Source organism: Pleurodeles waltl, chromosome 11 (assembly GCF_031143425.1).
Source record: "Pleurodeles waltl isolate 20211129_DDA chromosome 11, aPleWal1.hap1.20221129, whole genome shotgun sequence".
NCBI classification, from domain to species: domain Eukaryota; kingdom Metazoa; phylum Chordata; class Amphibia; order Caudata; family Salamandridae; genus Pleurodeles; species Pleurodeles waltl.
The window spans coordinates 265,143,868-265,215,956 of NC_090450.1; positions in this window are offsets into that span (position 1 = coordinate 265,143,868).

Consider the following 72,089-nt stretch of genomic DNA (forward strand, 5'->3'; position numbering starts at 1 on the left):
AGTGACACAAGAGTGAGTAGGCAGTCACAGTTTGAACAATGGAATCACAACTTCAGTGTACATGTTGCATTTATGTGATGGGACAGTGGTAATGGCAAGGTATGTGCAAATCATGGCAGTGATGCAGTAAAGGTTAATCTGATGGTTGTTCATCACCATGACATGGCAAATGCCTGTCCTGTATGTAGAGACAGGTGGAAGTGAGGTAACTCCGCTGACGTTGGGTGTCGTGGCGGAAGGCGGTCTTGCACCGCCATGCAATCCCTCATTTGATAATATGGGGTTGGTTGGAGTACAGTGGTCAATGGGGTTCTGCGCCAGTGGTGATGGTGTACACCGCTGCAGACATGACCACCATTTTCTATCTGATTCCTCACTTGTTTCCTGACCTTCCACAGGAGAACACCTACACTGCGTGTGCTGCTGTGACCTGTGTTTGGAACCCACCATGCCCCGTGTGATTGGGGAAAGGGCCCCTGCCTTCACTTCAGAGGAGTTGGAGCGATTGTTGGATGAGGTCCTACTCCAGTACAGACTGCTGTATGGGCCTCCAGACCAACAGGTGAGTACACCTTGGGCACGATGCATGTGGGAAGGATGCATGGAGATGTGCGTGCAAGCATCGTGTCATCGGGAGGGGATGTCATGTGGTGGTGTACATGGTGTGCGCTGGGCAATGTGTGTGACACTGGTGAAGGAAACGGGATTGGTGGGCCATATGTGTGACAGGCTGGATTGTATGCGTAATGGTGTCCTCCCGTCTGTATCGCCTCTGCAGGTCAGCACCCATCAAAAGAAGGGATTATGGCGTGCCATCACCAAGGACGTGCGGACCCTGGGGGTCTATGGCAGGTGGAGCACCCACTGTCAGAAATGGTGGGAGGACCTGAGATGCTGGGAACAGAAGACAGCGCAGGCCCAGCTGGGGGTGGCCTCCCAAAGAGGAACGGGTGCCCGTCGGAACCTAACCCCTCTGATGGCCCTCATACTGGTGGTGGCCTAACCTGAGCTGGATAGGCACTTGAGGGCATCACAGCAGCCACAGGGGGGTGAGTGCAGTGCCATTACAACAATAATTTGTAAGTGGAATGGGATCAGGGTGGTGGGTGTCAGTTAGTGGGTGCCCCTTAATGCCAGGCCAGACATTGCAGCGTTATCCAGCTCCAGGGTAATGCTTGAAAGAGAAAATAAGGTAACCTAGCTTGGTTGCATTCCATGTCAGACAGGGCTTAGTGGGTTCCAGGAGGTGTGCAGTTGGCAGTGTTTGGCCGTCATCTTGCTGCTGCATCTACCCAAATCAATGTCAGTGCAATGCATAGTGTTCAATCCTGATCCCTGTGTGTAAAGGTGCTGTGTATGCCAACTGTTTTGTTGGTGCAGTAATTGACCCATTGTTCCCTTTCTCTCTCTCTCTCCTTTTTATCTTCTGTCATGCTGTCCATGTTTGCATTAGCATCATCTGGCAGAGGAGAAGGGGTACTGGCAACAGAGGGAGCTGCATCCCACAGCTCCCAGGAGGCAGAGTTCCCTGACGCCGAGGGAACCAGTGGGACAGAGGGCGAGGGGAGCACCACGGCAGAGACAGGAGGTGACAACACTGACTCAGATACCTCCTCCGATGGAAGCTCCCTGGTGGTGGCGGACACCTCTGTGACCACCCCAGCTGCAGGTACAGCCGCCACCCCGTACCAGCACCGCCCTCCCAGTAGCCCCTCAGTGAGTTGCCCCTGCCCGCTCACCCAGGAGGGTGCGCATCCCCTTCGCCCCAAGAACCTCAGGCCCTGCCCCAGTGTGCCCTGCTGCCCTGAGTGAGGAGGCTATTGACCTCCTGAGATCCATCTCTGTAGGGCAGTCAACCATTGTGAATGTCATCCAGCGGCTGGCATCCCACTTCGGGCCACAAGCACTTACGCAAACACCAGACAATTGCAGAAACAACCACATCCACTGCCTCCCCCTCCTCCTCCTCCACCTCCACCTCCACCTCCCTCACAGTCACATCCACACTCACACCTGCATGCACTGCTTCCACTTCCACCACCAGCATCACCACACCAAGCAGCACACACCTCACTAGCAGACACCTCCACAACATGCCCCCTGTGTCCTCTCCAACCCTGTCTGCCTCCCCAAAGGTCACAAATGCAAGCACTCAGACACCCAACAGCCATCCACCTCACATCAGCACACTCCCCATGCACCTGCACCTAAGTCCAGCAGACGTACTCCTCTAACCACTCCCTCTACCTCCACTCCCATCCCTCCTCCCTCTTCCCGCCCCACCGTCCCTGAAAAGCTTTTTCTTGCCCAACTTGAACTCTTCCCTCTCCCTCCCCCGTCCTGCCTGTAAGAGCAGGGTCCCAACGGCCCAGCCCTGCACCTCAGCCAAACAGTCCACAAGGACAGTGGAGGTACCTCCTAGTCGTGGAAGCAAGACAGTGATGGATCCCACTCCACCAGCCAGGAAGGGTGAGGATCCCACAGCCACTGCCATGAAGGGCAAGAAGCCCTTGACTCCTGCCATGAAGAGTAAGGATCTCAAAGCCACCGCCATGAAGGGGAAGAAGCCCTCGACTCCTGCCATGAAGGGGAAGGTGGCCACACCTCCTGCCATGAAGGGGAAGAAGCCTTCAAATCCTGCTATGAAGGGGATGGAGGCCGCACTTCCTGCCATGAAGGAGAAGAAGCCCTTGACTTCTGCCATGAAGGGGAAGAGGCTGGCGGGATGACACCAGCACCAGTAGTCACAGAGCCCTCACCTCCTGCTGAGGCAGTGCAGCCCACTCCTCCTGCAGAGGCTGCACCTTCACCTGCTGAGACAGTGCAGCCCTCACACCAGCAGAGGCTGCCCAGGAGGCACCTTCACCCGCTGACCCAATGCAGCCCTCACCGCCATGGTCATAATTTAGTGGTAATTACCGCCGGCCTGTTGGTGGTATTTCACTTGCCGCCAATGTCATGATTAGTGCCAATATATTTATTTTAGCTTTTTTCGGTTAAAGTAAAATGGCTTCATTTTAATGTTTAGTAATGAATTTATTTTATTTGTGGCAATATTAATGTAGTCAGTATTGTGTGGTATATTTGTCAATGTATTTGTTTAACTCTAACAATATTTTTGTTACCAATTTAAGTAAAAATAAATACTTCTAAATGCAATACTTTGGTTATCGATATTTGCATTTTTATTATGTAAATATGGGAACGCAATAATTTTTTAGAACAATATTTATTTTCCAATATTTTTGTGAATTGAGACAGTTGGTACCAATATTATGTAATTGAGCCCTTAATGTTTCCTAAGCAGGACATTCTTAAACAGAAAATCACATTGTAAGTTTGCAACCTTCAGAATCTACCAAACACGACATGCCAGGAGTGTGTTTGAGGGTGCTGCAAGGAACACCAAGTTGAGGGGTAGGACAAATCTTTCCTTCTAGAGTATCAGGTCACCCACGAAGAAAAAACCTGCATGGTATGCACTCAAGTCCAAGCCATTTATTTGCAAGTTGCCATCTACATATTTTGAAAATAAGAAAAACCAATAAAGGCACACTAGAGTTTGAAATATTATTTGGTAAATGTATTTGAATGAATTTAGTAAAGAGATATTTCCAATAACTTGACACCTGCCAAAAATGATCTACATTTTTGTCCACACATTTTGTGGAATAAAACAAAATGGTATACGTCACAACTTCAGCACTTAAAATATCATCATAAGATTGACAATTTAGGCTATAATATAACATGTTAATACTAAGGACACGAAAATACTAAGCACAAGAGAGAAATAAAACCTCGATAAGAATATTTATTGCAAATTCCACCAAAATAAACACTTACTCAGGGCCATTGGCATGATGAGTTATTTCTCCTAAAGCATCTCCTTATGTGTTTCAGCCTACACTGGCCATGATAATATGACAGGCCTCGTACTGCTAATAATTTTGGATATATGCTTCCTTTATGCAAACTTTGAACATGAGTCAGGCTTTCAGGCATGTAGACACTCCTCAAGAGCCAGAACTCTAAACTACCCAGCTCATACTGAATTGATTTTGACATGGTTGATTACTGTTTAAAAAATAATGTATTCTTGTTCAGTGGTACCCCATAGAGACAGTTTGGGGGGACTGCGATAGGCACCTGCCTTGCTCCCAACTTAACTAATATCTTCATGGGCTAATGGGAGGAACCAAAACAGCTGTTGTGGTTCCAGATGTACGTCCAGAGATCTACCCAGTCCAGCCCCTTAAATATAGGTATATTGAATGGTGTGCATGGTGTGCATGTTAGCCACTGTTGCTTTTCAATAAAACAGTTTTTTCATTAGTGTTGTTGTAATTTGGTGTTACATGGGAGCTGTTCTATGGCCTGCATGTTTGGAGCACTTGAAGATGAAACCACTAATAGGTCGGTGGTGCACTCGCTGGTTTGGCCAAGATCCTGCAGGTCTCACCAGGTTGCGGTGCATGTCCATACATAAACAGCATCCACTGACCCAACGCTGCTTCGCCTCTGACATGATTCATAGAAGCAGTTTCTTCACATCATTCTGGGAAACAGAGGAGTTTACCCTTTAGCCTTCAGCTCTGAATCACTCTAGCTCATTGTGAGGAATTCAGTCTTAGGCCGCCACTCTCTGATGCCACATCCAGGTACCACAGGTTCTGTTACAATTGGTCCACTCTCATGGAGCAGATTTTCTGTTTGGTGCACTTAATAACACTGTAGCTAGAATGTGCAAAGAAAGTGTTTTCTGCTTGGAATATTTTCAACACAATTGGCAGTAAGCGCATGGAGCGTGACTGAAACACTGGCAACACGGAACATGTTATCTGGTACATTGTCAATATAGTGGTTACAAAGCGCACAGAGCGCAATTCTGTTTAGTACATGCTCAAGGCAGTGATCATTAAGTGCGTAGGAGTGTGTTACTTTTTAATGCCTTGCCAGGCAGTTGTATAAGGTGTATGCATGAGAACATTGTTTGTACATGCACGTGAATTACACTATGCAGGACAAGACATACATCAGTGATGACATAACTGATGTTTGAGGTCTTGGCACAGATCAGAGCATTTATATTTGCTTCACAGCACTTGCTTATTCTTTCTGCCTATAAACGCACACAAAGTGCACTACATTAGGAGAACAATGCTCAGTGAAGTCTTAACTGAGTCATACCCTTGAAATCTTGGACGTGGTAGAAAGTCCATCAAGCTAAGATTATTATACTTATGTTGCTCTCTGACTTTGGAAGGTGTGTGGACAAGTACATGTTGCTAATCTAGATCATCTGTGTTGTTGTAGAGTCTTTTGGACTAGTTGGTTTCCGCGACCTGCTGCATTCATCAGGTCAGTGAGCACCCAACACACCAACAGACGCATGCACAGAGATCCCGCTTTATTTTCAGGTAGATATTAAGAACTATGGGAGGGTGGGATATGCCTCCATGGATACTAACTTTGTACCTCCTTATTTAAGGTGCTGCAGTGCACAAAGAGGGAATACCACTTGTGAACATCCAGAACCTCTTCCCTGTGACTTAGCATTCTTCCTTGTCCTGTTGATACACACACAAATAAGAGGAAAGGGACAGAGGAGGAGCTGGTTCATATGTCTCTAGGAGGTCACACCATTAGAGTGAGGTAAGGGTTGTGGTGATTTGACAACATTAACAGGAATGGAACATGCAGTGCTTTGGTTGCAGTATATTGATGAGCTGTTCATCATTTGGAAAGGCTATGAGTAGTCAGTGAGAATTTGTTGACAAGTGAGGAGAAGTGCTCTCAAACTTGATTGCACATGTACCATCAATAGGGAAAGGATTGAGTTCTTGAATGTTGTCATTGAGATCAAGGATAATACAAGCTTGACCAGACTATACAGAAAACCTGCTGCAGGCAACAGTCACCTTTGTGCCCTCAGCCGTCACCCAGATACGTTGAAATGGAGTATTTCCTTTTGGGAACTGCTGAAGGAAAAGAGGAATTGTAATACTGAAGAGGACTACCTTAGACAGCAAGCCACCATGATAGCAAGATTTAGAGAAAGATAATATCCAAGATGGGTTCTTAACAAGGCAATTGAATGGGTCAAATTAATAGATAGAGGTAAGATTCTATTTAAGAATGGAATGGGCAACCTGGAATACATGACAGGATCTGCCCCTGAACCTCCTCACAAATAAGTTGCACTAATAACAATTATGATACTCCCCTGGTTCCTGTACAAACTGCAGAACTACCCACTCCATATGCCTAATTTCTGATTCACAGAAATAGTATCTTTATTTCGCACCTCTCTTTGTTAAGGGCGCCCACGCCAAATAGCCCCGAACATATGATTCTGATCCATTTATGAGGGTGGAATTGAAACATTGGCCATTCTCCTACACTACTGGGCATCCCATCTTCTGGTCATAAACAAAAGGCTGACCAGGGGCTGGAAAGACCCATCCCACCAGTTAGAGCTTAGTGACCTGGGGCTAGATGGGGTGATATACTACCTACATGGGCTCCCACTTCCCTCTATAGTACAGGATGTGACCAAGTGATCTTCTTGGTGTGGTGGGGAGCTCTTCACTTCACTTGTTGGTACAGGAACCTAATGGGGCACACTCCCCTCTGGAGGGGCCATTGGCTGGAACAACTGGCTCGAGGGATTCCACTGATGGGACTTCATAGGCATCTCAACCTTAGCTGATGTTTGGTGCGGATCCAAAATGTGTTCCTTCACCGAAGTACAGTCGCAATTCTGTCAATCTACCACCCAGTTATGCTGATATCTGCAGATGCACCATGCTCTTGAGTCCTACATTACAGAACCACAGGACATCCTGACTTCAATTCCCTCAAAGCCCGGCTGATACTTGGGAGTCTAGGTGATAAGGGAATCTCCCAACTATACTGAGCACTGGTGAACAGCACCCCAGAATCCCTAGACGTGCTGCAGTCACAATGGGAGGGCGGGATTGGGGACTTGTATGAGGTAGAATGGAGGGAGGTCGATATGGCCCTCAGGAAACTGATGTTATCAACCTGATTGAGGATGATTCAGCCAAAATATCTCCACTAAACCTACATGTCTCTCCAAAGGCTTGGCAATCCCCAACTTGTTACAGATCCCAGGTGTCCTCACTGCCAATCCTTGGAAGCAGACTTTTTTCATATGACATGACTGTGTCCAGGACTGACATCATACTGGTCTCGAATTGGTACTACCCTCTCTGCAGTATTGGCCATTCCTATACAATTAACTCAAAAAATGGCCCTGTGGGGTACACTAGAAGGACTGGGGGGCTCAGAGGAGACAGATCCTTAATCGGGATTGTGACTTTGATTGCCAAGAGAGACATTGCCTGTGCTTGGAAACAACCCTCCCCACCAACAATTAAACAATGGCGTGCTGGGATGGACTTGTGTGAAAAAATACACTCTGGCTAATAGCATCCTCTACTTCCCTCAGGGTTACCTGAATACCAGAGCAATTATTGGTATCTAGAAAAGGCTCAGTATCAGCAGATGTGGAAGCATAATTTTTGGTAAAATGTACCTCCCAAGACTCACTGAGGATATGAAAGTCGATTGAACTTGCTGTTAAATCCATTCTGCGCAATTCTGACACAGCAGAACAGAAGATTTTACTGTTCTTCTTGTTTGCTGCTAGTACAAGAGAGCCCTATTGCTGTAATGTCACTTCCCCGGCACTTGAGAGTGACTGCTTTACAATGCCTCTGCAAACTGGCCATCACCGCAGTGACCCTTGGATTTGACACACACGCTTGCCGTAATGATCAGTTAGCACAGAGCATTCATGGGTAAACCACTTGGGTATATTAGATGCAGAGTGTGAAGGTCTCAAAAGAGGTTTCCTTATATTAGGGGAGAGGTTGGTGAAAGCTCCCACCACCTTCTGGTCTGTGTTTTCAGCTACTAAACAGACCTCTACAAGCCTTATATTCTCCTTGATCATTTGGGTGAAGAATTGGGCAGGAGTGTGTAATCTCTATACCAATCTAGTGTTATCTGGTGAGGTTTGAAGGTTACTTGCCCTACTATCTACTCTCTATTGAGACTTTGGTGATGTGAGGAGTGCTACTTTGATGGGGTTGTGGTCTCCAAAGTTTCAGGGGACTACTTTACCATATACAATGTGCTCTAATAAAGGCGACAAACTAAAAAACTAGTCAATAGTTGAGGAACAACCTCTACCTCTAGGGATTGGCACCAGATAAGTGTTTGCACATGCCAAATACATAACATTACTCAAGTCATTGAAGGCAAGGTGACACGACAGGTCCAAGCCTTTTGGTTCAGGATTTACCCCAGCGTTCAGAATCTCTGTGTCACAGGTTGGATTTGCTTCAGAATGACTTGCGCTTTTCTATAGTTTGAGAGGGGACATGCCTGCTAAAACTAAGACATAGGGGTAAGCTGCAGGGGCAAGTTCAGAATCTCTGTATTAAGGGTTGGATTTGTTTCAGTATGGTTTCTCTAGTGTCTCTGCCCCAGGTTGTCTTCTACCCTCTGAAACTAAAATTGGTAGTCTTACTGGGTCCATCCATGGGCCCTGTTACTATGAGTTGAGAGAGGTTCTGAAAACTGTCCTGCGTTGCTGCTGCTGTCCTCACAGGTTCCTGTGTATTATTATACCTAGTGCATTGAGCAATATGAATTACTTGCTGTGAGGAGACTTCCCCATCAGAAATAGAGGTGGGTACTTTAAAAAAATCTGCCACACAGCACTTAATAATTTTGAGGTGTTCCAAAATTGGCTTCAATTTTCCCTCTAAAATGCTGCTAATTTTGCTATGGTTAACTTCAAAGCTCGCAGAGGCTTCAGGGCAACTACCACCTCACCAGCTGGCTCCGTCATGGTCACCGGGCTGGCGTTGTGCTGCACTCGTAGCAGCATTGTCTCCTCCTCTGCTTGGTTGTTCCTGCCTGGATTCTCCACTCTGTTTTGCCAGACCTTCTTTCCTCAAGACGTCTCCTTCACCCACCAATCTCTATACTTGTTCTTTTGGACTCTGCCTCACTTTTAACCTCCTAGACATTTTCTGTCTCAGGATTCTACCACATCCGTGAACTGAAACCTGTCCAGGATCACCAATCCCAGCAGCACAGGGCCTAGGGCGGAAACAGCCTAAAAAAAGTTGCATCAGCCAGGACTTGCATAAATACTGAGTTCCCACTTATGTGGGTAAGTCCCTATCTGTTTGGGACCTCAGTGTAGGTAACTGTGCCTCACATGTTTTTTTGTAATTATAATAATCATCTAATTTCATAAATATTGCTCACACAATCGTAATCTGTGAGCCTTTTCTGATAACCCCTCTCAAGAAAACGAGGTTGAATATTAATAGTTTTTATCAAGTAGTCATTCATGACTACAACCTTTTGAAGAGAATATTATTATTCTGGTGTATGAAATGTGGAAAAGTGGCATGCACAACACTATTTACATCTTGTTGGACCTGGCCCTTTTACAGGGTCATTACCCAAACCTTTTGCCTTTTTCTCTTTATTTTTCTGGCCCTTTCTAGTTGATGTTATGACTCTGGGCACTTTACCACTGCTAAGCAATGCTAAAGTGCATGTGCTCCCACTTGTAAACTTGGTATGACTGGCTTATACCCGATTGGCATATTTAATTTACCTGTAAGTCCCTAGCACAGTGGTATCCCTATACTAGTGTTCTGCAAAGTCGGTCCTGGAGTGCCGGGTCCGTGCCAGATTTTTAGCATATCCACATTTAGAAACATGTAGATTTCTGAACCACCTTTTTTCTAAATGTGGATATGCTAAAAATCTGCCATGGACCCGGCTCTCCAGGACCGACTTTGCAGAACACTGCCCTATACCCAAGGCCTATAAATTAAATGCTACTGGTGGGCCTGCAGCGCAGCTTGCGCCACCCAGAGAAGTAGCCTGTCAAACCTTCCTCAGGCCAGCTAGCATAGGACCTGCGTGCACAGTTGTTGCCACAGGGACCTGCCATCTACATTTTCTTGTCAGGCCCAGAACTCCCCTCTTACTACATTTAAGTCATCCCTAAGGTAGTCATCTAGCCCTATGGGCAGGGTGCGATGTATGCAGAAGGCAGGACATGTGACTAGTACAGTGGCCTGTCCTGGTAGTGACAAATAGCTTATTTGGTTTCTCACTGCTGTGAGGGCTGCCTTCTCATAGGATTGCATTGGAAATGCCCTGCCTTATGTGTTGGTGGTATTGTCTGATTTATGAGGGGTAGCGTAGGCATGTTTGGTATGGTTGTAATGGTAGTGGGAAATGCTGCTTACTGGAGTATGTGGATTTTTTATTACCATTACAGAAATGCCACTTCTTGCAAGTGAGCATTTTTTCTGTGCTTATGACTGGTGTTTTGCAGCTTGACTCCAATCCACATCTGGGCAGAGTGACAGTTGCGCTTTATGCATTCTTTTCGGACAGCCTGCACACAAGGAGGGTGGAGGTGTCACAGAGGTGCATCTGCATACTGAATAGTCTTCCAGGGCTGACAGAAGGGAGAGGTGGGGAACACCTGCATTTGTAAAGGCTGTGCCCTGGCCTCACACAATAGGGTCGTTTACCCCGACTGATGTTTGGAGCCTGTGCTGGAGGAGAGAGGGGGCACTCCCAGAATCACTTGTAGCTGGTTAGAACCTCCTCTCCCCTCTCTTTGTGAAACACCCTATAAACTGAGTATAAGTACAGGGGATTTTTCCCCACAATTTAGACATCCTTGGCACTCCAGAGACTCTTCTGGAATTGGACACAGGACGCTGCTGAATGGACTCACCAGGACCCACCCTGGACTGCTGCTGCTGTGCAGACCTGTGACCTGCTAGGTCACTAGTAGGAAATGCCACCATCTCCATCCCTTCTGCTGGCCTGTTGTTGGGCCTGCTAGCCCTGTGCTTCCCTCTCTTCTTCTGTCTCCAGGGGCAGGGTGCCGTGGCCCATGACCCCTGCAACTATCCAACACGAGGAGTGCTGCATTTATTTTCTGGTATACAGCGCCTAGAGAGGGATTTGCTGTGCCCCCAGCCCTCGAAGCGCAGTGCTGTGCAGGAGATTCACTGTTGCAACCCGGGGCCCATCAAAGTGCCCCCAGCACTTGAATTAGTGTGTTGCTGATGCCTGGAATCACCGCTGTCACCACGGGTCTAAATTGCCCCTAGCGCCTTGGCAAGCGCGTTGTTGAAGAAAACTCACCACCCTGACCCGGGCTCTAAGTAACTTCCCCAAGCTGAGAAGCATTCATCTGGGCTTGTATATGACCGCCGTGACCTGGGCTGGTTAAGTGCGACCGAAGCATGCTTGACATCGTGCCCCTGGGGGACCAGAGCACTCGGAGAAGGGGGAGAAAGGGCTGAAGACGCGCCAGTGCACTGCATCAGGTGCAACTGGTATATAGCGGGGTGGGACGCCTCATCGGAGGCCCCTAATTCACCAGGCCTCTGGTCCCAGTGAGGAGCGTGAGAATGGAGGGGAGTCTTCAACGTGGGTTCCCTGCCCCCCTTTTTGGCCCCTGAGTCCTTGGAAGCCCCCACATTGTGTGGTTTCTCCTTTCTCCCTTTCTTTTGTCAGGGTTTCATTCTGGTTCTTTCCTCCAGTCGAAGGGCCCGTAGTGGCCCAGGAGGGAATCCTTGGAATTGCAGGTCCCAGGAGGGGCCCGACCAGAGAACGAGAGGGGGAGCGTACCGCCCCCTTCGTCAGGATCAACCCGTGGCCCCCGTTACACACATAGGAGCGCCAGGGGCCCCCATATTGATTTTCTTGTCATTGGAAGTGCCTTTTTCACCCTAAGATAGGTACTTTTTCAAAGACATAACATAATTCTTATGTTCCTATTCTGGACTGGATGGAATTGTCATGCTTTCCTGTTTCTATGGTCTGACATATATAGGCTGATGTTCCTTTTATGGACATGACACACTGATATGCTTTTATGTCTTGCCATATGTTCTTAATGTTCCTTTTATGGATTTATGAGATGTTTATGACAAGTGCATTTCGTTAATGTAATTCTTCACTACTGCTTATGGTGCAGAATTCTGAGTACTGGTATGTTCTAATGTGACTACTGCTTGTTCTTGCAGAGTACTAGTAACCTGTGTAACATTCTGACAACTGCTAAGGTAGCAGGGTATTACTGACATGTAACGTTTGGTCTAATTATGTTTTGTGCATTACAGTTTATTTTTACATAGCTTAGTGTTGTGTTTACTTTGTGGTGTATATATTGTGTCACGTTTGTTGTGTGTGTTGTGCAAACGCTTTACAAATTGCCTCAGGGTTAGGCCTTGCTGCTTGTGCCAAGCTACCAAGGGGGTGAGCAGGGGTTATCCTGGATGTTTAACTCCCTTGCCCTGACTTGAGTGGGTGGGTTCTGCCTAGCTTAGGTGCATACCCTAACAAACCAGAAATCCCATTTCTAACACATCTGCATTGTTCTAACAAGTCTATTAAGAAGTCTACCTGAACCGAAGGGGAAGAAAAAGCACTTTGGAACACTGAGAGTTGCGTATGATGAAAGAAAAAAGGAGGTTTGTTGTTGTAGTGAGCAGACAATTTCCACTCCCGAAACCTGATTAGAAAAGAAAAGTTGTCAGAGTGGGGAGAGGAAGCAAGGGGCAGGGAACTGGCAGTCAAGGTATGCGCTGTTACCAGACCTATAACAATAGTCATTGCCAATTGAGGGAACATTCTGTAGACAGCCACCCGGGCTCTAATATACTTTATTGTGGCTGGGGTCATGTGGGCCGTGCCTATGGTGCGGGTATAAAGGATGGAGCCGGCAACCCCAGGCTAGAGTTAATAACACATCTCACAGTGTGTTGCATGTTTATTTAGAGCTGCAAGGTAGCGTGCAGACTGCACGCCACATTGGCGACGATGGAGCAAGATCCCATGGTGCCTCATGAGAGTGGTGCCCAGTGTGCCTCCCCTTGTGCCATGAAGTGTTTGGCTACGCTTCCCTCCACCTCAGCAGCCTGGCAGATCGCGCACTGAGGCCCGGCCGTGTCCACTAGCACGAGGACCACTGCGACTTCACATGGCATGTGGTGCTTCCTATGCCATCAGCCCGCCCCAGCAGCTGTCTGGATTGACGGCGGTATGAGACCGGTCGCAGCAGAGGAGCGATGGTGCGCTGAATACCACAGATGAGGTGCCGCACACGTGCAAGGGAGCCATACCTAGTGGATGTGAGGCTTCACTGCCTGGCCTCGCCCACATTTACTCAACAAAACAGCATCCCCGCTAAAGGCCACTAGGTGTACAAGTGGCAGTAGGCCAGGAAATGTGACATACGCAAGAACGGGGCACTCAGAAAATGAGCTCACCACAGAGGTAAGCACCGCCTGGTGTGGGAGCCCACTCAGTAGTACCACCTCTACCCGTTTTCAGTCATCTGGATGATCAGGCTAAGGCAGTGCCGCGATGACGCTATTAACTCAGTCACAAGGACAACTACTTCTACGCCACCAATGAGACTGATGGAGCAGTGCGCAGGTCCCTTAAGTTGCAAATGGGCGGAGATGAACTATATGAACGCTTTCAAACACTGCCCAACACAGGGGATCGGGACGATTTCGATGCCGAAGTGGTGGCATTGAACCTATATTTTGATCCCAAGTTGAACCCGGACTACGAGAGATTCAAGCTCAGTTAGGCACAACAGACCGACACGGAGTCTGTTGATATGTTTTATGCAAGGTTGTATAAACTGGCGAGCACCTGTGTGGGCCTCAACCTGCATGAAGAGATCCGCGTTCAAATCATCCAGGGATGCAGGTTGAACATGCTGCGTAAGCTCATCCTAAGGCAACCCAGAATCACCCTGAACGAGATACTGGTTCTGGCTCACTTCCATGAACTATCTGCCAGTACGGCTGACACCATGGCCGCTGCCAGAGGACAGGGTGTGACGATGCCCAACTCCACGCTTCCGCAGGTTGTGAAGGAAGAGTAGGTGGAGACCCTCCAAACGCGCCAGCACATTCCAATGCCAGATGAGTCAGCCCAAGCAGGGCGGAAGGGAATGTGGCAGTTGTGGGAAGGAACACCGGACACGAGGAAGCTGTCCAGCAAAATGTGGAAAGATGAATCACTTTACGAAGGTATGCCATGGCAGCGTCCAAAACAGAAATTGACAACAACAAAAACGATGGCTGTGCGGCAGCTAGCATCTGAGGACCGAGCAGTAGAGGATAGTGAAGAGGTGAGCACAGGAAGCGTGCATTACGAGGATGAAGATGAGGAGGACCTCTTCATTATTTAGTTCCCTGGCTGAAAGAAACAGAAGCGATGGTCACCCACCATGTGTACGGTAGACATTAAAGGTGCACCGGCGAATGCCCTCATAGATACGGGGGCATTAGTCAATGTCCTGGAGGTTGGCCAGTATCACCAGCTGTCGCCTTTGTCTGAGCTCACGACCTGCCACACCAAAATCTACCCATACGACGGGCGTGAACCGCTGCCTCTCAGAGGCACCATCGAAGAAGTGGTCTCCTGCAGAGGGTGGTTGACTACAACAAAGTTCCATGTGGTTGAAGGAAATCATGGGACACTCCTTGGATGCCATATGGCCGAGGACCTCTAGCTGGTCTTATTTGCTCAGGCTGACTCCATGCTGAACGAATTCCCGCAACTCTTTAATGGCTTAGGCAAACTCAAAGGGACACAAATTAAAACTACACATTGACCCGACTGTACAGCCCACGGCGCTTCATCATGGCAGGGTCCTGTTCCATCTGCGTCCAGCCGTGGAGACGGAGTTGCAAATCCTGGAGGAGCTGGGCGTGATTGAGAAGGTCACATGACCCACCCCTTGGGTATCGCCGCTAGTGATTGCTCCGAAGCCAAAGCAGCCGGAGGCTATCCGTCTGTGTGTGGACATGTGTCTCCCAAACTGTTCCTTCAAAAGGGAAAGGCATATTACGCCCACCCTGGACGACATTATTGCTGATCTGAATGGAGCCCCGAGGTTCTCCAAACTGGATCTAAATGCTGGCTATCATCAGCTTGCATTGGCCCCTGAGAGTAGAAACATCACAACGATCTCCACACACCTGGGGTTGTGCAGGCTGAGCTTCGGGATATCCTCTGTGGCAGAGGATTTTCAAAACGCCTTTAGAGAAACACTATCAGGACAGGAAGGCGTGCTCAACCTGAGTGATGACATCCTCATCAGCTCGAAAATATTGGAGGTCCATCATAGTCGCTTACAAGCCATGCTCAAGCGCCTGGCGGAATCCGGCCTCACCTTTCACCAAAGGAAGTGTGACTTCTACAAAAACTCAGTTGAGTTTTTTGGGTACATCTTCTCCTGGGAAGGGTTACAAACAGACCCCAAAAAGGTGTCCGCCATCAGGAATGCCCCCGTACCCTGCAACGTGACTGAGGTGCAAAGTTTTCTAGGGATGGCAACCTATTGTGGGCGTTTCATTCCCCAGTTAGCCACCATGGCCGAGCCCCTGCGGCAACTCACAAAGATGGGCAGGACATGGGACTGGGGTGAAGAGGCAAATCAGGCTTTTCAGAACATCATGGAAGCCCTGTTAGACAGAGCAACGAAGGCCTACTTTCACCCAAAGAAGAAGACTGAAGTGGCCTATGACGCCAGTATGGTGGGGCTGGGTGCCTTCCTGCTACAAGAACAAAAGGACCAATAATGGGTGCCGGTGGTGCATGCAAGTAGAGCGTTGTCATCAATGAAGTCCTGGTATGCTCAAATCGAGAGGAAGGCATTGGTCATCTGCTGGTCATGTCAACATTTTCATTTGTATTTGTATGGCTATGAATTTCAGGTGGGCACCGACCACAAGCCTCTGGTGTCCCTGTTCGCTCAGTCTGCCCATCTGGCTACTCCAAGGATAGAGCGATGGGCTGTGCTACTACAGCCCTACCAGTTCCGTGTCGTCTGCCGGCCTGGAGTGAACAACCCTGTGGACTATCTATCACAACACCCCCAGGAGTGCCCGCCGGGTGAGGCCCTGGATGGAGAAACTGAGAGGATGGAAGGTTTCGTGTAAATGATTGTGCAAGCGGCCTGCCCGGCAGCCATGACACTACCTGAAATAGCAGACGCCTCTACCCAAGATCATGTCATCTGTCAGGCAAAAGAAGCTTTGGCCCATAGAGAGTGGAAGCACTTTCTGGATGGTAACAGGAGCCTTGATTATGGCGAGCGGCTCGACATGCAACTGACCTGGAAGGTCAGAAATGAACTGTGCGTTGGGAATGATGATCTTCTTCTGCGTGGCCAGAGGATAGTGATTTCAAGATGCCTCTGGGATCAAGTGGTAGAGTTGGCCTACCAAGGACACCAAGTGGTGTCCAAGACCAAAGCCCATCTCCGGAGCAAGGTGTGGTTTCCCAAAATGGACACTGCTGTGGATGAGCGAATGAGGAGATGCCATTCATGTGCCATCACTGCCAGTGATCAGCCAAGTGCTCCTGTCATCACCAAGGCCCATGTCACCAACCCTGGCCCAAGATAAGCACGGATTTCAGGAGTTTTCCTGATGGGTGATTGACTCTTGTAATGATTGACTCGTACACCCATTTCCCAGTGGTCGACCTGGTTGCATTGCAGCTTTTGAACAGGTCTGACCACTCATTGAAAAAACATTTGCCATGCTGGGCCTCCCTGAAGAGGTCCGTACAGACAATGGTCTGCCATTCCAGCAGCAACAGTTTAGAGAATACCTACGGCTGCGTGCCAATCATCAACGACGGATCATGCCCTATTGTCCTCAGGCCAAAGGGGATGCCGAGAGGTTCATGAAGACCCTCAAAAGAGCTCTGAGCATTGGGGCTGATCAAGGTGAAGATGCAGAGTGGTGTTTGTACAAATCCCTAAGGGCCTATCATCAGACACCTCATAGTACCACTGAATGTGCCCTAATGTTCTGGAAGCCCCCTCAAGACTGTATACCCGCTGAATCCCAATGGAAGCCGAAAGAGATGGATGTCGATGCTGTCCAAAACAAAAGATTGATAAGAAACAAAATGGCCAGTGATGGGTGGAGGACAAGGCAACCGGACATCCCAGTGGGTGACTACGTGGTGATGAAAGATTGCCGTGCAGGGCAGAAGTTCAGAACCCCTTATGGACCAGAGATATGGACTGTGTCAAATGTGTGGGGGACCATGGTGACCACCCTGTGAGGAAGGCAACAAGTATCCCGCAATGTTTCTTGGCTCGAGAGACTTGAAGTGCCCATCGGGAGCACAAAGGGTGATGAAGAAGAAGAAGACGAGGAGCCTGGAGAAGTCGGTGAATGTGATGAGCCTGGTGAATCACAGAGATCGAGGCCGGTGGTGTCGCTGCCTGCAGCCGAGCCCGCCAGCGGTGAGCATGAAAGTCAAAATGGCCGGCTCCATCTGCTGCCCAACCCAGCTCTGAGCCAGAGACTGAGGGATTTTGTATGTTAATTCTGGGCATGGTCATCTGTTAATGTTGTTCTTTTCTGGATATGGGGGAGCAGTTTTCCTTTATGCGCTGTGTGTGTTTATTTTGTCTTTCCTATTTCCTGGTTCTTGTTTTCTCCATTCCTGTTCCTTCCTCTTCTGTTTTCTTTAGGGGGTTGGGAACTGGTTTAATAAAACAGGGGAGGGATGTAGAGAGCCACCTGGGGTCTATTGTACTTTGTTGCGGCTGGGGATCATGTAGGCCATGCCTATTGTGCGGGTATAAATAAAGGACTGAGCCGGCAACCCCCGGCTAGAGTTAATAACGCATCTCACAGTGTGCTGTGTGTTTATTTAGCACTGCAAGCTAGCATGCAGGCCACACGCCACACATTCTGATTGTCTGGCTAACTCCCAAAATTCCTTACAAAGTCCTATTTTCTATACCCAACACCTAACAAGATGTCCTGCCTTTGTGCAACAGATTTTACGTGACATAAACAATTTTAAAGGAGTCACTTTTACAGGGCTGAACATATCAGTTTGATAAGTGAAAAGATAAAGTATTACATGATATGTTTGCATTACGGATAAGAACAGCACTGTTAGCATTTCTGACCTTATTGGATTTCTTATCTCTTATTTATAAGGGGACGCGTTAGAGGTTCGACTGACCTTTTCACTGTGCTTAGAGTAATTCCCACCATAAATTCCCAATACATCTGAAAATCATCAATAAACAACAGTAAATACCTTTGGAGTCAATAACTCTTCACACACCATGACCCATTTGAATAACCACACCTTGTGTAAAAGTTAGAATGTTTATTTCCCTATATTAACAATGCTAATATCACATAAATTACTCTCAACACCATCGGATACACATAGAAGAACAGCACTGGTTGACCAAACCTTCTGAAGAATCTCAGTTTAATTAATGCATTGATTAATAAACATTCTAGAGTCAAAATATAAACCAATAGCAAGAACAACTGCACAATAGAAATAGCATACATCTAGGTTCAGCAATTGAGCAACATCAAGTATTAGTTAATAGCAACCTGTTAACTTGTCAGGGTTTCCCTTACTAACCTTCTGATTAGAATAGCATGTTTGGGTTTCATGCAAAACAATTTTAGTCAACATGAATTTGGAGAAAATCTAACTATGGCTCTAGCCAAATAGCGGTTTGTACCTAGAAACAAAAGACAAAAAACCAACAATAACATTAGCATTTAGTTATACCTCTCCTCATATGGATCAGCAAGCTGCGAGTATCTTTGTCAGTTGGACATCAGTTCAGTCAGCATCATCAATGGTCCATGAAAGTGAACGATTCAGAAATGGGGACTCTAAGCTATCTGAACCATTAGAAAACAATGTCTAACGGGTGGGCATTCAGCATCAGAAGTTTAAGTAATAAAGTTAAAGACAGAAAATAAATAATTAGGAACTGCTCACCTCCTCAGACAGAATAGAATGAGCGCCTCTCCTCCGTGCAGTCAGGCTAAGTTAAAATCTTCTAAAGAACTTCCCACGTTGCCATTGGTCAAAGAATCATACGTTTATACATTTACAATTAGTCCAATAGAAATAAAAGTTCAAATCTAAGATATAAGTAAACTGTCTTTCCCATGTCGATGATTGGCTCCTCTTCCCCTGTTCCCACCATCAGGCTCGTTAGGTAACACTTTTGTATCCAGCCATACTCCAGTCAGTGCATCCATTGTTAGCTCCTGGGAACATCACTGTCTCACGCCTTAACTATACAATGTATCAATAACTAGTACACGATTTTCTAGCAAGCAGTTCTCATGAGAAAGTCAAAGACATCTGCTAAAGTTTGGTCAACTCAGGAATAAACAATACATGTATGTATTTCTCTAGTCATACATTTCCCACAAATTTATTAGAACAGTACAGCTTAACATGAGGCTGTGCAAACTCGGCCCAAATCTTGCTAATTTAAGGTCTACAGTTGATAAAACAAATACATAACATTTAATCATTAATATAATACTCTTCTACATTTTCTTTAATGCAGATACTTCAATTAATATTAATAAGCTTTAATAAAGACATTTTGTGATTAATGGCGGTCACCCAAGAGGGCACAATTTCTAAATCGCACATTATTTTTCTTTGTTAATCGAACATTCATAGTTCAAAGTACATGAATATTTATTACTAAAAATTCAGCGTTCACAGCACCACATAAAGAGAAAAAGACAATGTAGATATGAATAATGATCACAGTGATCAATAAGAAGGCAATTTTAAGTCACCCAGAGCAATGAACTGCTGAAGTGACAGAAATCTGTTCTCACCCATCTGGGTTAATTAAAGAGTAGTAAACAAAAAGCTTGCCTTGGGTGTTAACTCTGTGTTTAACACTGGGTTGTTAATCAATAGAAGCAGGGGCTAGTATTTTGGTGTCTTCCTCGAGCTGGTCTCACATAGGTGTCAAAATATAGGACGTATCTCTTTTGAGAACTAAAATCAATTAAATAAACGTACCTACGATTATTTGAAACTCCAGTGTTCCTCTGTCGTTTCTTAATTTGCTGAGGTGAACATTAAGGGAAGGGACACTGCCAATTAGTGTGCATTATATGCATGTGTGTTATCTTATTTGACTTCATTATTGAGAATAGGCGACCAGAGAGAAAATTATAAGAAAAGTTATTTTGTCATTTAAGGCAAATGATATGTTTGAGTTAAGAAAAGAACCATTGAGAATAGGGGAATGGAAATCAGGAAATTGCGTCACCTGCATGAAGACCAATAATCTGGAACTATGTGAACCTACGCTTGCATAATAAAAAACTTCTGGCATCCCATTTGCTAATGTGTGAGCCTCTTAAACAGCTCGAGCCAGAAGATAGGTTGTTATGCTAAGGCACTGAGGGCCTCATTATGAGTTTGGCTGTCTTTTCGCAAGACTGCAGCAGTGGCAGCCGCAAAAAGACCGCCGTGTTGGTGGTAATCAGCCTGCCGTATTATGAGTCACACTCCGAAGACCGACCCATAGAACTAAATAACCCCCCCCCACAGCCCACAATCCTATGCTACCAAAACGAAATTCAGAGACAGCGACGAGGCACAAACGAACAACTCAGCACTTGCACACCACAGGCACATATACACTTCATACTCACCATACACCACACAACTTCATGAACAACACAATACACACATCACAACTACACACAAACATCACAACTGACCATCACACACAACGAAAGACTCCCACCCCATCAAGCACTCTACACTGCATCCAAATCAAACCAAATTAGCTTTATTCTATTTTTTGGAAATCATAAAAGCACAAAAAAAGACAGTAATAAAATATTTTAAAACAACAGGTCTCATACAGCTTTAATATAAAATCTACCTCCCGGTTAGTGATAAAATGTATTAATTTCCTATGTGTAAAAATAGCCCCTAAAAATGTAGACATGATATTACAGATATATATTGTTGGAAGAGACTGTAAAAACATACAAGCTGGTCGACATTGTACCAAATCCATAGATCTCAATATTGGCAGTAAAAATTTCGTCCTTGGCAAGTTATACAGTTTACAACGGTATGAAAGTCATTTGCTCAGTAACCTTGTCACAAGTGTATTTAGTCATCGTCCTTTACCAATCATTTGTGGTTAGAAAACTCACAAAATGGTGAAAAAGGTCTAGCCTGAACCTGGTTAAAACAAATCTGTGCTGTTGATTGCTCACCTCCTTTAAATATAGTTGCATGCTGTAGGAGGATGGCCTTGTTTGTAGTGGGTACCTAAGGTACTTACACCTTATACCAGGTCCAGTTATCCCTAATTAGTGAAATGTAGCCAGTGTTCTAGCAGCTTAGGCTGTCTAGAGGTAGCTGTAGCAAAGCAGCTTAGGCTGAACTAGGAGACATGCAATGCTCCTGCAATATCACCATAGTTACACAGTACTTACACACAATAAAAGACAATACTCAGTGTTACCAAAAATAAAGGTAGTTTATTTTACTGACACAAGGCCAAAAATATATACGAGGCAATATTCCTTCTGGAGTTCAGTATTATACACAGCATATAGACTAGTAACCAAAATCAGGTAAGTAAACAGTCATAGAATAGTGCAAATAGTACAAAGTACAATAGGTTGCAATGGGCCTAGGGGCAACACAAACCATATACTAAAATAGTGGAATGCGAATAACGAATTCCCCCCAAAGCAAGTGTAGTGTGTAGAGGGCCGCTGGGAGTGTAGGAAAACAACAAAGGTAGGTAAAGTACCCCCACCCTAGAGCCCAGGTAAACAGGAGTAAAGTACAGCAAGGTTCCTCAGGACACACTACAAGTCGTGATAAAAGATTTTGCAAGAACCAAGCAAGACTGCAAGCAACAAACAATGGATTCCTGGACCTGAAGGCCTGTGGAGAGAGGAGACCAAGTCCAGAAGTCAAAGAAGAGTCCAGGAAGAGCAGGAGCCCCTGCCAACCTAGAGGAAGGTGCAAAAGTAGATTCTCCAGTCAGAAGAAAAGTGCAGAAGAGCACCAATGAAGATGGCTGCGGGTTCCTGCTTGGTGCAAGTGATGTCCCACGTCGAGTTGTTCGATGCAGGCTGTTTGCGCCACTGGATTCCGCCAACAAGCCTTGGTTGAAGCAAGTATGCGGGTTGCATCAAAAAGAAGCTGCCTGGACCCAGGAGGGAACTAGGGGTCTCAACTCAGACTGAGGCGACATAGGGGGCTCCCAGCACTTCAGAGAGCCCTAAGGAGACCAGGCAGCACCCACGGGAGTCTCAGAACATGGGGACAAAGAAGATGCAAAGTGTGGTAATCGCAGCACTACACTTGACGGTCCCACGCCACCGGAGAACAAATCAGGAAACTGTGAGTCACAGGATGGAGTGCTGGGGACCTGGGCTACACTGTGCATGAAGGATTCTTGCAAGAAGTGCACAGAAGCCTAAGGAGCTGCAGAAGACGCGCCGAAGAGGGGTACTGTTGCAGCATGGGTAAGCAAGCTCTTACGTCCACCAAATTTAGACAGCTAGACCTTTGGACAGTCTGGGTCACTTTGGTCCACCACCTGTGTTCCAGGGAGCATGGTAGTCATCAGGAGAGGAGTCCCAGAGTACCGGTCGTGGTCACAGAAGGGTGCCTGCAGAAGCAGGGAAGTGACTCCATCACTCCACGGGAGATTCCTTAGGTTCTTCTGGTGCAGGGTGAAGACAGGCAGTCCTCAAAGTGTGCACACATTGGAAACTGTTGCAAAAGCTGACTGGAGCTGAAGTTGCAGGTCACAGGAGTCATCCTGGATACTTTGTTGCAGTGTCAACGGTTGCTGGAGCAGTCTGCGGTTGATCCGACGGTTAGGAGCTGAAGCAGAGGATGCAGTGAGTCCTGGAGGAATCTTGCAAACCGAATCTGAGGAAAGACCCAGAGGAGAGACCCTAAATAGCCCCGAGAGGGGATTGGCTACCTACTCAGGTATGCACCTATCAGGAGGGGTCTCTGACGTCACCTGCTGGCACTGGCCACTCAGAGGTCTTCAGAGGGTCCCGATACCTTGGAATCCAAGATGGCTAATGCCAGGGACACTCTGGAGGAGCTCTGGGACCACCCCTGGGGTGGTGATGGACAGGGGAGTGGTCACTTCCCTTTCCTTTGTCCAGTTTCACGCCAGAGCAGGAACTGGGGGTCCCTAAACCAGTGTAGACTGGCTTATGCAAGGAGGGCACCATCTGTGCCCTTCAAAGCATTTCCAGAGGCTTTGGGAGGCTACCCCTCCCAAGCCTGTAACACCTATTTCCAAAGGGAGAGGGTGTAACATCCTCCTCCCAAAGGAAATGCTTGGTTCTGCCTTCCTGGGATTGATCTGCTCAGTCCCCAGGAGGGCAGAAACCTGTCTGTGAGGTGGCAGCAGCTGGGGCTACAGTGGAAACCGCAGAGAGCTGGTTTAGCAGTGGAGGTCCATGGTATGGTGGAGCCCCCAGGGTGCATGAGATTGGCCCCCCAATACCAGATTTGGATTGGGGGGACAATTTCATGATCTTGGACATCTTACATGGCCATATTCAGAGTTACCATTGTGAAGCTACATATATGTATTGACATATATGTAGTGCACGTGTATAATGGTACCCCGCACTCATGAATTCTGGGGAATTGGCCCTGGATAATGTGGGGGCACCTTTGCTAGAGCAAGGGTGCCCTCACACATAGTAACTTCGTACCTAGCCGTCAGTAAATGAAAATTAGACATATGGGTGACTTATATGTTACTTAGTGCAGTGTAGAATGGCTGTAAAATAGTGTGTGCTCTATTTCAATAATGTTGCAGTGGCAGTCCTGATGAAAGGTTGGTATAAGCTCTTTATGGGTGGCAAAAGAAATGCTGCAGCCCATAAGGATCTCCTGGAACCCCAATGCCCTGGTACCTAGGTACCGTATACTAGGGACTTTTAAGGGGAGGTCCAGTGTGCCAATTAGAATTGGAATATGGAGTCACTAAAGTGTAGTGACCAATTTGGTAAGTAGAAAAAGCATAAGCACTGGAGTTCTGGTTAGCAGAACTTCAGTGGCACAGTTAAGCATTCTGACAACACACACATAGGCCACAAACTATGAGCACTGGGGTCCTGGCTAGCAGGATCCCAGTGAGACAGGCAAAACACACTGACAAACAGGCAGAAATTGGGGGTAACATGCCAAGAAAGATGGGACTTTCCTACACATGCCAAGTGAGGTTAAGATCAACTGATTTTTAATGGCTTAAGCAGTTCAGCAGATAGACGGAGTTCTTTTAATTGTGACAAACATTATTTTTTCAGGTGTTTTCTTTAACAGCTCGTAGAGCTTCTGGTTTGTAATAATAGTCTTGATGCCCCAGATCACTCATAAACCTTTTTACATATCCTAACCATTGAATTCTTCCTGCATGAGAGAACCTACGACAATCCCCTATAATCTCTTGATTCATCTTGGTGTACTTTGAAGTCCATATCTTGTGCCATAGCAGGATCGGTTGTATTTTAATTAGATATGAAATGAGTGGGACCCCTAGTCCGGAGTGACATACATGTGATGGGCTACTCTGTGGGAGAGAGAGAAGATACTTCAAGAAGGCATTCTTTGTGAGCTGTAGGCGGCTTTACTTGCTTTTACTGCAGTAATGACCTCATCCAGGGTAAATGCAATCTTAATTGGGAAGTTAACAGGGGCATAAAAGTCGCTGTCAGGCACATTGTCTTCTGTCAGGCTTAACCTATCAGTTGGATTAGAATAAATGGTTGAGAAGTGAGAGATCCAGTCTCCCTCATTAATGGCTATTTAATGGCGTGGTCCAGTGTCTGACTGGAAATAGGGAAAATTAATTACCTATCAGAAAGCTGCAGAATCCTTACTAATGCTGGCTTCTTGCAATTTGTCCCATAATTCCCTTTTCAATACTGCTTTCCTCTGCAATAAAACATACCTATAGTATTTCCTAGCAGCCCTGACTGCGTAGGGCTAGTTTCAACATGCTATGAGGCTTAGTACAAGATTCATAAAACCATCCCATCATCTTATTATTGCTGTTGCTCTCTACCAGTCCCTCCTTAATGTCCCCAGCAGTCTTCTGAAAAACTCTTGATGATATCCTCAAGTCTAAACAATTTTCAAAAGTCTGAGTACATCCACAGAACAACCTTTTTAGAAACTTTTGGGGATCAATTTTTAACCAACGCAAGGTATACCCATTAAGCCTATTAGTGTCCAAATCACCCACAGTGCAATAGTTGGGAGGTTGCGCTTAGGATAAAAAATCCCTTGGTGCCACGTCCAAATCTATACTTAGTGGGTAGTGGTCACTGCATGCAATTGTATGGGTGATAAAGTTTCCAACCCTTGCGGCGTGTCTATTTGTGAACAATATGTAGTCTATGACAGAGTTTTTTCCTCGACCATTGAATGTGGTTGCAAATGGGATTGGTGGACAGAAAAATAAATTGCATACTGCAAGGTCAGTACTAAATATAAGCTCATTCATTTGCTTCCTGAGGAAGGAGTGTGTAAAGTGTGAGTACCCAGCATTCCCCCTTTCACTTAGACCACAAATCATCTCTGAGCCTCTAGTACATACTTCAGTATTGAAGTCTCCCCCCATAGGAATACCAGATCCTGGTATTTCCTATTCCTGAGAGCTTCAACATCCCTTTTTAGTAGAGTCAAGGCTGTTTTTACCTCTGCTTTCGAGATGTTACTATAAAAGCTGATTAATGCCAGCACACATGTAACTGAGATTTCAACGACAATGTGATGGTAGGGTTGTGGTTCCAGCATAGTTATACTAGATACAGATTCCCCCTCTGCTCTCCCTGAGTTAGATGGTACAGCCAGAGTGTGATAGGTTCTAAAACCATTTAGATGAATTGGGTTTACTGCCCATGTTTCTTGAACACAGACTACAGTAGAGCTATTAATAAAATCACACCAGTCTGCTATTATCACCTTAGACAGTAGGTCTGCTACGTTCTAGAATGCTATCCTTATCTTCCCCTCAGGAACAATATTTTCATAATTGGCCAATTGGTCCTGAGTAGGTTAATGGAGTCTGTCCAAAAGGGGGGAGAGGTTTTTTTTAGAGTCAGCAGTAGAAGAAACAACCAAACCGGGGATAGTTATATCTTTTGGGTGAAATGGTAGATCAACAGGTGTTTCAGATGGTACTCTGAGTCAGTCATTTAAGGTTGAAGGGTTGCCTGCTGAATAGTTGGTAAATCCGGCCCATGACACGGAGAAAGCTCGGGATACTTAACATAAATACAGGAGTTCCCTGGGGCGCTTGTTCTTGCGTCCAGGGCCACCAGATTATCAACTAAGCTCCTGTCCCTGAGTGTCAGCTCGATGTTATCATAACATGTGTCCGGATCGGCCTTCTAACTGCATCGATTATGTCCTTGCGTATTATGGAGTAACAGCCCCTCACGTGGCGGATCCAGTGGATCACCTTGTTTCTAATAGATTCTCCCCATTCCCTTTGGGCCGATAAATGTAATTTAGGGATGTTAACCATTAGGACAGTGTTGTTAGAATTGGTCTGATTGGCAACACACTGTCCAGCACAATTTGGGACATTATCTTTCGTTGGTCTAGAAAGTTAACGGTGAAGCCTTGGTTTCTCGCCCAGGTTTAGACTACTAAATGTGGGAGCCTGACAAGAGTTCTCAGTCCTACCACCTACTGGAAGATAGCCAGCACGGGGCACCAGGCTGGCAGCAACAGGGGAAGGGGTGCAGTTACAGTTCTTATTACCGGAGTTCAAGGGCAATTTGGGCAACACTGTTGAGGGACCTGAGGGATTAAGCATGGAACTACAGTTGCGGTCCATAATGGATGTTGCATCTACAGATGTTAACTGTTTGATCATTGAAATTAAAGAATTTACCATGGATTTAAGCTTAGACACCTCATTCTTTAGATCTTGTATACATGAGATGTACTGAGCATTAGGTAGGTCTGGATTTACGTTTGTATCTTCTGTGTCTACTATCCCACCCATCAGGGCACTTAGGTCATCATGTAGGTCTGATATATCGTTTAGAGGGCTGAAGCGATTGGTGCATTGAAGAGCATCACTATCAGCTGGTGGTAGCTCATTTACTGATGCTAAAGGAATGTAGATTGTAACATTTCTCGCTTCTTCCTGCCCTGTAGGAACTGGAACCTGTGCCCTACATTTTTTTAATACCTCTGGGATTTTCTTATGATCCGCCATTGGCCTAACTGGGGAGCGCTCACTCCAGATACCTTTAGAGGCTCTATCCGAGAAGGAAGGTAAAATGTCCTTGCAATTAACCAAGAGATTGTCAATCGTATCCATTACGCAGTTACTTGCTGTATGCTTCTGCCTTTTGTGTCCTGTGTGGCACCCCAGGTCCCCCTCGCTCGCTTTCCTTTTAATCATCACAAATGATTTAACCAAAAGATAGGCCCTTAAAAGTGAGATAGATAAATAGGGTCGTCCACAGAGGCTGCAACAATACAAACGCACCAACTAAGCCTACTTGATAACAGATGTTATGGGGGTTGCCCAGCTTCCTTCAGGCTCTGATGGGCATGTAGGGGCCCGCCCTTGGCCTGGGCTTTGCCCGGACCTTTCCCTCACGCGTCCCACGCTGCGGATTGCCCCCTTGTGCTTTTATTGAGCTCGTTGGTATGGCAAGTGGGAGCAGGTGTAGCAGAAAATGGCCGCCTCCTGAACCACAAAGCAGTCTGGGATATGTAGCCCCTCTTAACAAAGCTAGCGCGTCTCCTGCACCCTTACACCCACAACACCCACCACCATGTCCTGTCAAAAGCACCCAAGCTTCACAAATGATGAGGTGAGGGTCATGGTTGATGAAATCATCAGAGTAGAGCCACAACTGTTTGGAGCAAAGGTCCAGCAAACCTCCATTGCCAGAAAAATGGAGTTATGACAGAGAATTGTCGACAGGGTTAACTCAGTAGGCAACCATCCACGCACAAGGGAGGACATCATGAAGAGGTGAATGACCTCAGAGGGAAGGTGCATTCCATGACATCGAGACACCAAATTGTTGTGCAGAAGACTGGCGGTGGGACACCCACCTCCTCCCCAGAGTTCACATCTTGACAGAAGAAGGTCTTGGTCATCCTGTATCCAGAGGGCCTGACTGGAATACCCAGAGGACTGGACTCAGATAAGTAACTACCACTCCCCTGACACAAATAAGTCCTGTCCAGCATGTTTCCTCAGCACCAAACTACTCCCCAATCCACTCTATCTCCCACTACACCTCCTACCTAATCACCTAACATCCCTCTCCTGCATGCCACACCACCACCCAGACCCACTGGTGACATAGTCCCTGGCAAGTGCACGGTAAACAGTGCCAAAAACAATCACTACGAATCCCACAATACACCAGCCCATTCACATCAAAACCTGAAATGTGCACTTCACACCACATCTCTTGCATGTATGACCATTGCATTAGCTACACCAACTGGATGCTATGACTGAGGACCACTTCATGACAATGACAGCAATGCAATGGCACAACACAATGGCAAACAATGCCAAACACAGCCACAGCACTGTCACCAAAGCTACCGGCCACTCATCCAGATCAACAACCCTGAAATGGATTGACCACGGGCTTGAAACAAAGAAGGTATACTCCATGCACAACATGCACAGACAGGACAAGCAACCTAGCGTCCACACATGCCCTCCTATGACTTGGACATCATGCTGCAATGTATAGCCATTCCCACTCACATCTAGCAAGCCAGAATTGCCACGAGCTAACATATGAAACATCACACAGGAACAGAACCCACCCACCGAGCTAAAGTTACCAGGACTGATTGACAACAACCGCTATGGAGCATGGTACACATATCACCATTCCACTATCCACAAACAGTGTTTCCAGTGCTGCACCTGGCATTGCCATTGCTGGGAATCAAGCCAAGCCACTGTATGCATCAGACAAAGAGACAACCAATCATACATCCACCATTTAATGCTCTCTCATTCCATCCACAAGTACCCCTGCCACTGCCACCAGGGAGCAGATACCGGAGACTGCCAGCCCTCCTCAGGATGAAGGCTCCAGTGAGGACAACGCCGCTGGATGTCTGGCCATTGATGACCTACCTGGCCCATCTGGGACACCTGTCAGTCTACTAACTACTCCCTGCTTCATCACCCTACATCAATCCCCCCACCCTGTGGCACCAGCATCGCAGCCAACCCTTTATCCCAAAACCTGTGTCCCAAGGACTGTTCAATCAATAGTGTGCCCCACAATACAGGGACCTGAGTCACCCCTCACACCCGAGGCAAAGAAGGTCTTGGTTACACTGGGAGTAGGCATGCCATGCCAGGGGCACATGCACATGGGGACAGGGGGCATGGGAGGGAACCTGTGGGCCAGAGGATGGGGCACCCAAGTGTGTCACCTGACCAGGAAACCATCACCAAAGTCCTGGGAGCATACCCTGGGAGCAGGACAGGATAGGCCAGATCAATAACATGTTGGGGGGAAAACCAAAGACTGCTCAGGGAATACCACCAGGAAGTCATGCAGTGGTGGCAGGCCCACAATGCCACCATGGCCTCTATTTAATGGTGCTCAGGGACATCAACACCACCCTGCGTGCTTCCCTCACCCACCAGCAGGCCCCTTCCACTAGCAACATCTAGTCACATCTGAACCTTCAACATCTGTGCCAGGTAGTGGAATGGCGGCCTTCCCAGAGGAACCACAGTCCTCAGACACCCCTCGCTCTGTAGCAGAAGAACCCCCCTCAAACATGGATGTCCACCTAGACATCTGGCTGGAGCAAATGCCAAGACCAAACCCACTGCCAGGAAGTGAAACTCTCCTGATTACTCTCCCTTGTGTGCCACCAAGACATTCTGTTGACTGTTCAATGACATTACTCAATTTTCCCATGGCCCTTGGACACTGGACCTGTGCTGCCTACAGCTGTGCAATCTACTCTGATGATTGTAACTACCACAACTCCACTCATCACCTGTTCATCACTGGATGCACCAAATATGTGTTACTCACATTTCCCTTGTATGCAAAATAAAAACAATAGGTCACAGCAACTGCATATGTGTCTTTATTTTGACATTAACAATTGTTTGGTATGCAAAATGTTATGTGGCAATGCCCCTCTACACCAATGGGCAGTGTAATGAACAGCAGAGGGAGGCCACTTTGTAGGAGACACATTACAACAGTTATGTCCCAGGGCAGATGTAAGGGAGTGACTAGGCCAGCCACACACTAAAGTAAATACACTTATCCAACCTGCAAAAAGACAATCACAGTTCCATCAGGATAGAAGGCATGGTGCCCCACAAAGCACATTTGCAGTACATAGTTGTCGTGCCCAGTGTAGATTGGCAACTAAACCAGGCACTACAGATATTATTTCTACATCACCAGTTGCAGGAGATGCTTCACTAATCCTTGTAACTGGAATCTGTCACGTGCAAAACTCCTTTCTGGAAACAGTGACCAAAAGCTCATGACCATAAATGCCACAAGCTATAGGTGGGAGAGGCAATGATCAACATTACACAGTGAGTCGCTAGAATGACATGAGAACAGGAGAATACAGGATACATACCTTACTTTACTACAATGATCTCCCAAACAATCCTACTAAATTCTCCCTCATTTATCTCACCTTTAACTCATCCAAAACCCCTCCTGCTACTATGATCTTCCTAACCCTTTCCACAGACTCTTCCCTCCTACATCCCCCCTTTCCTCATCCCAAGCCTAAATCCTATTACCATAAACTCCCAATTAACACTTCTGGATTCTTCCCTCCTCCACCCACCCCCATTACTCCAATCAATCCAACTAACAAACTCACATATCTGTGGGTCAAATTAACTCATAATAATACTAAAACTATACTCATATTTCCCTATACTAATCCACCAATAATTCCTTGGGTTCCGGAGTAGCATGCTACTCGCTGAAAAGCGCTTCAATGCCACATCAGGGGTAGTAAGCGCTATATAAATACTAATACAATACAATACAATACAATAGCACAAAACAGGTCTGTCCATAGGAGATGTGAATCTAGCAACCTGCATTGGGTACACATGTAGGAGATGAGACATTTTCACACAGCATCTTACATTCAATCAGTCATACCTTCTAACACACACATAGGGATTGGAACACATCACACCACTGCTGATGATCCAACTCAGGAGGACCATTGTCACCAATCATTGTGGACATACAACACTTGCAAACACCTTCCTCATCTGTCTCCTCATCACTTTCCTTGTCTGCATTACCAAACACTGGTCCAGCTGCCTCGTCATCATCAGCTAGTAATGGTATCTGACGTCTCAGGGCAAGATTGCGGAGCATGCAACAGGCAACTATGATCCAGCATACCTTTTGGGGACTGTAGAGGAGGTCACATCTAGAGGCGTCCAGACACCTGAATCTGGCCTTCAGAAGGCCAAATTTCCTTTCAATTACACGTCTCATCCTGACGTGGGCCTCATTGAAACGGAGTTACCCTTCTGTGGCAGGGTTGCTCACTGGTGTTAACAGCCAGGAAAGGTTAGGATAGCCAGACTGTCTGTGTGCACAAAGGTAGGACCTGTTACAATACAGGTATAGCCACAGGGAAGAATGTGATAACAAGCAGCTGGACACCATCCTTTCTGCACATTGCTGCACCTGATAAATAGTTTGCGACACACATCACATGTGTAATGTTCCATATGTGGTACACTGAGCTGTCCTGCACTGATCATGTATATAGTCATGCTATATACCTATATGGTTATACCGCCTATGTGCCTCCGAGTATCTGCACATGCACGTTATCTGACCTCCAGCCATATCACGTCACTATTTCATGCATGTCACATGTATAAGACACACCATGATGGCACAACATAGGCCTACTCTGCAGTTTGGCCAAAAAAAGTGTATGGCATACTTATTTTGGTGCAGCAAGGCATGATATGTGCATAAAATGGCAGCCACGTGACCTGCTGCACAGGACAGGTGGAAGTGACCTAAGTCCACCGGCGTATGTCATCATGGCGGTAGGCGGTCGCCACTGCCATGGAACTTCTCATTGGTTAACATTGCTGCCTATGGGGGTCTGGGGCCAATGGCAGTGACGTTTCTGTAAGCAGCAGCCATGACCACCATTTTCTGCAGCCTTGCTCACTTGATTCCTTACACCCTTGCAAACAAGATCTCCACAAGCTGAGCTTTGGGAGCCATCCTGCCACGTCCTGCAGGTGATAGGGCCCAAGCCTTCACCCCAAAAGAGCTGGACAAGCTGGTGAAAGGGATCCTATCCCTTCATGGACAGCTGTATGGGGCACCAGAGGAGCAGGTGAGCCAAATGCCATTGTCATGTGTGATAGGGGTGTGTTTGATGGTGAATGGGGTAAGTTTCCCGGGGAGGGGGTACATGCAGCAAGGGGGCATGAAGTGTAGGTGTGTGAACCAAGAGGATGGATATGTGTGGGCACTTGGTGAGTCAGATGTTAATAGTCCACTGCTGTTGGTTTGGTGCCAGTTTACATGACTTTCTCCTTCTGTCTGTGTCTCCCATTCAGGTCACTGCCCATAAAAAGAAGGAGATATAGCATACCATTGCCAAGAAAGTGCGGACCCTGGGAGTCCACAGCCAGTGGAGCACCCATTGAAGAAGGCGATGGGAGAACCTAAGACGCTGGGCCCAGAAGACCACGACGCCCAGCTGGGGATGTCCTCTCAACGAGGGAGGTGTGCCCGTCAGACCCTGACCCCCGTAATGGCCCGCATTTTGGTGGTGGCTTACCCTGGGGTAGATGGGCATTTGTGGGCAGCACAGCAGCCACAAGGGGGGTGAGTACTGACTGACTGGGACTTGTCTGGCCTTAAATGGGAATAGGTGCCTCAATGCAGGCTATGTTACATTGTAGTAATTGCAACATGTATATCAACAATAGCAAATGGCTATTGAGCACCCATGCTTTACTGTCAGTGGATGTACATCTCCCATTTCGAGACCTCTCTATGTCTGTAATGTGGAGATGGTCTAATGACATAGGCACATGTGTGACTCCATCCTGCCAATACTATGGATGTGAGTATTTGTATCACCTTAAGTACTGAGTGTTACCTGCTCCATCTATCTGCATTGGTGGCTCTGAGGTGTCAGAACAGTCCCATCTATGTAGCATATGTGTATATGCTACTGTGTGACTCTCCTTTTATTACTGTGACTATAATCATCATGTGCTGCTTCTGGTATGGACTGATTGTGGGGCTGGCATTGCAGTTCCACCTCAGATATGGCCTTCATTGGACAAGATAGCTGAATAGGCAATTATAGGTGATCTGCTAACTGTAGGGTATGTGTAGGTGGGCAACCTGGGATACTTAAACATCTAAAATTGATGAGGTCTGATTTCACACATAACACATTCCTAGTAGCAATACTTGTGGGGATGTCACCTTAAAACCAATGGGATGGTACTAGAGGTGGTAAGTGTCCTGGCAGATCTCTTATATGTCACCATGGTGTGTAGATGGCATGTATGACAATGCCCTAGCAAATCCTATGCTACATTGCTTAGTTACAGCCCATATCATGTTGTCATGAATAGTTGGGGGGTACACGTGATAGGCTGGGACTATTTCAGCTTGCTTTGGCAAATATGCAGTGGCAGTTTAGGAGTGGTTTGGGTATTGCATGAGACATGGCATGTTGATGTGAATCATATTTTGCTATCAGTCTCCTCTGGCTGCCGCATGTAGTGGTGGGATGCGTAATTAGTGTACCCCATGTGTGTCTAATGCATGCAATTAATTACCGTCTGGGATGTGTGTTGTCTTGGCTCTGTGAGAGGTCTTGCCATTTCTGGAATGTGTGTGTGAGGGTGGAGCTGTAATGGTGCGTAGTCCAGCTGGTGTAACTGCATGTGTGGTGGCATTGAAAGTGGTCCATGATGCAATATGTGTGTTCCAGATGTACATCTGTTGTGACACTGCACTCAGTGATTGATTATGGATGTGTTATATATGCATTATGACCCAATGTAGAGTCACTTAGCAGTATGATAAGTAGTGATATATGTGTTTGGTGTCTGCTGATCTGGCTCTGTGATAGGGTCTGACTATTCACATGGCTATACCACAGACTCAAATTGCATACATCAGATGATACCTGATTGGGTGCCTGACTTGTGATGGCTAAATCATCGTTGTTCTCTATTATGGCATCACTCTACAGAGTGGCCTGCCATGTAATGTGACAGGCAGGTGCTGTGTGGTCTATAAGTGGAGTTGTCTTCACTGTAATGGATCTATTACAGAGGACATGGACTAATCAGGTGTTGTTAGTGTTGAGGCCTGAAGTGTTTTCTTTTAGTCAGCTGCACATCCATTAGGTGATAAGGGTATGGAGAGGTATGATGTATATTCAGGCATTCAAATGATATTGCATCCAGGGGATGCTGTGCCATCCAATAGGACTTTGTTTGGCATCATGTGGATGTCTCCAGTAGTGCTGTCCTACTTAGATATTGTTGTAAGTCCGAGGATTGGCATACAGGTGTGGGCAGTGGTGTCATGTCATGAAATGATGTAGGTTATGTGTATTGGCAACTGCAATGGCCTAGCCATGATTTGTATAGTCACTGATGTCCATCTTTCCCTGTCTGTATGAGAGGTATGTGTTAACCCATATTTGCCCTATCTCACTCTCCCTCGCTCTCTCTCTATTTGTGTGCATCAACATTGTCAGGCGATGGAGAAGGGGCACAGGTGAGTGGGGAAACTGCAGCCCAAGTGGCCCAGGAAGCTGCTACAAGCGAGAGACCAATGGGACGAAGGGCAAGGAGAGTGCACGGGAAGACCGGATCTACCACATCATCTTTGGAATCCTCCTCCTGTGGACACTCCCTGGCGGTGGCAGACCCATCTGGGACCATTCCAGCACCATATTTGTCTGCAACCCCCGTGCTAGCACTGCCCTCCAGGTAGCTCCCCACCCAGTTGCCCATTCCAGCTGACCCAGGAGGGTGGGCATCTTCTTTACCTCAAGTCCCTCTCCCCCTGCCCCAGTGAGCCCTGCTGCCCTCTGTGAGGAGGCTATTGACCTCTTGAGGTCCATCTCTGTGGGTCAGTCCACCATCGCGAATGCCATTCAGGGACTGGCAGCTCAAGTACAGCAGAACAATGTGTTCATGGAGGGCATTCACGGTGCCCTGGCTGGCCTCCAGAGATCCTTTCAGGCTCTGGCCTCCACACTGATGGCAGCTAGTCTCCCCGTGTCTACCGTCCCCCGTCTAACTAACTTTTCCCAATCCCAAATCCCCCTCTCCTCAAACCTAGCCAAAGCACACATACACACATGCATGCACCCACCACATCAGACAAGGGACCACTAATAAACACAAGGATCACAAGACCAACCACTGGCATGCACACAAGCAACTGCTACCGACAGACACACCAACATCCACTCCCTGCACTGACTCCCCACCACCCTCCCATACACAGACACCACACCAAACACAATTGCAGCCACCACACCATCATTCACGGATCCAGCCACAAGTCCTAACTTACCCACAGTCAGCACAATAGCAGACCCACAGACATTCACCCCAGTCACCACATCAGCAGCAACCACAACCACAACCACTGACACCCCAACATGCAGCACTTGTACCATACCTGCAGGCACCACCCCAACGGAGTCACCCATACAGCATGGCATCTCCCTGCACCCCCCTCCTCCCAAGACACCTAAATGCCCACACTCACCCACCCAACAGACACCCAGCACCCACAAGCATTCCATGCATGCACTTGCACCCAAGACAGCCACACATCATACAACCACTTCCTCTCTCTCCACTCCCAAACCTTTTTGCCATGACCACCCCTATGTGTCTAAGAAGCATTTCCTCTCAGAGTTTTCCTTGTTCCCTACTCCTCTCCCAGCCCTTCCACCTCCAAGTCCTCCCCTGCACCCCCTGCTAGTGCCCATACCCCTCCCCCTGACAAGGAGTCTACCCCTCCCAAGGCCAGGTTCAAGGACCCCCCTCCCAAACCCAAACCCAAGCCCAAGGATTCCCCTCCCAAACCCAAGCCAAAAGACCTCACTCCCCCCTACCCCCCTAATCCATGAGGTGTCTGCCTAACCCTTTGATGCCCCTACTGTGTGGAGGTCAATTTGCAGACAGGAGTCAAGTTGGAGCACTCTAAGGTGCCATTTGTGCCTTTGGACTGGCCATTGGCCTTTTATTTGTAAATACATTTATGTTTATATGTTATTCTTTATTAATACATATGGCCTAACTTTGTTGAATTCGATGTTGACATACTTGTCCTGCCTTTCTTTCAAAATGGCAGTTTGGTGCTTGTGGCTTTGGTTTGTGCGTGTGTGACGTGTGTGTGTTGGTGGTGCTAGCTGTTGTGCCTGGGCTGCATGTGTGGGTGTTGCCCTGCCATTTGTCCTGCTGTCATTGCTGTGTGATGTGTGTAAGATGTGTTTGTATTTGTTACATGCAGGCATGTAGCAAAATTGTGTATTGTTTGTGTAGAGATGTGTAATGGTGGTGCTGTGTGCCCTTGTGTGGTTGTGTGTGCGTCTGTGTGTGTGGTGATGGCTATGTCACATGCGTTGTGTGTGGTGTTTGAGTGTTGTGACATACGCTTCACTGTATGGCAGTGTGATTGTGTTTATTGGTTGTCTGGTGTTGTTACGAGTTGTTGTTAGCATATATTGCTCAAGTGGATGTGTGCAATGACATTGCTTGGTGAAGCGTCTGTGTAGTTGTGGTTGTATTGTCGTTGTGTGTATTGGTGCTGTAGTGGATGGTTGTGTTGGACAGTGCCAGTGCTGTGTCTGCAGGTTGGTGTGTGTATTGCGACATGTGTGTTGGCCATGGTGTGTGTTGTATGGGTGTTCATGTGTGTAGTATGGGTGTGCTTGTCTGAATGTAGGTGTGTGTATGTGACTGGTGTCAGGCTACTTGTGTGTGTCGCAAGCCATTCTGGATGTGTATGATGTGTGTGCATGTGTAGTTTGGGTTTTCCCTCCAGTGTGAGGTAGAAGTGTGTACTAAAAGTTGTTGTCTTCATCGCTGGTTCCGGAGTTGTTGTGCGAGGAGGAGCAGTGGCAGGACTTCCAGTTCAGGTTTCATTGCGTCTCCAGTCAGAAATATGTTCCAGAAGGTAGGTGTTTCCTTTTATACTGCTGGTTTCCGCCAGCATTTTCGTGACGGTGCGACCGTGGAATCCTTGGTGGTGCGCTGCCTCGTAATATATGTCTGGCAGGAACATGGTCCCGGCTGGCCCGAAGGTGCCTACCGCCGTTTGTGGCAGCATGTCCCCACTGGCGGTACGGGCGGTGGTTTGGCTGTGTTCAGTTGGGAAGACCACCATGGTCACAATTTGGGGGTCTTCACAGCTGGGCCCTTGTTGGTACGACCGCTGCCACGAATATGGCAGTCCTGAGACTGCCAAACTCGTATTGACCCCCAGAGTCTAAATAAAATGCCTTGATAGCTTACTTAGTGCAACATGGCAGCATATCAGCATGACTGCTAGATCATTATTTCCTCAGCAGCACAACTTTCCTTAGTTTTGAGTGTAATAAAACTACTCCTGGACAGTAAAATGCTATTAAAATAAGGATTATAGGATCTGACCCTGGTAATGCAGTAATATTGGTAGCTTCTGAAAAAACTTCACACTAATTGGAGCAAGACATGTTCTGGGTTTTCTGTAAAGAGGGACAGACCTCTTATATTAAGAACATTCATGGCTTTATTGACAGGCTTCGCAAAGATCTACTTCAGGCCCTTATCCCTGAGTCATTGCTGACCTCAGGGACCCCATCTCTGGAGGTAAATTATTTTTTATGGAGAGGTGGGATTCAGCTGCCAACCGGAGCCTGGTAAGGCCCGAGGACCCTATCCCAGCAAAGACAACATTCATTAAGAGTGGAGAGGGTTGTACACCCCCTCCGTGATCCATTACTGGTCCCGAGGACCTCATCCCCCAGGGATCTAAAGGGGGTGCATTGGTCCTACCCAGGGGAACCACAGCACACAGCATTTGGAAAAAATGGGGTAGATGAATTTAGTGCGTGGTGGATCCACAATGCTTTCACAATGTTATGGCAGATATTTCAGGTCAGTGATATATTCTCAAATGAGGGGGTTGAGACCCTTATGACTGAAGTTATGAGCGTAAAATTACTATTATTCATTTTCCACCTGCTTGTGGTGCTCTCTGCAACCACAGGAAAGATCTCCCTGTAAAAAATATTGCGGAATTGAAACAAAATTAATTTGAATTTATTTTTAAAAAATATTGTTTTGTTTTTTTAAATTAAAATGAATTAAACCACTTTCCCTCACTTGTATTCACTAGGACTACAACACGAAGGGACAACATATCTGCACTAAAAACTGACATATTAATACATTCGAAACATTTTATTTTTTATTTTTAGTTAAATCATTATTTCTATTTAAATACAATTTATTAAAATGTTCATTTTTGCTCACCAACCCTTACAGTGCTAATGGTATTGTGAAGTTAAAATATAAAAGTACTGCTGTAAGGAGTGGTCCACACTTGGTTATTTAATGTATAGCTGCTCCACAGACAAATACTAGTACTTTGTAAAGCAAACATTGTAACTCTGCTGAGTTTTGGAAATGCCATAAAATACAGAAGCCCTGTTGCTAAGTATTGATAATGTCTAATAAGTATATTACAGCCTGGGAGGGCTTGGACACCTAGTAAGATGGCCACTCCTAGTATGTTTTACTACACACCATGGAAATAACAGTCACATTTAAGTTTCACTCAATGACCAGGCACCTCTGGAGGGATGTGACAAGAAGGAGAACTTTATTAGAAAATGAATTGCAAGATATCTGACCTGCAAAGTATGCAAAGAAAACAAGACTGGGCAGAGCTTTCATCAGGCATGGGAGGATGCCTCAATATTTTCTAGAACATGCGCATTTCTTAGAAACGGCCACCTTGCATAATACTTCTTGAAAAAATGTGCACTCAGAACAGCTCACTGGAATAGTCTAAGACATACAGAAATATCTAAGTAAGACGACCACTAGACGAATGTAGGTTTTTGGAAGGAATACATTGAACACATAGAATGCTTTTGCTTCTAGATCTAATCTGAAAATGTCTTCTCTTTCAAGAAACCTCAATACAAATATAAACAATTTTGACGTTTTCTAACCGGACACAAAATGAAGGCTGCCTTAGCTCAAGTTTTCCCAAGACCACCTGCTCCACAACATTTACAAAAATGAAAGTGATACAAAAATGTGTGGACCACAGATGCAAAGTTGGTCAAATCAAATGAGCCTGCATAGGTTGGAAGAACACTTTTGCAAGAGTAAATTTTATACTTGCAGCTTGTAAAAAAGATAAAAGAGATACCCTAACTAAACAATGTTGTGATTATGATAGAGAGTAAAGATTTTGGAGGCAAATCTGATATGTTGCAAAATCAAATTAGATAACCAAATCTCGGAATTCTTCTACTAACTTCAGGTTGAAATGTGCGGATTTTAATTGTTTGAGGGACAACTTGTTGTCTGCCAGCTAAACATGGCACAGTAAGGAACACAACCATATAATAATAAATGGCTGCCCAATCAGGTCCTAAAATGCGGTTCATTGTAATGTTAACGTTCAAATCTCAGACAATGAAAGAATGAGGAATAGCTTCAAAATGCACCTTAGATGTACATTTTTCTGGATACCAGCCCGTCAACAATCTTAGAAGGAGAGAACCAAAGCCTGTGAAAACAGGTTTATTGAAATGTGGTCCATGGGCAGTGACTGTGTCTCCTGCCACGCTGAAGAAAAGTGATGGAGTCAGGGAGTCAATGCAACACAAGAAGCCATTACTGAGATGAAGTGGTTATCTTTAAAGGACATGTATCCAACAGCTGCGGAACGAATGGGCTGCTAATCGGTTATTTTATTTAAAAACAATTATCAAGAGAAGCATTTCACTCAGATCAGTTCAAACATTTATTTTGCATCAAATTTGTTTTTGAATCACTAATTCTGTTAAAACTTAAATTATTGCATTCCCTGAAAAAAGGTAACAGATAAGCCATTTTTGTTTTTTGTTCCTAGTTGTATTGTGTTGCTTCAGTGCATTATTTGGCGATAACAAAGTTATCCTTTGTTTTAATTCATGCATTTTGCTGTGTTGTCAAAGCGGAAATGGGCGAAAACTGCAGTAATGGTGAGTTGATATGTTCTGGTTAATAAGGTTTATTGTACTTGGTGATTGTTTGGCTGTATTCGAAGCACTTCAGCATATGTTGGAATTATTCACACATACTCGTGCTTGCATATTCGTCAAACTAAATTGCAAACTGTTGACTTCTTTATTTAGTTTCGAACAATTTATACAATAGCATATTTTAACTTGCTTCTGATTTCAGTACCAGTAATTATTGACATAAATATGCATGTTTATTGTGCATCTATATAAAACCGGGTCTCTGTCGGAGCATTTAGACTGAGGTGTATGACCTGCTAATCTGCCAGGAAACTACTGCCTCCAGCATAGCCATGTACTAGCCATCATATGTGGGCTGCTCCACTGCTATGTTGGTGCACTTTTGCTGAGTGTGTCTCTGTGGGAACTTTTTGAGAAGCCTCAGACAGACAAAGTTTACTGGTCTCAGACTGACGTTCAGAGCTGGTTGTCACTGGTGTCCTAGAGCTTAGCTTAGCTTATTGACCTTGACACAACCTTTATTCCACTTTATCCATAGGGGCACCAATATAAAGTTAGGTTTTCTGCTCATCAACAACTCAAATGGGGTTTTATCAGTAGTCTGATGAGGAGTCAATCTGTAAATCTCCAAATCAATCAATCAATCAATCAATCATATTTATACAGCACGCTACTCACCCGTGAGGGTCTCAAGGCGCTAGGGGGGGGTCACTGCTGCTCGAAGAGCCAGGTCTTGAGCTGCCTCCGGAAGGCGAGGTGGTCCTGGGTGGTCCTGAGGTGGGCGGGGAGGGAATTCCACGTCTTGGCTGCCAGGTAGGAGAAGGATTTCCCACCTGCAGTGGTTCGCCGGATGCGAGGGACAGCGGTGAGGGCGCGGCTGGTGGATTGAAGTTGCCGGGTGGGTGTGTAGAATGTGGGGCGACGGTTGAGGTATTCGGGGCCCTTGTTGTGGAGGGCTTTGTGTGCATGGGTGAGGAGCCTGAAGGTGATCCTTTTGTTGACGGGTAGCCAGTGTAGGTGTCTCAGGTGGGTGGAGATGTGGCTGTGGCGGGGTACGTCGAGGATGAGGCGTGCAGAGGTGTTTTGTATTCGCTGAAGACGTTTCTGAAGTTTTGCGGTGATTCCTGTGTATAGGGTGTTTCCGTAGTCCAGGCGGCTTGTGACGAGGGCGTGGGTCACAGTTTTTCTGGTGTCGGCGGGGATCCAGCGGAAGATCTTTCGGAGCATGCAGAGTGTGAGGAAGCAAGAGGACGAGACGGCGTTGACTTGCTTGGTCATAGTGAGAAGGGGATCCAGGATGAATCCGAGGTTGCATGCGTGGTCTAAGGGGGTCCGTGCGGTGCCCAGGGCCGTGGGTCACCAGGAATCGTCCCAGGTGGATGGGGAGTTTCCGAGGATGAGGACTTCCGTCTTGTCTGAGTTCAGCTTCAGGCGGCTGAGTTTCATCCATTCTGCGACGTCTTTCATTCCCTCCCGCAGGTGGGTTTTGGCGGTGGCTAGGTCTTTGGTGAGGGAGAGTATCAGCTGGGTGTCATCAGCGTAGGAGATGATGTTGATGTTGTGTTTGCGTGCGATGTCGGCGAGGGGGCTCATGTAGACATTGAAGAGAGTAGGGCTGAGCGAGGAGCCCTGTGGGACACCACAGATGATCTTGGTGGGATCCGAGCGGAAAGGCGGGAGGTAGACTCTTTGGGAGCGGTCAGAGAGAAAAGAGGCGATCCAGTCCAGGGCCTGTCCTTGGATACCGGTGGAGTGGAGGCGAGGTATTAGGGAACGCATCATGACCTCCTCATTCCGATAAAATCCATTTGCTTTTGCCAACTGTATGTCTTCTTTCAATGTTTTAATAAAAATCTCAACAAGCCAGTTGGTTTCAGGATGACAGAGCGCACAAAATCGTATGTCAATCCCATACTGCTAAAGAAATTCTTTCATATCTCTTGCACTGAAAGGTGCCCCATTTTCAGTCCTCCGTGCCTTGAGTAACCCTTCTCTCATAAAAATGTCCATTAAAATTTTTACAATAGCACTGGTACTAACCTAACCCATGAAGGGGCCCACTATGTTCATTGCAACTTTCGTCCAGGGACCCTCAAGTAGCTGACAGAAAACAATTGGAGGTTTTCTGGGTTTAAGAATGTTGTCACGAATACAACACTGATGACTGACAAAACAAATTGGTACACCATGTATCCAGTACAATACTAGTAGATGTCAGATTCAACACTAAAGCGATTCATGCTGTACAAATCCTTACCTCCCAATGACGGAAGTGTAATTTGTGAACACCACAACTTTCATAGCCTCTCCTTGCATGTTGACGTGTCTTAAAAATAAACCACAATCCCATCCTTAGCGCTAGTGTGAAAACCAACACCTCCTCTTTACAACAACACAAACACGGATGCTAAAACAGTAAATGCTTCAATGTAGACACCCCAGCCACAACTTGCCAACCGCTTGCCACCAGGACCCACTCTTTTTAGACTGTTTTGAAAACTCCAGGTTCTCAGGGTTCTAAACAGACACATGGAACATTTGGGATGAGCTTCCACAGCTGGCTAATGCTCCACCCTCTACAGAAGGGCTCCTACCCCATTAGTTAACTTAACCCTTGCAAGTACCTTTTGGCGATTTTAGTCTTGGCTGTGCCTGTTGTATTTCTTGGTTGGCAGGAGCCATGTCTCTTTGGATGGGGTGCCCTGTGCATGGCCCACGAAGCAGGGATTACAGTGCCACTTCCCTACCAGGATTGATGTGGAAGCTGTCTGGAACTAGCTTGCCTGTGCACTGCTAAAGTAAAAATGAGGATAGATAGAAAGGTTGTTAATGCCAAAGAGGTTTGCACATCCGATCCTGATGGGGAAGTATGTTCGATGCAAGAGATTCAAAGTCCTTGAAAATAATGCTGAATGAGTGCCAAGCCTGAGATGACAACCAACCACCAAGGATGTCAGAGTATCGCTGACTGGATACCAGTCAGAGAAGGATATCATTTTAAATACCAGGGCACACCAAAATTGTCCACATAGTGTTCATCCAAGTGGAACAGTACAAGCAGAGTCCAGAGACACAATCTTTTTGGTTGATGATGGTATTATTCTTGTCAAGAGATGACGAATCCAAAATACAGCCGACACGTATTTCATCACATAGACTTTATCAAGGCTATAGATTTGAATATAAGCAAGAAAGAGTAACAATAAGAAAAGAGAAAAGAAGATAACAAGGAATTCCAATCTTGTTGGTATCACAAGTGTTAGAGAAAGAAAAGATCAAAAAGTAAGTGAGCCATCTGGAAAGATGACTTACAAACCTGTGCCAGGTTATTAGGTAATGAAAAAATATACTACATGCGTTGGAGACCCATGCAGAAGTAGACATGCAATACCCATATATTGTGAAATAGGTTAGTTTAAACCACATATAGTGTGACTAGTGCTGGTTTTTATAATGACCATGATGTGAGCAATCCAAGACGATGGTGTGAGCAATAACAAGGTATAAGGACATGCCCAAAGTAAAGCTAGATGATAGTATCCAAAGTGAATAAACGATATAGGTGCCGACAGTTGTAAAAGGGGAAGGCGTCTCGCCAGCTATGAGATTCGAAAATCAAAAAATTCAGTGGAGTTAGTCCTTGGAGACTTCTGGGAAGGTGTCGATGAGGGTGGAGGCATGATAAGCCTAAATGGAAAAAATGAAAAGACGTCGGGAGATAGAAGGATCTGTTATCAATGATATTGGTGCACTTCCTAAAGTTATCAAAATTAAAACGGGTGATCAGATAATGTGCTGACTGATCCCGTGATATTAAGTTAAAAACATCTCGAAAGCAACTGGATCATTAAACTCAGAGCAGTTGAGGAGGGCTTAAATATTGACATAGATTTACATGTATTTCTCTAAACAATAGTATGCCATAGGTTCGTCTCTCTTTCAGATATTGACCTATTTTCTACATGCTTAGTACAACTACAGGGATCATTATTGTTTTCCTTGTCTTTGCTACAGTTTTTCTTTGTTCAATCTGCCCTCACATCTGTTCTTAATCATTACCTGGTCGTTGCAACTGGAAATGAAGTGTCCTTTAAAATCTATATGTATATTTTCTAATTTCCTTCATGATTTTACATTCTTGTTTGCGCTCTATTCAATTTGTATTATTTTCATTGAATATGTATAATGTAATAATTGACTTTGTTGCCCCTCTTATATATCGTTCAATTTGTGGTTTTTGAATATTCTTTTCAGTAAATTTTGTAATAATCGATGACTATTTCACTCTACAACGTGTCCACTCCAAAATGGCCGTTACTTTCTTAAGCATACAAACGTTTGTTTTTTGTCCTTTGTCTTACTACAAGGCACAGTGCTGTACATTTATATTATTGTACATTCTGTCTTACTATTCTCCCATTCAACCCTTTTTTTTTCGTTCCTCTGCCATAATTGCGCCAATTATTTAGGAATAATACTTACTTTCTCAGATTTCACACATAATAAACACACTCAAAAATGGCACCCACCCTTTCTGTTCTACCCTCTCATCGGGTAGTCCTTCCTCTACCGTTTCACTATGCCCCACCCTCTCATTGGGTAGTCCTTTCTCTACTTCTTCACTCCCACATTACAAATGGAACACCGCTTGCACACACTACGGAGCACGACATTCCGATGCATCTTTGCACGGGGCATTTGTTTCAGGTAAGGGACCGCCTTGATTTCATGGACTAATGGGGTTATGATATGCTTAGAGTTTTGTCTCCTCTTCAGCACTTATTATCAATTCCTTTTTGGGCTAAGATAGGTTATAATCACTTAACTTCGCAAGACAAAACGAGTATCTCTCATGGTTTTTTTCATGCTTTTATGAGGTTGTGGCCACTTTTGTAGTGTCTCTAACTTTTTATTGTCTTCTACGTACTGACACTAGTGATGTCAGTGTTTTTTAACATTCACCGTCACTATATCGTGTTTTGAATCACATCAAGCTAATCCACAGGATGCGTTTACATTCAGATTTAATTGACATGATGAGTTTACCTCCTACGCCTCATGCTTTATGTTGCTTTAATCCCAATCTCTCTTCCAAAATTTTCTCTTTTCCTTTTTTTCTCTTTTTACATGGTTCACCCTTACTCAGTAAGACAGCACGCTATATTTTGGGTGCTGACTTACCTTGGATTTACACTGTTATTACTCAAAACAGACCAACCCATACCATATGACCACCACCTCACAATTTTTAAGAGTTGGTCTATTTGCATTCCCCTTTTTTTGACTTAATATCACGTGATCAGTCAGCACATTCCCTGATCACCCGTTTTAATTTTGATAACTTTAGGTAGTGCACCAATCTCATTGATAACAGATCCTTCTATCTCCCGACATCTTTTCATTTTTTCCTTTTAGGCTTATCATGGCCTCCACCCTCATCGACACCTTCCCAGAAGTCTCTGAGGACTAACTCCATTTAATTTTTTGATTTTCGAATCCCATAGCTGGTGAGACGTCTTTCCCTTTTACAACTGTCAGAACCTATATCGTCCATTCACTTTGGATACTACCGTCTAGCTTTACTTTGGGCATGTCCTTATACCTTGTTATTGCTCACTCCATCCTCTTGGATTGCTCACATCATGGTCATTATAAAAACCAGCACTAGTCGCAATATATGCAGATTAAACTAATTATTTCATGATATAAGGGTATTGCATGTCTACTTTTGCATGGGTCTCTACCGCATGTAGTACATTTTTTCATTACCTAATCACCTGGCTTGGGTTTGAAAGTCATCTTTCCAGATGGCCCACTTACTTTTTGATTTTTTCTTTCTCTAACACTTGTGATACCAACAAGATTAGAATTACCTGTGATCTTCTTTGCTCTTTTCTTATTGTTACTCTTTCTTGCTTATCTTCAAATCTACAGCCTTGATAAATTCTATGTGACGAAACACGCTTTGACTGTATTTTGGATTCGTCATCTCTTAACAAGAATATTACCATCATCAACCGAAAAGATTGTGTCTCTGGACTCTGCTTATACTGTTCCACTTGGATGAACACTATGGGGGTCATTACAACATTGGTGGTAAAAGCCGCTTACCACCGTGCAGAAGACCGCCAATACACCGCCGCGGCCGCGGAATTCCGCCACAGCTATTATGACCCACATCTCGGAATCCGCCGATATTCAGACACCCACACAAGTCCGCCACAACAAAGGTCAGTGATAAACTGGCGAAAACAAAACCTCCACCGTCACGCCAACAGAAACACACCCATGCTATTACGACCCACGAATCCAAGTGGTGGTCTTTCAACCACGGTATTCCATTGGCGGTACACACCGCCACGCTCAAAATACACACACTTCTCCAAAACACCGCCACATTGGACAATTCGAAATGCACACACCTGATACACATACAAGCACCACTCCCACACACCCATTACAATATAAAACACACACCCACATCACCCACAAACCCCTACGACCAAAAATTATAGACGAAGGCGACAGAGAGAGCACAGCATAGACAACCCCACCACACAGAGGCACACAACACCATCACCCACACAACATCCACGCACAAAACACCACACACCACTACACATCACCACACTCATCACCACAAACACCATCCCACACATCACCTACACCACCCCATGGCACGACAAAGACACCCCAGGTTCTCTGAGGAGGAGCTCAGGGTCATAGTGGAGGAAATCGTACGGGTAGAGCCACAGATCACAGGTGCAGCACACCTCCATTGCAAGGAAGATGGAGCTATGGCGAAGAATAGTCGACAGGGTCAACGCAGTGGGACAGCACCCAAGAAATCGGGACGATATCAGGAAGAGGTGGAACAACGTACTGGGGAAGGTGCGTTCCGTGTTCTCCAGGCACAACATCTCCGTACAGCGGACTGGCGGCGGACCACCACCTCCTCCCCCACAACTAACAACATGGGAGGAGCAGGTCTTGACCATTATGCATCCAGAGGGCCTCGGTGGAGTCAGTGGAGGAATGGACACTGGTAAGTCAAATCTTAACTATCATATCCCCCACCCTACCTGCATGCTATCACACACCCCCACCCTCTCCCCCTCCCTATCACTCCAACTCCTCACCAATGTACTAATAACACAAACCACCCATTCCAACACCAAGCCCTGCATGACACAACAAAGCATGGACACCCATCACTAAAGCATGCCCACTCCACATACCCATAACACCCCCTAACCATCATCACACAAGGCCCCACACAGGAATGCTAGCACTGGGGTACACGCTCACCCACCCATTGCACACCATGACATACACAGATGCAATAATCATGCTTTTACACCCCTGCAGGACCACTACCTAACGTCACCAGACAGGAGGGTCCAGACATCTCTACCCCACCCACAGAAGAGGCCCACAGTGATGACAGCAGCTCTGGCCAACAGGATCCATATGACCAGCCCGGACCATCGTGGGCCTCGGGACAGTCGGTTCCCCTTGCACAGGCACAGCCCAACACTGACCTTCCACCCTCTGGAAACACCAGTACAGCACCCACCCAGCGGGCTAATACCTCCGTACCCAGGACACGTCAATCAGCTGTGTGTCCACCACTACAGGGAACCCAGGATAACCTACCACCCCAACAACAATAGGGACCTGGGGGCAGAGGTAGTGGGCACACGGTCCAGGGGACGGAGGCACAGGAACACAGGGGAACTGGGAGGGCTGCTGTGCGACAGGGGGCGGACAGGCCAAGGGAACCCACTCTCCACGAGGCCCTCTCCTCCATCATGGGAGCATACCACCAATCCCAGGAGACGATGGGTACGGTACTGGCCAAGTTTCAGGAGATCCAGCGCCTGCAGGAGGAACAGTATTTGGGGTTCAGGGAGGAACTCAGAACCATCAGCTCCGCCCTGGGCACCATCGTAGGGGTGCTGAAGGACATACAGAACACCATGAAGGACACCGTGGCACTCCAAGGGGCCCCTGACACTAGCATGGACGATGAACTGTCCACCAGCTCCGCCGGCGCTAGTGGACAGGACGCCCCGCCACAGGACCACCACACAATCACCCCACCCCCTGCAGATGGAGAACCACCCCGCAAGCGGTCCCTGAGATCCAGGAACAGGACAGAGCACAATGGCAAAACCCCCGCCAAGAAATGAGACAACCCTGATTGTAATCCCACTGTCCCACTTTGTAACCCTGTCCATACTGGAACTGCCCCAGCCCCACTTCCTATGCCCATATGGGCAATGCACCTGTGAGACTAATAGACTGGACTCTGCCATGGACATTCCTCCACCATCACCCATCACCATTTTACCACCCCCTCCAATAAATAGCACTTCAATAAACACCCTTGAAGCACAAAAATCTCAGGAGTCAGTCTGTGGTTTTGAAAATGTGTATTAGCTATGACAATGACAAAATCAGTTAGAAAATGTAATGTCAACATACCTATGTCACACATCACAAGTCCATGAAGGATGCAAGCAGATGACACACGTTGGTAACCACACCTGTGAAACCGTAATGGAAATGTACAACTCAGTTACCAAATACTGCTTGAAATAGACAGACAGGATAAAGGTAGAAGTGTGAAAGTAAATGTAGTAGTCAAGAAAGTGTTCTCACCTGTGTGTCACTGGAAATATTGCTGTATGACTGAGTCCCTGTTGTCAATGTCTTCTTCCTCTGCTTCCTCCTCATCACTGTCCACAGGCTCCACAGCTGCCACAACACCATCATCTGGACCATCCTCCTGCAGAAAAGGCACCTGGCGTCGCAAAGCAAGATTGTGAAGCATGGAGCAGGCGATGATGATCTGGCACACCTTCCTTGGTGAGTGAAATAGGGAACCACCTGTCATATGGAGCCACCTGAACCTGACCTTCAGGAGGCCGATGGTGCGTTCGATCACCCTCCTAGTCCGCCCATGGGCCTCATTGTAGCGTTCCTCTGCCCTGGTCCTGGGATTCCTCACTGGGGTCAATAGCCATGACAGGTTTGGGTAACCAGAGTCCCCTAATAGCCACACCCGGTGCCTCTGGAATTGACCCATCACATAAGGGATGCTGCTATTCCGCAGGATGTAGGCGTCATGCACTGAGCCAGGGAACATAGCATTTACCTGGGAGATTTACTGGTCTGCCAAACATACCATCTGTACATTCATCGAATGAAAACTCTTCCGGTTCCTGTACACCTGTTCACTCCTGTGTGGGGGGGGGACCAGAGCTACATGGGTCCCATCAATGGCACCTATGATGTTAGGGATATGTCCAAGGGCATAGAAGTCACCTTTAACAGTAGCCAAATCCTCCAGCTGAGGGAAAACGATGTAGCTCCTCATGTGTTTCAGCAGGGCAGACAACACTCTGGACAACACGTTGGAAAACATAGGCTGGGACATCCCTGATGCCATGGCCACTGTTGTTTGAAATGACCCACTTGCTAGGAAATGGAGCACTGATAGCACCTGCACTTGAGGGGGGATTACTGTAGGATGGCGGATTGGTGACATAAGGTCTGGCTCCAACTGGGTACACAATTCCTGGATTGTGGCACGGTCAAACCTGTAGGTGATGATTAAATGTCGCTCCTCCATTGTCAACAGGTCCACCAGCGGTCGGTACACCGGAGGATTCCGCCATCTCCTCACATGTCCCAGCTGACGGTGCCTAGGAAGGACAACAGCGACCACAAAGTCAAACCATGCAGAGGTATGTACCCACAGCTACACAGAACACGAAACAAAATCCAAAAAGTTGTCTGTATGTGTGTTGAGTCCAGGCCTAGGTATGTGTGATGCAGTTGTAAATGAAGCCATGTGGGCCCCTGAAATGGCGGCTGCCTGACCTCTAAACTGGGACAATGGGATGTGAGGTAACTACGGTGGCGTTGTACACCGTTGCGGTAGGCGGTCGAAGACCGCTGCGCAATGCTGCATTGGTTAACATTGGACCCTATGGGTCCCAGGAGCCAATGACGAAGTGCTCCGGCGGTGATGATGCGCACCGCCGCGGACGTCACTGCCGCGAACGTGACCGCCATTTTCTATCTGTTCTATCACTCGATACCTGATCTTCGACAGGAGAGGACCTATACTGCAAGTGCTGCTGTGACCTCGGTCTGGAAGAGACAATGGCACGTGCGTCTGGGGAAAGGGCCCCTGCCTTCACTGCACAGGAGTTGGAGAAGCTTGTGGACGGGGTCCTCCCCCAGTACATGTTACTCTACGGTCCTCCAGACCAACAGGTGAGTACATAGGGTGCAAGTTGTATGAGCTATGGCTGGGTGGAGAGGGTTGGATGTAAGAAGGAAGGGGGCAGAGTTCTGCGAGCACGAAGGACTGAATGCATGTGCCAGATGGCAAGGGTAGGGATGTGGGCCACTCACGACGGTGCAGTTGCTAATGACATCTCTTCTTCCTCTGTACATGTCATGTAGGTCAGCACCCACCAGAAGAAGGATATTTGGCGTGCCATCGCCAAGGACGTCCGGACCCTGGGGTCCACCAGAGACGGAGCACCCACTGCCGTAAAAGATGGGAGGACATTTGCTGCTGGAGCAAGAGGACGGCGGAGGCTCAGCTGGGGATGGCCTCCCAATGAGGGAGGGGTGCCCGTCGCACCGTGACCCCCCTGTTGTTCCGGATTCTGGCGGTGGCCTACCCTGAGTTGGATGGGCGCTTGAGGGCATCACAGCAGACACAAGGGGGTGAGTACACTCTCATTCTGCTGACTTTGCGCGCAGTGGAGGGGTCTGGGTGGAGGAGGAGGGCTGTGGGATTCCCTAGGCCAGGGAGAGTTCCGTAGGATAGGCCCCTCCATAATGCAGGCCATGTGGCACTCCACCCCACCTCTGTAGAGTGCCAAGTACAGGTATACATGCCCCTGTGTCATCTATGTGAGCAGATGTCCGCCATGTAGGCCATATCCCAGGAACTGCATGTGTAGAGCCCAACAGCGCGGCGTAGAGCAGGGGGCTGCTGTGTCTGTATTGTCCGCCAACGGTAGCGGTATGCCATGCACTCAACCTGTCTTTCTTCTGTCGTCCCCCCTATTTTTTGTGCTCTCCCTGTTCTTTTGTGCATCAGCATCATCAGGCGGAGGTACAGTGGCACCGGAGCACGAGGGGGCTGCATCCCACATGGCCATGGAGGGCCACACCACGGACTCTGAATACACCAGTGGGACGGAGGGTGAGGGGAGCTTCACGGCGGTCACCGGATCAGCAACCAGCGACACGGACTCGTCCTCCGATGGGAGCTCCCTTGTGGTGGCGGCAACATCTGTGCCCCCCACTTCTACAGGTACAGCCGCCACCCCCCACCAGCACCGCCCCCCCAGCAGCCCCTCAGCCTTCTCCCCGTGCCCACTCACCCAGGAGGGTGGGCATCACCTTCGCACCAGGCACCTCAGCCCCTGCCTCTGTCACCTCTGCTGCCCTCAGTGAGGAGGCCATTGACCTCCTCAGGTCACTCACTGTTGGGCAGTCTACCATTGTGAATGCCATCCAGGGTGTAGAAAGGGAGTTGTAACACACTAATGCATTCCTGGAGGGCATTCATTCTGGTCAGGCTGCCCATCATCGAACCCTGCAATCTCTGGCCGCAGCACTGATGGCAGCCATTATCCCTGTGTCTAGCCTCCCCCCATCCAACTTCCTCCACCCAGACCCAATCCCCTGTACCTCTGCCTATCCCAAGCACACCATCAGACCAGCCTGCACACACCTCAACACACAAGGTAAGCTCAGGCAAACATAGGCACCACACATCCCACAAGCACTCACACAAGCATCACCCACATACAGACACAGCAACATCCACCGCCTCCACTGTGTCCCCCTCGTCGTCGTCTCCCTCCTCCCTCCCAGTGTCGTCTACACTCTCACCTGCATGCACTACCACGACAGTCACTAGAACTCGCACCTGAACACCCCCCACCACACCCCGCTCACCTGCACTTACCACCCCCACTACCATTTACACGTCCCCTGTGTCCTCTCCCAGTGTGTCTGTGACGCCCCCTCCCAAAGTACACAAATGCGGGTACACACACACCCAACATCCATCCACCTCACGACAGCCTCCAGAACATGCACCTGCACTCAAATCATCAAAAGTTACACATCCTACAACCACCTCCTCTTCCTCCACTCCCAGACCCCCTCCAGCTACTCGTCCCAGTGTTCATCAGAAACTTTTCCTGAGCAACGTTGACCTCTTTCCCACCCCCCCCTCCAATTCATAGCTCCCGTACTAGCACCTCAGCCAAAAAATCTCCGGTACCAGTGGTGCCTGTTAGAGGTATGTGGAGTACACTGGCCACCAGGGCAGCCAGTGTGACACGGAGCCAAAGCACAGCCAGACTCCCCCTGTGAAGCACCAGAAGTTGGACAGTGCCCGACGGGCGAGGGGGAAGACTCCTGCCGGCAATGCCGCTCACAAGGGTCCCGGGGGGAGTGTCGAGTCAGCTGTGACTCCTCCCAAGGTGGGGAAGGGGCAGAAGAAAGCACCAAAGGCTGGGAAGAGCAACACGGCGGAGAAGGGCACCATCATCCCCGCTGCCCAGGACGCCACCGCCAGCCCCATTGTCACTGGTCAGGAGTCCACCGCCAGAGTCAGTGCCCAGGAGGGCAGTCCAATCGTCACTGGTCAGGAGACCACCACCAGAGTCAGTGCCCAGGAGGGCAGTCCCATTGTCACTGGTCAGGAGACCACCGCCAGAGTCAGTGCCCAGGAGGGCAGTCCAATCGTCACTGGTCAGGAGACCACCGCCAGAGTCAGTGCCCCGGAGGGCAGTCCCATCGTCAGTGGTCAGGAGACCACCGCCAGAGTCAGTGCCCAGGAGGGCAGTCCCATCATCAGTGGTCAGGAGACCACCGCCAGAGTCAGTGCCCCGGAGGGCAGTCTCATCGTCACTGGTCAGGAGACCACCGCCAGAGTCAGTGCCCAGGAGGGCCCCGGCAGCCACATCCCCACTGGGCAATGAGGGACTGCCATTACAAACACCGCTGCACAGGTCAGAGACAGCAAAGTCAAGCACCGCTGAACAGGGCAAAGACCGCCATGGCAAGCACCGCTGCACAGGTCAGAGACAGCAAAGTCAAGCACCGCTGAACAGGGCAAAGACCACCATGGCAAGCACCACTGAACAGGTCAGAAACTGCTAAGTCAAGCACCGCTGAACAGGGCAAAGACTGCCATGGCAAGCACTGCTGAACAGGGCAAACACCGCTGAACAGGGCAAAGACCGCCATGGCAAGCACAGCTGAACAGGTCAGAAACTGCTAAGTCAAGCACCGCTGAACAGGGCAAAGACCGCAACATCAAGCACCGGTAGCCCATATGCGCCAGGGCCAGTGATGGAACTGGGACCGTCATGGGGAGAGTGATGCACTCTGGGCACCAATCCCCCTCCAGAACCTGTGGAGAACAGCATCCACTACCTCAGTCCTTGAACAGGATGAAGCACTCTGGGCACCAGTCCCCCTCCAGAACCTGTGGAGAACAGCATCCACTACCTCAGTCCTTAACAGGATGAAGCACTCTGGGCACCAGTCCCCCTCCAGAACCTGTGGGGAACAGCATCCACTACCTCAGTCCTTAACAGGATGAAGTACTCTGGGCATCAGTCCCCCTCCAGAACCTATGGAGAACAGCATCCACTACCTCGGTCCTTAACAGGATGAAGCACTCTGGGCACCAGTCCCCCTCCAGAACCAGTGTAGACTGGTATCCACTTGTGAGACCGTGGCTTTGCACTCCCCAGGATGGTACAGTGGGCACACCACCCACTGAAAAGACTTGTGAGACTTTGGCTTTGCACTCCCCAGGATGGTACAGTGGGCAAACCACCCACTGCAAAGACTTGTGAGACTGTGGCTTTGCACTCCCCAGGATTGTACAGTGGGCAAACCACCCACTGCAAAGACTTGTGAGACTGTGGCTTTGCACTCCCCAGGATGGTACAGTGGGCAAACCACCCACTGCAAAGACTTGTGAGACTGTGGCTTTGCACTCCCCAGGATACATCAATGGGCATGGAGCCCTGTCGTGGATCTGGCGTGGTGCTGTCATCCGGTTGAGATGCCCCCCCTTCCCTTCCCCCTGAGGTGCCTGTTGTATTTCGATCTGATGCCCCAGCAGTGTTCTCTCTGTTTCTGGACAGGTATCGTGTGTGGGCCTGGCCCATGCATTTTGGGCCCAGTGGTCCACGGACCCCTAATGGTGCATACCTGCACTACTAATCGTGATGTATAAATTTTTTAATGAGGATATATCTGTATTTATTAGCTTACTGTATTTTGATACATTACAATGGTTGAACTCATTTCCTTTTGTCTTTGTATTCTTCCGGGGGGGTTGGGGATTGTTACTGTGATGTTTGGAAATGCATTAGTGTGTGTGTTGTAGTGTGCGAGGGTCGGGGTGGGGGTGGGGGTGTTGCGTTTGTGTGTCCCTGACTCTTGCCTCCCCCTCCCCTATGTCGTAGGTGCAGTACTCCCTGTTGTCTTCGGCGGCGGCGTTGCTGATGTTCGTAGAGGAGCAGGAAGACTATCGCAGGGAGTATTTGGAGTTCCGGCTCCATGGTGCCCTCCTTCCTCGTGGAGTGTGTTAAGTTGAGCGTTTTCCCACTGAAATGGCTGTTTCCACCGTGTTTTTATCCACTGTGAATCCGCCCCGGAAAAGGTGCAGATTGGTCAGTTGTAATACTGTGGGCGGTACTTTGTCTTCCGCCTGTATGTTGGTGGTGACCGCCGCGCTGCTTGCCTGTACCGCCGTGGCGGTCGGAGTGTTAAAGTGGCTGTCTTTGTTGGCGGTTTCCGCCACGGTCATAATTCCCTTTTTTTTCCGCCAGCCTGTTTGCGGTCTTACCGTCGCTTTAACACCGTCCGCCAGGGTTGTAATGACCCCCTATGTGGACAATTTTGGTGTGCCCTGGCATTTAAAATTATATCCACTGCTCAAGTAAGCAGTGGCTGTGCCAGTATCTTGTGAAAAGAGGTGGAGATACTGCAAGTCATCGCACTGTCCACCTGTATATTTTACCTATTGATCTCTTTGTATGAAGATAAGTTTAGTCTGTAACCTGATTTGCCTTTTATGGACTTTTTGATCCTTTGTATCTTGTCCCTCATATATATTCTATTTATGTCTGTGCTCCATGAGCTTAGTCGAGTTTTGGTTGATATAGCTAAATTGTAGGTGTAGTAGACAGCAAAGAAATTCACAAGTTATGTATTAACTGAACCTGATACATAAACTCATAACACACCCTTTCATCATAGCAAAGTGTGATGGGATATGGAGGAGGCACGGCAGCAGTCAGAGAAGAGATCACAAACGTATGTGGAATAAATAACATCCTGGTACATGAGTGTAGTAAGTTAGCTACCTATGTAGTGTACCAACGTGAGGGGACACTATGTAGATAGTCCAGGGTGACCCTTATTGGTTGACAGGGGTTAAATAATAGCCGTAAAGCTGTCTTTTGTGGTAGTGTGGGTGAGCAGTTAGGCTTATTAGAGGACAGTGTTAAGCATTTATTGCACACATAGCAGCCAGTAAGCGAGGTGCACACTCAATAAATAAATCCAACACCAATTTATAAAAGTAGCACTTATTTGTATACGGATTTAGAAACTAAGATCATCAGAATTCAGTCAAGTACTTTTCGAGATATGATTTTTTAAATATATTTCAAAAGTTGACACAGTGCAATTTCTGCAGAGGTACTGTTATCATGCGGGGAAAAAATACATATACTACATTCAGGCACTTAACAACAACTTACAGGGCTGTTCTTCTGGAGCTAAAGTGAGGATGGGGCATGGTCCAAAACAGCACTAACAGGTCACTTTGGGACACAGAGGGGTCTGGGTGCAGAAATGCTTTTTAGTCTCTGGTGCCCTAATGTTATCCTATGAGAAAAAACAAACACTGCATACGGGTACTTGACAATGACTTGCAGGACTGTTCTTCTGGATTAGAGGTGAGTATGGGGCAAGGTCCAAAGACACACCAACTAGTCACCTCGGGGGCCTCTGGGGCATACAGGTGCAGAGGTGTGCTACAGCGTTGGGTGCACCATTCACTTAAATGGAGATTGGTCTAGTTCGAAAGAGGCTGCAAGCAGAGACTGAGTTCCAGTCTGGGGGAGCCCAGGGGTGGCTTGACCCTTTAGATCCTTGGGCAAGTAGGGACACTGTTGGCCCACTTCTCCTTGGGCTGTGGGGCTTGGGTGCAGTGGTGTCTTTAGGTGTCGGGTTCTGGTGCAGGAGATGCTCATGGTTGGAGGGGATCTGCAGAAAGAGGCTGCAGGAGGCGTTGGGAAGTCCGCTGTTGACAAACTCAAGGTGAGCTTTTGCGGGTCTGAGGACAATGCTTGCACTGTTGTTTCACTTCACCTTGGGCAAGGGGGCATGGGTGCAATGGTGTTGTCCAGTGTCAGGTTTTAGCACTCCAGAGTCCTCGTGAGTCTTCTTTGGTGCATGCAGGGTGCAGGGAAGCAACTCTGCTACTCCATGGGAGATCCTAGTTACTTTTCAAAGTGCTAGATGTCCTCCCAGGCTTTTGGAGGCAGAACAGCTGCAGGACGAGTCATCTTTGATGCAATTGTTGAGGACAGCAGTCAGGCTGGCGGGCTTGGGCCAAGTCACTTGCTGCTCCTCAGTTCTTGCTTTTTGCAGCTCTTTGGGTCCTTGTTCTTCTTTAGTTCAGCAAATTTGAAATCCTGGTGTCAGGGGGGTCCTCTAAATACGCAATTTAGGGGTGTTAAGGGGAATGAAGGGTAGTAGCCAACGGGCTACTTATCTCTGGGGTCACTACACCCCCTGGATGACTACTTTCTTTGGGGAGCGGGCACCAATCTGTCCCAGAATTCCTAATTCCATCACACACAAGATGGTGCAACTCCTAACTCTGTGTTCACTTCAAGCTGGTCACCCTAGAGGTGTGTCTAGCCTGGCAGTGTAACACGCCTTCTGCATAGCTAATTTTCCCACCTGCCCTGGTGCCAAATGGGCCTCAAGGCAGGGGGTCAACTCTCCCAGTTCTATGGGAAGCTGGGGGTCACATTTCAATGGTGCCAGAGACTTTGAAGTCCCTGGCCATGGTATGCAGATTTGCTAGCCATACTGTTGGAGGAGGTGATAACACCTCCTGCCAGAGCAGGCATTGTTTCTGACTTCAGAGAGCAAAGGCTCCTACCTCCATAAGATCAGAAACTCATCTATGGTGGCAGTCAGGCCAAAACCAGTCAGCCAGCACACTAGAGGACAAGTAGGTTTAACGGGGCACCTCTAACATGGCCTCTGGGTGTATGCCATATTAAATCTATTAGTGACATCAGTATGGATTTATTAAGATGAACTGTTTGATAACAAACACCACTATTTTACGTACAGCCATCGTGTAACTAAGTCATTTGTGATGACCAGTGTCCAGTACTTGTTTAAGATGGCTGCCCAGTTACTTGCAATGTCTAAGAATGGACCTAGACATCATATGGGCATATCTGCTCATCCAAATATGTCTTAGCATGTATTATAATGCACCCAGCCTTAGGACTCTTACAGCCTGCTGTAGGGGTGACTTACATATTATGCATACAGCGACTTTGGCATGGTACAATGTGTTTGCCTTGTTGTGTTTTCATTCAGGGTTTGCACCCTGACACTCAGTATGCGATGACAGACTGTGTGCAATTCATGTGCGAAGCCTTAAGGGCGGCATGAGTTATGCAGCAGCCCGCAGGGGCCCTCTTTAGTACTCATGCGCTGGGTTCCGGGTGTACCATTCACTAGGTACTTACAGGGGTGCTAAAGTCCTGTGCCAACTGTAAATAATTACAAAAACCTTGCTTTTAGGGCACTGGCTCTGAAGTTTGTTTGTCAGTCCTCAGTGCACTGACAGAGTCTAAAATCATTAGCATGTAGTAGTTCTAAAAGGAGGCAAAAGGTGGAGGGATCTGCAAAGAAGCCGAGTTTCCTAGCATGAGCACTGAATCTCACATTTCGGCTTATATGCATAGCATAGCAGGAACAAAATCACCCCAGCACCAAAGGAACATAATTAAGCAAAGCTACTGTGTAGTTAAAAGTTAGTGATCTTGTTCCGCCGTTTCACAGTTATTTGTGCGGGAAATCTCCTAAGACAAAACCCAGTTTATTTGGAAGAGTTTACATCTCCCTAGGCCTTATCCAATGATTTGGTGTACCCCGTGTCTAGCATTTTGTTATAACTATTTTTATGAGATACCTACTTAGCATTAATAGAAGGCTCATAATTGCAGTGAAATATTGGTTTTGGTTTTGTCATAGAGGCTTTCATATTTATTAAGGATTTGAAATTAATGTTCTGTTGCTGTTTTTTTGGACGATATTCCTTTCTTTTGACAACCCACCCATGAAGACATAGTTGGCATTTAGTGGCAGACCACAAGGCAATAGAGAGCCTTGATTGGAATACCTAAAACCGTCCGACCTTCAATAACTTAAACTCTGTCACTCTGACACTGTCCTTATGTATCCATTTATCACATCACACCCGAATGTGGACTGCAGCTAGGCAGGCTTTCAATGTCGAAGCCAAACTGTTATCATTTGCTCCATGCCCCAGCTAGCTCATTTTCTAACATTTCAGACTGGAGATTTGACACGAGGGCATCTCTTAAGGTCCTAGCGAGGGAGAGGTCGAAATATAGACCAGTAGAAATACTGAATCCGCAATTTCGATTACCCCTGATTCATCAAGGTAAGCAGATGTGACGTTAAGAATAGCAATTCTCTCATTCTGCACACGTTGTTACCTTGATGATATAATATAATAGAAATCGTCCTGGTGGAGTCAGTATTTTTATAGGACAATAATATTGACCTTGATATTGTGACATAATTCCCTCAGTGCCATCGTATCAATCTAACAAATTGTGCCCCAGTCGGAAAATGGGCAACATAAAAAGCATCATTTTAGTACTATTCAGACATAATGCACGGAAGCCTTTAATCCCAGTATAAAACCCGTGGCAGACTTCCTTATTACAGCTGAGTTGTGAAGTCTTTACTCGGCTGTAGTAAAACAAAACGCAGTAGCTGCTCAGCTGTAACAGTGGATTACAGCTGAGTTTTAATGTCACGGTGTCTGCTGCCAGTGCCAGCAGCCAAGGCGTCGGGCAGATCATGGTGAAGAATTACATCTGCAATGTAAACACTTTTCATTCTTATGATCTGTATCTCCACAAAGAACAGAGTTCACCACAAACTAGCAATTTATTGAAACATGTTTATTCATGCTGTAGTCCATCACAGGAAATAAATAATCTCTCAGCATTCTACTAACGCTAACCTACGGGCTTTTAAAATCAATTTTACGTCAAACAGTTCATAATGTTTTTTCAACAATTGTTTTTTAGTGTGTTTATGTTGGCCCTGCGCTTTCTGTTAATTTCACTTTACAGATTCTACTTTTAGGGGAGGGGGGCAAGGGGAGGACGGGGGGTGCTGGAGGGTCAGAGGGAGGACGGGGGGGGCTGGAGGGTGAGAGGGAGGACCGGGGGGGGGGCTGGAGGGGGACGCCTCATCTGCGGCGTCCCCCAAGGATCCTCCCTCAGCCCTACGTTGTTCAACATCTACATGGCCCCCCTTGCCAAACTGGCCCGCCACCATCACCTCAACATCATCTCCTACGCCGACGACACCCAGCTCGTCCTCTCCCTGACCAAAGACCCACTCACCGCCAAAACCAACCTCCACGAGGGACTAAAAGCCATCGCCGAGTGGATGAACGACAGCCGCCTGAAGCTCAACTCCGACAAGACGGAAGTCCTCATCCTCGGGCGCACCCCTTCGGCCTGGAACGACTCCTGGTGGCCCACCGATTTCGGACCCCCACCCACCCCAGCCAGCCACGCAAGAAACCTCGGCTTCATCCTGGACTCAGCCCTCACCATGTCCAAACAGGTCAGCGCCGTCTCCTCTTCCTGCTTCAACACCCTTCGAATGCTCTGCAGAATTTTCAAGTGCATCCCAACAGGAACCAGAAAGACGGTGACCCAAGCCCTCGTCAGTAGCAGACTTGACTACGGCAACGCACTCTACACAGGCATCCCAACAAAAGACATCAAACGACTCCAGCGTATCCAAAATGCATCCGCCCGCCTGATCCTTGACATACCCCGCCGATGTCACATCTTCCCTCACCTGAAGGACCTCCACTGGCTCCCCGTGGACAAGAGGATCACCTTTAAACTCCTCACCCACGCTCACAAGGCTCTACACAACACCGGACCTACCTACCTCAACTCCAGACTCAACTTTTACGCCCCCACTCGTCAACTCCGCTCTGCCAATCTCGCCCTCGCCATCGTCCCCAGGATCCAGCGCAAGACCGCCGGCGGCAGATCCTTCTCCTTCCTCGCCGCCAAGACCTGGAACTCTCTCCCCACCTCACTGCGCCAGACCCAGGACCTCCTCGCCTTCAGGAGACTCCTCAAGACCTGGCTCTTCGACCGCTAACAGCTCACCCCCCCCCCCACCAGCGCCTCGAAACCCTGACGGGTACATAGTGCGCTTTACAAATGTCATGATTGATTGATTGATTGATTGAATGTCTGCAACCATAATATCCTTTTCATATGAAAGAGAAAGACAACAAAGATTTAAACAGTTTGGAGTATTGGTGATGGCATGACCTTCTACTATTAGGACTAAAATGGCTTCTGCCCTACATCATCTCATTGTTCTTTTTCCCTATAAAAGAACGTGGCCTTCTACATCGTTCCTTTCTATACAACGGAACTCTTTTAGTGACTTGCAATATCTTTATAATGTACAGCAAGGGGTACTTTATCCCATATATCATGACCATCTCTGCTTGTCTGGTAGAGAATGCACATCAGATTTAATATGCCAGAACATGAAGTACAATCAGGATTAATCCTGAAAAAAGCCAAGATTTTCATGTGATATGCCAGCGCGCTACTGTATATGTCTGAGTTTTTCTCTGTTATTCCAGAGCACAGCTATTAAGATCACAGTGCCAATAAAATAAAGGTGCTGTTCAATATGCAATGAAGTTTCCAGTAATATCAGGCTGCAGCTCGATATGTCAAACTGCTGTCAGTAACATCAGCATGCTGCTGCTAATCAGTGTGCTAGGGCTCTGCAGTGTGATGGTGTCCTGCAATGTCCTAGACTAGTCCTTTGCATACTAAAGTTCCATCAGTATCAGAATTACATATTAATGTGTGAGTGATACTATTCAGATCGACAGAGGCCTCCTCAATTACACAATAAGCTACTGGATATTGCACAGTGTTGGTAATATGCTGTCACTATGCCAACGAAATATGTCAATAGGCCGGGGTGGTCCTAGTCTTTTCAGAGAGTGGCCATGACAGCACTCCTACTGTCACCTCCTCTACTTTCTGTTGTGGTGCATTGGGGATGAAGCAGCAACCCCGGTACACTGTATCTGGGTTTGGCTGTCCCACTTCTATTTCCATTGACTATTACCAGTGTGGTCTCTGCAAGTAGAGAAAGAAAACTCAATATAGGGAATCACATTCTTAAATATAATAATGAAGGGCTGCTGGCATGTCAGTCTAAGGACTAAGTTTGAAAACTCTGGCCTACGAACAGCTCTGCCAAAGGAGCAGGTGCCAAAGCCACTGCTGATCAAGCTGCCTGGAGGGACTCCCACCAAACCTTAGAAGAGCCCTACAGCTCCTATTTGAGGATTGTCCCTCTTTCTCATTTCTGAGGACCATCTGCTCTCCAAAACTAGCAAAGACCCTGAGTGTAAGGCTTTATAATTGCAATCCCCGGTCAGACCTTGCTCCAGTTTGGGGTTACCAGTAGCTCCATGGATAATGCCACCCCCAGACACATGAAGTGTCTAATAGAAAATCTGGCCTTGTTATAATCATTTGTGCTAAAGTGGGTATTGTCTGTAGACCTTTAAAGGCTTTGCGACAAGGCCAATACCTGTTTACCAGCATGTGTTATCTGTCTGTACAACTGACACATTTTTATCATGTTTCCCTCCATTGAATTAAATTAAATTCTATAGAAATACAATAATTCATGGAACTTTTTAACAAACAAGCATAGAATACAGAACATAATTAAATATAAAATCATGCATTGCATGTGGTTAACATCTTCATTGCTGTTCATTGTCTTTCAGCTGTAAAACCTTGAGCAGAAGGGGTTAAATTCATGTAGTGATCTAAAATTGGAATTTTAACCTGTCCTTTGCCCTCCTGGCATTCCCCTTTCCGAATGTGACAGAGAGAGAGAAGACACACTTTCCAAAAATGTTGCCCTAAGTGGGAAGGGTATGCCCAGACGTGGATCCCGTGCTCACTGCACCACTGGATTCAAGCTAGGCTGGCTGATGAGGGGTGATGACCCAAGCCGGTCCGAGGATGTTTGTTTCTGGTCCAGGGAGGACCTGGCTTGGAAATTAGGGGTGGACTGTTGCCATGGGGAGCAGGGTCAAGACTGATTTGCATAGGGCTGGGTCCATACTGGGGTTGTGTAGCAGTCAAATAAAGGATGGATTAAAACCAGATCTTTGTGACCAGGGGTGAATGTTTGCATTGTTCAGCATTCCGTCCATCATCTCTTCTTTTTATCTTTTGATTGGGAGCAAGTAGAAATGTCATGTATTGACTCTAATGAATTGATATTTAAAATCCTCTTTAGTGGTAAACTCACATTTTGGATTCCAATTTTGAAAATGCAAGTTTCAGAAAGTTGGCATTGTTAGTGGCCAAAAGCTTCAAAGGCCTTCTAGGAGTTTCCAGTTGCTTCGGCCTGTTAATGGCTCCCCTAATAAAGAATGTGCATTGGGTCCAGCCACCGAACAATAGGGGAATGAGAGTAGGCAGGATGGACCATTCTGCCAGAATGGTTGCTGTAAAGCTGTTCCCTATCCCACTTACCTTTTAAGGGACTTGCCTTAAGCACACACAAAGCAACCTAACACTAGTCTTGTGTGACCAAAGACTTCTTTGAGCCTTGGCAGGGAGAAGGTATGACCTTTCCAGCGCCAGATGCGAGGGTAGCCTAGAAAATTACCCTACTTCAAAGGATGACACCTGGTATATATATTGGACCTTCTGCTCTGCTCTTCAGTACTTTCCTGGACCTGTGGACATCACAGGAGAAGGACTGTCATGTTCCCCAGAGGACTGCCCTGCTGCTTGAGATTTGCTTTGTTCCCCAGAGATCTGTCCTTCTGTTTGATGGCTGCCTTGTTCCCATAGGTCTTCCCTGCAGCATGAGTCCTGCCCTGCTTTCTGCAAAGAAAGACTGGATCTACTCCTTTTATCCCAGGATACCTGAATGACTCCAGAGTCAGCTGGTCGACCTCTTGTTCTGAGTTACAGAGACACAATAAGCTCCCTGCAAATGGGCACCTCATCACAGTAGGTCTGAACTTGTGACTTTCTCTTTGTGGAGCACAACCACATGACCACAAGTGTCGATTTGTGCTTTTAGGCAAAACACATACCTAAAAATTTAAATTTCATTCTCTGTTTCCACCAATGGATTTTTAGTTGTTTTGGTCTCATTTTATTTATTGGCAGTTATTCCATTTTTCTAAATTGGTTTGGAATTTTTCGTGGGTTGTGTTTTTACTTTCTTGCTGTTTGTGTGCGACGTAAATACTTTACACTTTACTTCAAAGTTAAGCCTGACTGCTTTGTGCTAAACTACCAGAGTTAATCACTGGTTAATTTAGTCAATTTTGTGCTTCACCCTGATAAAGTTTGGGGTTGTTGTCTAAATAGGGATTCAATACCTCTCAACCAATGCCCCAATTTCCTACAACCAAGAAAACCGAAGGGTTCTTGTGCAGAATGCCCATGTAAGTATCACTAACATACTGAAAAAAAAGCTTGTCAGAGAAATTTATGATATGAGAAATAGTCATGTATTCCTACTTTGAGGGCGCATTACCTATACTCAAATAGGATTGTGGAAATTCAATACTCCCATAACTCCATGATGGAATTCACTTTATCAAATGATTCCCACAAGGTAGTTGCAGTCACCAGAGTGGGAGCCATGTTGAAGGAAAATACCTCTCCCACAATGGTATTTATATTAGATATCAGGACTTATGGCATCATGCATCCTAACAAAAATGGAAACGTGTGAGATTCACTTGAATGTGACAAAAGTTCATCTATCATTAACGGAGCATTCTATGTTGTAGAAACAGTTGTGACAGGTAATGTGAAACTAACAGGCATCATACACATTTCCAACCTCATACAAAAAGTGGTTGTAATTGATGCAAGAGTGCTTAAGATGCACTTTAACATACATTGCTGACAAAAACTCATTATATATGAGACTTTACTCACTTGTGCCTTTTGCAAAAACTTCGAGAAGTACTTGTTTTCAGTCTTCTGAAATACCAACCCCGGCTTCATCTGCAGCAGAGCCATGCCACTGGAGGGCATTGCCACCATATTGGAGCCTTATGAGGAATTTGGTTGAAGTATCCAGTAGCTTCCTCCTCATTTGTAGCCTCCTGTAACCACCCTCCCTCTTAAGTGTGTGGCATTGCACCTTATGTTTGCTCCTGCAGCCAGGTGCTCTGCTTCCGGTCTGCTGCAGGACTGCCCACCTCTCCCTGTTATTAATTTAACTATCGGACCAAGGGAGACAGTGAGGGTTTATCACCTTCGCCTCATTGTGAATGGAAAGTGCGGATGGCCAATGTGAAGGCTAGCCGAACTTCTTTGGCAACAGAGAAGCAAGCAATACGGTATTTTCCCAGCCTTCCCTAAATACTTGCAGAAATCGCCATAAGACCGCACAGTATTGTGGAGCATCTGCATGATAGAAGTGTTTCCTTCAGGGAGATCTCTGCCTCGGGTCAGGCGACGGCAGCTCTTAATATAGGGAAAGGAGAGCCTCCAAGTTCTGACCTGGCAGCTTAGTTACGGCCCGTAGCCAGGGAGAGTCTAAATATGGACCTCTGTCTCCTATAAAATAGGCAGGAGAAAAAAAAACACACAAACTGATAATTCACTGATTTCTTTTTAGTAAAATAAACGAATCTTCTTTTTTTAATGAAAATAAACAAACAAATCAAACTTGTGTATTTAGTTGAATTATCAGAACTGGAAAAACGTTTTCAGGAGCATAATTGAATAAATGAATAAAAACAGAACTTCATGACGTGCACTAATTTGTATTTTCTATGACTATTGTTACAGTATTTTAATTTTGCTCACCCATCAAAAATGCCGCAGTCCTTTAAAAATTAAGCGGTGCACGACAACTGCAACAGAAACTATTTTTCTTTATCACATTTTGGCCCAGAGCAAGAGTGAAGGGCACAAAAGAGAGCAAGAAGGAGAATTATAAAGATGGGAAAACAGTGACAAAGTGAGAATGCATGGATGGAAAAGAACCCACAAGAGAGAGATGAAGAGACAAGAAGTGGAGGGTGGTTGAAGAAAGAAGCATGAAGTGATCTCAGGACTAGGCAGACTTATGGGCAAATTTATAATGTCCTAGTGCCACCCTGCACCACATTAATGTCATTATTTTTTATGTTAATGTGGCCCAACGAGGCTGAAATCCCGTGCCCTATTTACATGCATGCATTGCGCCACTCTGTAATCCTTAGTGCTACATTATGCCTGCGCCAGGCATAATGTATGCAAAGGGGGCGTTCCCCTGTTAGGGGAGCTGGAAAATGGAGTAAGGATATGAGATTTCCTTGCGCCATTTTTTACAGCACTTTTAAAGCCAGCTCAAGAGCAGGCGTTAAAGGAGGCTTCCATTCTTTAGAATGGGGCCTATGTACTCTACAGGAGTAGCACCAATATTTTGACGCTACTCCTACAGAGTACATCAATAGCATCATGTGAAATGACACTATTGCCCCCTACCCTGTGCCATGGTGCACTGTATTTTAAATACTGCACACACATGGTGGTGGTAGGGGGGGTGCTAAGGGGCGCAGGGAAAGTGGCACTGCACTCAGTGCTGCACTACTTTCCATAAATCTGCCCCTTGGCATTTAGCAAACCTGGAGTACAGCAGCGGAATGGGGGCTCCATTGCAAAAACTTTGGGTCACTTCCATAGCAAAAACTTTGGGTCATTTCAACTTTTGTTATTTTACAAATTAGGAACTGAAAATTACCCAATACCTTATGTACTTATTTATTTAACACACGCAAGTGGGAGTTGGAGGCCTGGTGAGACAGAGCCATTTAACATTAAGTAAACAAAGACGCGGTAGAGCACAAGGAGGACATACTTTTTATGTGCCTTTTCCATTGGATGAAGAGCATAATTTCGCCCTGTCAAACGCCCCATGTTAAACATAATATCCTTTAAAAAAATGTGGGAGATTATAGTTAAGGTTTCAATTCCAATTACAGATCTGTTTCCAAGAACAGAACATCTAATTTGAACATGCCATGTTTGCACAAAAAACATGCAGTTGGCTGATTTGAATTGCAATGGAAATAGTCTAAGTGCAACATCAGAAGGCCTCACTTTTAAAGATACAGACTTTTTCATCAAAGGTGATGAGTGACTTATTATAAATATCCATGGTGACAGATATACAAACTGGCGTCAGTATTGCTAACACACCCCGTGTAGAATATCGGACTCCTACCAATGATTGTTTGCTTGTGTGATGTGGTTAAACCCTCTTAGAAATGGAGCTCATTCCAAATGATTTAGCTTGATATATTAAATAAAACGATGTAGGACGAGTTGACATACCCTGCAACTGTCAATTTGTCATTAATCGTTCTGTATCTTATAAGATATTTATTTAAGTGAGTAAGACATTAAAGGCCAATTTTTGATTAGTTCACGCGGTTGCAACGCTATATAATGCAACCAATCTTTTAGGTATGTACATTCAAACTACCATACTTAGTTTAATCAGCTAATCAAAGTAAATGTTTTTTTCCCCTCAATTGAATATGAATTGAAAAGTTTTGCAACAGGCGGCTCTTCCCTGCCAGACTCTTCAGAACAGGGTATATAAAAGAAGTGGTTCTACGCACATAAAAGATTGTGGCTGTTCAGATTGAAGGTTTCACCCGCATTGCTGTAATTTGGCGTCTCTCGGTTACAGTGGTTGCAAGTTAGAGTGAGCATCTATTGCTAGTGGTCACCGGGTGCTCCTCGGACAGGGGGTGGGGAGGTGGGGGTTAATAATCAACGTTCTTACATCATACATAGATATTGACTACAGAGAAAGACCTTCAGTCACTCTAGTTTGACCGCTTCCCGGCCTGACGCCTGTATTTGCTTTCCTGGCAAAGATAAAAAAAAAAAAAAAGACAACTGCAAATCTTTTTAAATTTTTAAAACGGAACTGGAATAGATGAAACATTCTAGTTGCTTCTTTGCCCGATGTAACAGAGAAGCAGGCAGTTGGTGGACGGAATTAATAAAAGGATAAAATCCCAGGGCAGTAATACCGTTACTTAATTAGGAGCAGAGACGTAGCCACTATGATTGTACGTATAAATGCATGATTTTGCACTCATTTTATCCCTGTCTTATTGGTTAACTACATTGTCGCAAAACACAAAGTACAACAAAAAAACAAAGGCGGAAGTACATGCCATTGATGACCGTGCAGGGCTTCAAATGGAAATACAGAAGTGCAAGTATTCAATATTTAGAGTACCTGTTTGTTCCTGACACGTGCTGGAATTCCCTATTACATGTATTGCAATAGTGCTGAGAAATGCCTGTACTCTCCCTTTCAAATTAGAAAAGTGCAGGTACTATGTACCAGACAGTAGATGTCCATTTAAAGCAATCTCACCCTTCCCTTTTTAGGTCTCAGCCTACCAGACAGCGCAGCTGTCTGGTTTGCTAAAGAAATCTTGGGGACTTTCAGAAAGTTGACCTAGGAATGCATTTCACTCATTGATTACTATTAGCTTTGTTAAGCCATGGGCTTCTAGATGGTCTGTTAATGCATGTCTGACATTTTCTGAAATGTCTATGGTGTTAGCCGTGTTGAGTAATTGGTGCTGAGATGGAACACCAAATGGGGAAAAGTCCTTTAAGGAGTTCAAGCTCAAACAATCTACAGCCTGGTTAGGTACTCCCTGTTCAGCTAAGGAGGATTATCCCCAAGCTCACGGACATCTCCGTATAATGGCACTTACGGTACCTCCTGTGTATGAGACAGAAATATTCAGGATATCTGTAAATTAGTGCCAAAAACCAATGTTGGTGGCACCATTTCTTAGTTGGAGTCTCGCTCCTAGGCGAAACTGTTGGTTTAGGGATGGCATCACTTTTGTTTGTAGGCGACTGAGTCACTCCTACAAAAGTCACAACTGTTGGCTCAACCCCCCTGGCTCTCAAGCAGTACCTCACCAAAAACCCAAATGGGAAAAGGTGACTTCTGGCAGCCTTACGCATGGACTATAGATTGCGACATATGAGGGGAGTTGTGGTGGAACAGAAGTTACCCTTTTCTCCTGTTAGTGATAAGACTCAGTCACACACAGGCAATGCAGAAGATGCAGGAGGGGTTTCAATATATTTCTTGAAAAGACTGCAATCTACGATAAAGTGCATGGGCTGCAATGAGTAGGACAACAAACAATAAAAGAAGCATGATTGTGAAGATGAGAGTTGTGAATACAAAACCCCCACCATCTTGCAATAAACATGTGATGTAAAATCCCTAGCTCAGAGAACCTAATTTCCAACCTAATGAGAGCTAGGTGTGATATACCTAATCTACCAATACAATGTCCATGAGAAGCGCCCCCCCAACCCTCGTTACCTTGGAATGAGGTCTCTAGGTCAGACTCTGTGGTGACACAAAGGCTGAGGTCTGCAGCGAGGTGACGTACAGCACAGATGGCATCTTGAAGGAATCCTTCTGATAACCTTGTCCATGTAAGGTCTATTTATACTGACCATATACATCCCCTAATGCAGGTATGTTCCCAAACAATTGATAAGGAGGCAGACTTGTGGTAGCAAGTATGTAAACAATCCCCAAAAGTGTACATTATGTTCCAGTCACACGTAAGTGAGAAAGTGTCATGATATGAATAGCTGCATACATCACTTGATTATGACTCTGATAGTGACGCCTTCGCAGAGTGACACTGAAAATGCAAATCAAAACATTTCTCTAAATATAAACAATAGCAGCCATCTTAAAATAAATAATAAAATAAATGGACTAAAACAGAGCACGCTAAGCAGGTTAAAAGTGACTAGGTGACGGGGGAAGTGGCCTTCAAGCCAAAGGGCTAAGCTAACCTCTTGAGTCCCAATAAAACTAAATAGGATTCACCACACCACTTTACTCTATGCCTTTACACACAATGCCCCTCTACTACGGCACTCTACCTTGCACCACTCCATGCCACTTCACTCTCTTCTCAAACAATCTACTCCAAGCCACTGTGCTCCATGATGTACCACTCCACTCTTTGCCACTTCACTTTTGCAATTCTACTTTTGAGTACTATACTGTACACCAATGCACTTTACACAACTGCAGTCTACGTCACTGCACTCTACCCCACTGCACTCTACTCTGCATCTCTGTACTCTATGCCAAGGCAACACAGCACTCTCCGCCACTGAGCTCAATGTCACTCTACTCTGCACTACTCCCCTCAATGGCACTGCACTTTATGACACTATACTCTTCCTCCCAGGAAGAGGCACCAAATCTCCCTCATCACCATCTTGGATGATCTGAAAAACACAATAGACCATAATGGAGTTGCTGCACTACTTCTCCTGGACCAATCACCTGCATATGATACAGTTCACCATGACACCCTAATACACCCTAATACAAAGACTCCATAAAGCTGGCATAGAGGGGACTGCTGTCGACTGGATCACCTCCTACCTTCAAAACAGAACAAATGTCATCTATGCTCCCCCTTCTTTGTCCATACCCTTCTTCCCAAAAGCAGGAGTCCCTCAAGGCTCAATCATCTCATCCATGCTTTTCAACATTTATATGATGTCATTACTGGCAATGATCAATGAATTTCAACTCACAAGCTACAACTATGCAAATGACACACAAATACTCCTTAAACTGGAATGCCTCAAAGACATTGGAAACTCACAAATCTTCAATTGACTCAGAGCCATTGAACAGTGGATGACATGGAGCCATTTCAAACTGAATGCTTCCAAAACAGAAATACTCACAGGTGGCGAATAGAAAAATTATGACCCACTCTGCGTCTGGCCTGATGATCTGGGACCACCTCCTAAAGTGTCTAAGGAAGTTAGAAACCTTGGAATTACCATGGTCTCCAAGTTAACAATGAACACTCAAGTGGACAAATTAGCAAGATCAAGCTTCATTACCATGAAAACTGTGCGACACATATTCCCCCACCTCGGATTTCCACACAAGGTGCAGGCTACTTCTCTCTTGTACTATCTAAACTGGATTACACCAATGGCCTCTATCATGGATCATCTCTATCTACTAATGAAAAAACTACAGCACGTTCAGAACTCAGCTGCTTGACTACTCCTACATGTAAAGGCACAAGCACACATCTCCCCAGTCTTGAGGGCCCTACATTGATTACCGGTTGCCAAAAGATCCACAGTCAAGCTGTTTTAGATCACCCACAAAGCAATACATGGAACAGGACCACTTTGATCCGGAATAAAATCACAAAAAAGAAACCTCGGCTCAAGATTGGCACCCCACCTCAAAATACCACCATCCAAAATAGGACAATAGGTGGTACATCTTTCATTGTTCAACTGGCCAAACTATGGAATTCATTACTGTTAGAAATTGAGTCTTTAGTTGACAGAGGTATGCACCCTGTCCAAGCAGGGACCACAGTCCTAGCAGGGGTAAGTCACATCACAATCCAAATTATCCGGAGCTCACCCTCTGGTAGCTTGGCACAAAGCAGGCAGGCTTAACTTAGAAGGCAATGTGTAAAGTGTTTGTGCAATAACTCACACAGTAACACAATGGAAACACCACAAACGTACTCCACCCCAGTTATGGAAAATAGGTAATATTTATTTCAATAAAATAAGACCAAAACAACAAAAATCCAATTTGCACAAGGCAAGATATAATTTTTTAAAAGTTTAAATGAGTCTCAATCCTTAGGAATCAGTGGTTGTAACCTTGTAACACACGGTACCTGGGATGCGTCAAAAAGAACAATGCACGGGGGCCACAGAGGAGGAGATATGTTTAAAAATAAGGCTCTGCATAAAATTTTCCGGTATGGCACAGACAATGTGTAGTTTCTTTCCACGCTGCACAGTGATGCGTCAATTTCTAGGAGCGCAGCTTTGGTTCCTCACTGTGATGCAGGGATATTTTGATGCCCAGGGACGATGTGTTGAAAATCCGTGATGTGCAGGTAAGAAGAAGGAGGCGCTGCTTTGATCCAGGAGGCGGTGCAGTGATTTTTCGGCCCCAGGCAGGTGCTGCGTCAATATCTGCATGTGTTGCGTCATTTTTCCGATGCACTGGGATTTTCTTCTCTTTGGTGAAGACTTTGTAGCCCTGAGACTTCGGACCAGGAAGCAAGCTCGATCCAAGCCCTTAGAGAGCACTTGTGGGGAAGGCAAAATCCTTCCAGCAGAGTCAGGGGCCAGCAGGCAGAAGGGCAAGAAGCAGGGTAGCAGTCCTTCCCAGCAAAGCAGTCCAGATAAGTCCTTTGGTCAGCCAGGCAGTCCCTCTGACAAAGTCCAACTGTAGATCCAGAGGTGTTTGGTGGGGTCAGAGACCCTGTATAAATACCCATAAAT